We start from the raw sequence: 72089 nt of genomic DNA on the forward strand, positions 1-72089 counted from the left end.
GAAAGGCATTAAGACCTCGAAGGAGTCAAACCACTCCTCCGAGGCCTCGGGGGCTACACCCGGCGGGTGCGCTCGCGCGCACCCACCGGAACGAAATGCAACCGAGAAAGGCCGGTCCCCTTGCAAAAAAGTGCGACAAAAGCCTCCAAGCGAGTACTAACACTCCCTTCGAGGCTCTGGGGCTACCGTCGGGGACCATAATTAGGGGTACCCCCAAGACTCCTAATCTCAGCTGGTAACCCCCATCAGCACAAAGCTGCAAAGGCCTGATGGGCGCGATTCCGGTCAAGGCTCCGTCCACTCAAGGGACACGATCTCGCCTCGCCCGAGCCCAGCCTCGGGCAAAGACAACCGACCCAGGAGGATTCACGTCTCGCCCGAGGGTCCCCTTAAGCAACGGGCACACCTTCGATTCGCCCGAGGCCCAGCTCGGGCAGGCTTCGCGGAGAAGCAACCTTGGCCAGATTGCCACGCCAACCGACCGTATCGCAGGAGCATTCAATGCAAGGATCGCCTGACACCTTATCCTAACGCACGCTCCTCAGTCGACAAGGCCGAAGTGACCGCAATCACTTCGCCGCTCCACTGACTGACCTGACAGGAAAACAACGTCGCCTTCCCTGCTCCGACTGCTGTGCCACTCGCCAGAGTGAGGCCGACAGCAGCTAAGTCCAGCCTCGGGTGCCATAGGAAGCTCCGCCTCGCCCGACCCCAGGGCTCGGACTCAACCTCGACCTCAGACGACGGACTCCGCCTCGCCCGACCCCAGGGCTCAGACTCGACCTCGACCTCGGACGACGGACTGCGCCTCGCCCGACCCCAGGGCTCAGACTCGACCTCGGACGACGAACTCCGCCTCGCCCGACCCCAGGGCTCGGACTCAACCTCGACCTCGGACGACGAACTCCGCCTCGCCCGACCCCAGGCTCGGACTCGACCTCGATTCTGGAAGACGGTCTCCGCCTCGCCCGACCCCAGGGCTCGGACTCAGCCTCGACCTCAGAGGAGTCACCGCCTCACGCGACCTCGGGCTCGGACTGACCACGCTACAGGGGGGCCCATCATTACCCTACCCCTAGCTAGCTCAGGCTACGGGGAATAAGACCAGCGTCCCATCTGGCTCGCCCCAGTAAACAAGTAATGATGGCACCCCGCGTGCTCCATGACGACGGCGGTTCTCAGCCCCTTACGGAAGCAAGGGGACGTCATCAAGGACCCGACAGCTCCGCCAGCTGTGCTCCTACAGGGCTCAGGCGCTCCTCCGACAGCCACGACATCACATGAACAGGGCAGCAACACCTCTCCAACAACCACGTTGGCATGTACACAGGGCTCTGGCTCCTTCCCGCTAGACACGTTAGCACACTGCTACGCTCCCCATTGTATACCTGGACCCTCTCCTTACATCTATAAAAGGAAGGTTCAGGGCCCTCGCACAAAGGAGGTGGCCGCGAAGGTGGCCGCGCGGGAGAACGGGCCGACGCACAAGGTTCTCGCTCTCTCTCTCTCCCTCGCGAACGCTTGTAACCCCCTACTGCAAGCGCATCCACCCTGAGTGCAGGACAACACGAGGCCGCGGTTTCCCCTTACTGTTTCCCCCTTGTGTTCCGTCTCGCGCCGACCCATCTGGGCTGGGACACGTAGCGACAATTTACTCGTCAGTCCAGGGACCCCCCGGGGTCGAAACGCCAACAACTATCAACAACAAGTTCTTGTGGCTCAAATCTCAGCTACCGTCAGTTGAGCATGGAATTGCTATCCAGTACGCTATCAACGGCCTCCACCGCTTAACCAGCAATTCAACAACATTGACGACCAACAACAATTCGAGGACCCCCTCGTAACTATGACCACAACCAACAATCAACAATCAGGAAGAGGCGACATAGCACCAAAGGATAGGGGGCATGGCCACAGCCCCACCCGTGATCGCAAACTCTACTGCATTTTCCATGGTGATGACGTCGGCCACTCAACCAAATAATGCTGCAATACCAATGGAATAAAAGAGAGAATGCTGGCCGAAAGGGTAGCGAGGGGTCACCAGAATCAGGTACCGAAGGCCATAAACCACAACTTTCAACCTTAATTTCACCGCCCATACATCTATATTTTATACTAATTTTTAACTTCCGTGCCAACGCACGGGTACATACCTAGTTCTAATATAAGCACTTAATAATTAAACGGAAGTATCGTCCTCCACGGCTGCTCGCGGCGCTAGGCGCTTAATAAACACTTACTCGTCACTTGATATCACATTGAAAATGTCTTCTAACAATGTGGGAGACAAAAGGCGACGATTATACCATTGAGATCCAATAACTTTTTCTCGATGCATAGAATTGCCAAACCATTTAACATCCCTTGAGTCATTGTTGACATTAAATAGTTCCCCAATAATTTCAATTTTAAAAAGTTTCAAAAGTTTCACTCGGCCGATACAACCATAATAGGTATAGTAAATAATATTTGGTAAGCAATAGAGACATTAAGATAACAATCTAAATAAGATATAATGACGGTATGATACTCTTTGCGTATTTATGTCTAGAGCAGATAAACTCTAGAAAAAAAATGCTAGTGTCCACCAGCTTGGGGCACCACTGTTTTTGAGCCTGGTACGGCGGCACCTTCTACACCCTTAGGAACGGCCCTGCCCGGAACTGGAGACCGGTGGACGTGAATGGCGACCATGGTTCTGTCGCAGTGCACGGTTAGAGATAGAATTAGCGTGGCCTAACCATACTTTAGATTTACTGTCGTGCACGATTAGACAGGCCTCAGAAGCGAAGTCACGAAGATGGGAGATGACTCGTATGATGAGGATTTATTATTCTCTGTTAGTGTTTTATATCCTTGTGACCTTGTATTCACATGCTATTTAAGGCCTAAAAATTTCAGGGCTCTGTGCCGCAGCATATAGGCAGTAATTTAGCTTTTTTTTATTTTTAAAAAAAGATCTCTAGTTCTGACTTCTCCGTGCAAACAGCTTTTCTGAAGGTGTTGAAGCCATTAGCAAAAATCATTTAGCAAAATGACTTCGTGGCTGTCTACAAAATAAACCCTATCTAGTTATTTTTATATATTCAATAACATTACAACTAAATATTCATCTCGGAGTTGAGTTTTCTTTTACATATCCCTGAACATGATGCTGCAGCGTGGCCATGGTCGGTGGGGCGACTCCTTACGTGGTTGACTAGAATCCTCTGCTCTTGGCCTACAGAACTCCCTTGGTCCTCCGCGTCGTGGAATTGGACTTCGGTGGTGTGGCCTTGTCTGGGCGGTGGAATTGGACGTCCGATGGCGGACACGCTCATGGCTTTGAAGGTGAATCGACTGTACGGTTTAGGGTTTGTTCGTTTTGGTGATAATCTGTATTGGATGGGATTGAGCCGGTTTAAATTTATAACAAGTCAAAATTCATCCTAATCCTACTCAATACATTCCAATACACCTGTAATATCCATACTGAAGAAGGGATGGGATTGGTGGGAGGACCTCTTCACAAAAATTATGCCACTTTTTTTTGTCTTCACCTATCTAATAGAAAAACAAAAAAGTACTTTCTCTTAAAGTCATGTATAAAGTGTCGTTCACTCGTTTGGTACGGCTCACGAGAAAAATAGTGAAACCACATGAAAAAATGATGGGAAGAAGCCCTCCAAAGTTGAGATGGATTCAAATCGAATACTTACATGACTTAGAACATAGCGTCATAATGATTATTAATTTGTTTTATCGATGGATTATAGTTGTTAAAAACAAACTAATTATAAGCATAGCACATAGATACCTTATGAGCATATTCATTAATAAAAATATATTCTTTAACAATAAAAATATATGTCATGCTTATAAATATATGTCAAGCTTTGACCACATTTACATATTATTTTATAGTTCCTATAAACAGGCATCTAATTCATTTAATTGGTATAAAATAGTAAATATGCCAATAAATTTAAATTTGTTATTCCAAAATGAATGAATACTCTATATGAATGTGGGCACCAAAATTTAAATGTAAATAATGAAGAAATTAATCTATATATTGTAAAGTGGAGAGTTTTAGTTGAATGTTTATGAAACTTAGTTGAATATTATATTTTTTTAAAAAAATATGTATACCAAGTATATTTGTATTTTGGACTCCAAATATTTATTTTACATTAGGTATATTTGTATCTTGGACTCTAAAATCCCAATATTGTAATATATTTACAAATAATCTTTTTAATATTAATTAATTTATCATTGTATATCACTAGTAATATAATATTACTCTAATTATTTATTTATCATATAATATTTTTACAAATTTTAAATGGTGTGCATAATTTATCTAGCATATTATGAAAAATAAAACCATTTGTAATTAGTAATAAAAATATTTTTAATGGTTTCATTGAATACTTTTTTCTTCTCGGATACGAATAATATCGAATATTCCATGATTTTGTCGAATACAAATAAGAAATATATTATAAATCAAATTACATTTTTAGCAAATACGAATACGGATACTTCGGAACTCAGACATTCGAATCCATCCCTAAACCCTACTCGAAAGGACCTTTATGCTCCTCCACCAACGACCCTGCTTAACTCGGAAGTAATTCATATGACATATCACCGTGGGGGTCTAGATTCTGAGGATTTCTAGGCCCCGTTTGTTTCAGCATTTTCAGCTTCTGACTACCAAAAACTGCTACGACTGTCAAACTCTCATCTTTTCAACACACTTTTATAAAAATCAATTTGGTAAAAATTGTCCGTCACTTTCTAGATTCTAAACTCAATAAACATATTCATCTTCCTTCGTACGTAATCACTATGATACTCGGGTATTTCCTACAGCCAATTTTCCCATGACCAGATTTAGATTCTCTGAAAAAAACCGGCCAAAAAAGCTGAACTAAACAGTCCCCTAAATAGCACTGCACTCAGCTACACTTTATGGTCGTCTTCTTTAAATATAAAACGAACACATGCTAATGGGAGTGGATGTTTGATTTGCTTGTCAGTCTCTTGAAAAGGAAATGACTATCCAAATCATGGTCTCCGATCCTCAATATAGTAACGACTAACGAGAGGGGGTGGGGTGGGGCCGTGGGGGTTCGCATGCAGAGAAAAAGGGGGCAGCTGCCAGCCTCGCGAAAGGAGGAGTGGAGGTTGAGATGAACGTCTCTCGCCAAAACTCCATCTAAAATAGCAGCGACGAGACGAGCGAGAATATCTGCCAATTCAAAACCAAAAAGGAGAGGAGGGGAGCCCCGGACGGAGAAGAGAACAGAAGAAACCCCGCGGCCACCCCTTCCTGCCTATATTTCTCTCTCTGTCTTGCGCGACAGGGAGAGACCAGCGCCAACACCTCCGGTTTCTTGATTGGGTGGTGATCGGTGAAGGAAGGAGAAATTAAGATGAGCCTCTTCGGGCTTGGGAGCAAGTATGTTCTCTGTCTACTTCTTGCTCTATCCCGTTCATCCTTTAGGCAACTGCGTTGATATTTCTTTCCGCCTTCAGACCGTCTATTCTTTTTATTTTTCATTCATCTCGCTGTTAGTTCTCTTCAGATTTTCTTCTGCCTGCGGTAGGTGTGGAAGGTTGCATTTATGATTATCTGAATCTGCAGAAAACAGGGGATGAAAAAGTGGGGGATTAAATGGTTTTGACCTTGAGAACAATAACGCCTGCACGTTCTCATCGCTGCACTTCTTGAGTTTTTTTTCCTTCTTTAAAAAATACATGTCTTTTCATATATATATATATATATATATATATATATATATATAGTTCACCGATTTCAATTGGTTGCACGACGTTATTTTCGGACATTTCATGGGTTATTCTGTTCGTGTATCTCTGACCAGACTTTGTTTCGATGTGGTTTATTTATCAACAGGAATCAGAAGACGTTCAGGCCTAAGAAGAATGCACCGTCTGGCAACAAGGTCATTGGCGATCTGTAGCTTTTGGATGATAACTAGTTCCGTTTTCATAATACTTTTTTGAGGGACTTTGTCCTTTTACTTCTGATCAAAATCATTCATAAACTCCTTTCCGTTGTTACCATTGGAGTCACTCAAGAGTTATAAGACAATACAAATTAGAGGAAAGAAAAATTTACAGATAGACTCTCTTGCAAATAGGACCAATTATTTTCTGCCAATACAATGTTCATGGAAAAGCTGAAAACATTTCTTTTTCCTTGTTGTTCATGTGTTTGATACAGGGTGTGCAGCTGAAGAAACACATCGATGCAACCTTAGGAAGCGGGAATTTGAGGGATGCTGTCCGATTGCCACCAGGGGAGGATCTCAATGAATGGCTAGCTGTTAACAGTAAGTCCTACACTAATTTGTACGTTCTAACGAAAAAGTATAGCAATCTAAGGAAAATATATGTACCATGTAACTATCACATGTTTTGATCACATAGCTGTTGCTTTTTCACAGCTGTTGATTTCTTCAACCAGGTGAACATCCTGTATGGTACTCTAATGGAGTTCTGCACACCAGCTACATGCCCAACAATGTCAGCTGGACCAAAGTAAGAAATATGCTGTCTTTGGGAGATATGTTGTCCCAAAATCAGAACTCCTGATTTTATTGATAAGAGTTTTCGAACGGTACCAAACAAAATTTCAGGTTTGAGTATAGATGGGCCGATGGGGTGCAGATCAAGAAACCAATTGAGGTTTCAGCACCAAAGTATGTTGAGTACTTGATGGATTGGATCGAAGCTCAGCTTGATGACGAATCCATCTTCCCTCAGAAACTCGGTACTTCATCATAGTAATTCTTGGGCTTTAATTACAGCAACAAGGGGTTACGTCCTAGTGAAGAAGATTTGGGCACTTGTAATGAAGTACCGTACGTTCAAAAAAAAAAAAGATTACAGTAGTACCACAATCGCCGAATGGAATACTAAAATCAGCATTCTAGTTTTTATGTTATTATTGAATTAGAGTACTAGTAGCGATACGATGTTAGTATGTATATAGTTAACTGGATATACTATTTTTGCAGGAACCCCTTTTCCACAAAATTTCAAGGAAGTTGTGAAGACAATCTTTAAGCGACTTTTCCGTGTTTATGCTCATATTTACCACTCACATTTTCAAAAGATTGTCAGCCTTAAGGAGGAAGCACATCTTAACACTTGCTTCAAGCATTTTACATTGTTCACTTGGGTATGTTGCATCTTGATTCTTCTTTATCCTCTTGCCTTAATGAGAGTATAGTCACATGGTGAACATTTCACTGAATGATATATTATTAGTTAGAAGCTTCAACTTTTTTCATAATTTTATAAAAAAAAAGAATTCAAAACTGATATGTAACTGCAAAACAGTTAGTGACAATTTTCATTGATTAGTGAGTGTGACATCATTTTTACCATAGTTTTTCTAGTTTTGTAATCGGAATATATACGAATGAAAGATCACTCAATTATAGTCTTTTTCTTTTTGAACCGGTTACGTTCCTTGTGCAGGAATTCACGTTGATTGACAAGGCTGAGCTTGCACCACTTATTGATCTAATTGAATCCATTGTTTCAGTTTGTTGACATGACATCAATGATTATTTGGATCATTTTCTTATTTTTGGAGAGCAAGGAGTTACAACTAAGTGTCCAGTATGAGGGTGAGACTAAGAATGGTCAAAAGTTTTTTTTTGTTATCTTTTAGGTGTCTGTCTCTACAATGGGACTTGTGCATGTTTGTCTTATGAAGTCCTGAAGAAACTATTTAGGGCTCAATGAGATAATGTTGTGTATCCTTCTCTTGAATGACTCCATAAGTTCTGTTTGCAACAAGCATTAATTTCTCATTCCTAAAGGAGAACTTTATTCATCTATTCATGTAAAATATTAGTCTTGTTTATAGATACATCACTATAAAAGGAGTTATTTTCTTTAAGAAAAATCATCTCAAAATGTATTTTGGAATCATTACAATAAGGTATGTAGTACTATTCAATGTGACATACAATTCTTTTTTATTGTTTTTGTGGTTGCATCAAGATAGATGTAATAAAGTCTAATGTAAGTGCTAAACATTTGGAGTTTGATGAATGTTTGCCTAAACTTTTGTGAAATCTAAAAAAGAGTCAATTTTATGAAAAAATTGACAAATGATGACCCTAAAGGGTTGATGCACTTTTGAAATGAAAGAAAAAAGAAGGATTTTTTTGCATTCGCTATTTCTTGTCTCCGCCATATCATGGAAACGACTTCATCTATGTTGTCTCAACATAACAGGTTGTGATAGGTTTGGCAAGCCAACGTTAAATTGAAACTTGAAATCTGCTGGGAGTAACCCTCTTCACGATGCATCACATCAAAACTCGGGTATGGTGTTAAATAGATAAGGACTAGGTCAGCACCCCCTTGGTGAAGCGTTGTGTCGCAATGTAGACATTGTGTCAATAGGATCGAGTTGCTACTTTCTTAGTAGTGTGCCACATCGACACTTAGGTGTAGTAAAAAAATGCCTAATCATACCAACTAGGATATGTTTAGATAGTTGGATTATAGGACCACTTACATGTAAGTTAAGAGAGTTATCTGAGATAGCAGCCATGAGATGTGTAAATATCTTACGCATATAAAACACTAAATGAAAGGGTCAAAAGGTAAAGAAGGTGAATGGTACCGACTTCAAGCTTTGGTATACAGGGACAATTGCAAATAAAAATGGAGTAGGGGTTTTGATTGATAAGATCCTTAAGAATGGTGTGGTGGATGTGAGAAGGCAATGGGATAGGATTTTTCTAGTTAAGATAATCGTGGGTAATTTGATCATGCATGTAATTAGTGTGTATGTCCTCCCCCAATAGGCCACGATAAGAGTACCAAGAGACTTTTTAGGAAGACTTAGATGACATGGTTAGAGCTATTCCTATTAGTGAGAAGATTTTCATAAGAGATCTCAATGGGAATGCAAGTACAACAAGTGTATGTTTTGAGGTGGTTCATAGAGGTTTTGGGTATGGTAGTAGGAATCAGGAGAGATAGAAGAAGTCTTGAACTTTGTAGTAGTTTTTGACCTCTTGATAGCCAACACTTTATTTATAAAGAGAATCCTTTTAGTCACATATAGTTGTGGCCAACACTCTAGGCAGATTGACTTTATCCTCACAAGAAGAGAAGACAAACGAGCATGCTTAGCTTGCAAGATGATACCTAGTGAGTATGTTGGCTCTCAACATAAGCTTGTGACAGAGTTCTTTTATTTTTAGGTGTGTTTCCATAGGGATAAACAAAACAAGATTGCGAGAACAAAGTGGTGGAAACTGAAAGGAGATACATCAAAAGTCTCAAGAAAAGGGCCATCAAAGAAGACACTTGGAAGGAAGAAGATGACATAAACAACATGTGGAAGAAGATGGCACCCTATATTTGCGAGGTGTGTGGAGCAACTAAAGGGAGTGGATGCGAAGCTAAAGGTACTTGGTAGTGGAAGTACATGGATGATTTGATACTTGTCAATACAGTGTATTAGCGCAACAGTGTTTTTCAGCCTCTCGCAATAGGGTACAGTGCGGGGGTATTTATAGGTAACCAGGGGACGATTTCACCCTCTCAAATACAGTTATGCCCCTGGTTACCTACGTTATCCCTGAAATATTCCCCTCTCAAGGGTTATTACAAGTCATTACAACATGATTAGGTATTTCACGGACGGACACACCATTAACTCTACCCACACAGTGGCTTACAAGTGGGACCAGGCGGCCCAGGGTGGTTTTACACGGGCCCACCGTCTTAACAATGCGCTGGTGGCGACATGAAGCCTTCGTGCTCCATGCGCCAGGTCTTCGGCAGTCGGAGAGGCCTTCGTTGTTTCTAGCTTCGACAGGGATCGACAAGGCCTTTGCCTGCTTCGTACGCTCCTTCCGTCTTAGGGCCTTCGCTCCACGAGTCTTCGTTTGCCTTTGCTTTTCCTCTGTCATGATTTATCCCTGTCATGAAATGGTCGAATGAGGGGGCGGTACGCCTTCGCCCCAACACTTGCCCTCCGAGGGGCTAGTTCGACTAAGTGAGCTGGTATTGAAGTCTGTTGAGAGATGGTCGAAACGCTTCCCTCACTCGGTTGAAGTGGCCCCACGGGGGTTTTTGAAATATGACTGTTAAAAGGTGATGTTTTACTGTGGGTCTGTTGAGTTCTCGAGGCGTTTTCCCTTGCCTATAAAAAGCTGCACGCACAGCACTGTGGGTTTTTAACATGAGGTAGCACGGACAAGACCTCCGGCTGTGATGAAATCCTCCCACAATAGCCAGAGGGTTCTAGAGAGCCAGCCAAAGTAATTGAGGCAGTTTAGGATGAGCCCAGTGGCCACAACGACTAAGGCGGCCACAAATTGTGGCACCAGCATGGACTCCGCCATGGCAAGCTGCACGAGGACCGCATAGGTGGAGATGACACCAAGAGTCTACACGATGACAACTTCCATATCCCTGTTCTTAGTGAAATAGGAGAGGGGCAAGAGGTTGCCTAGCAGCCCAATGAACATTCCCTGAAGCGTCCAATCAAATCCATCAAAATGAGCGCCACAAATAGGCATAGAGGAGGTGAAATCTGAGACACGAATTGGGGACCGTACGAACCACGACACGGCAAAGAGCGTGGTCTCGTGGCCGACGAGGATGTTGTGGGCGTTGATGATATCTGAGGGAGCTGGAGCAAGAGGAAGGGAATGTTGGCCACGCTGGTGAACTTTATCGTCATGGAGTTTGACTGCTAGTACTTCTTCGAGTCCTGCGCGGCACCCCAACCCAAGCCAGGAAGTTTGAAGCAGTCGACCGATCCATCACGTGACATCCCACCACAAGTGACAGGAGGGAAGGGATACGATGGGTACCTTGAGAACTGGCTTGGAGGCGGTGACTACGACAGCAAGGGGCAGGCCATGCCACTGGTTGAGGGCATGAGTTGGTGGTACGATGCGAAGGGCTTGGACGCGAGGGGTTTTAGGAGGAGAGCGTGGGGCGCGGCCGCGAGTGGGTTGCCTCCCGCGAGATCTTGATGGTAGAAGGGCGAGGACACGGGGCGGAGCGGGAGACTGACGTCAACGACATGGTTGTTGGTTGAGTGATGATGGGTGTGCGGTCGCAGAGTTCAGGCATCTCGGGGGCGAAGCTGGAGCAGGGGGAGCAGGTGCCGCGGTCGCAGATTCCGGGTATCCTGGGCACGACACAAGGTGCGCGTGGGGAGGGGCAGGCGCAGGGGTGACAGTCGCGGCTTCGAGGCCGAGGAAATGGGGGCGTCGGGCGGGGAGGCTGAAAGGGAAATGTGCCCTTGGGCCATCTCTAAGTGTTTTGGTGATTTAGTGTCCAACACAAGTACCTAAGTGTCAAATGGTGGACAAAGTACAAATCAAGTATAAAGGTATGTTTCTCAGACTTAGTACATTGTTTTAGAGACTAATGTATTGTGTCTAAGTGCTGGAAACAGGAGAAAACAAATTGGAGAGAGATAGCTTTGTTTAGCCAAAGTCAGCTCTGTCTGGGTGCACCGGACAGTGTCCGGTGCCCCAGGCTGGCACAGGCGAACTTGCTGCTCTCGGGAAGTAATTAACGGCGTACGACTATAATTCACCGGACTGTCCGGTGTGCACCGGACAGTGTCCGGTGAGCCAACTGTCGGCCGGGCCAACGGTCGGTCGCGCGATCCGCGCGGGACACGTGGCCGAGCCAACGGCTAGTAGGGGGCACCGGACAGTGTCCGGTGCGCCAACGGCTCCAAGGCTGCCAACGGTCGGCTTCGCCAAATAAGGAAGGAAATCTGCACCGGACAGTGTCCGGTGGTGCACCGGACTGTCCGGTGCGCCAGGCGACAGAAGGCAAGAATTGCCTTCCCGGATTGCTCTCAACGGCTCCTAGCTACCTTGGGGCTATAAAAGGGACCCCTAGGCGCATGGAGGATAACACCAAGCATTCTTTGAGCACTCTTGATCACTCACACTCCATTCTTGCGCACTTGTTCGACATTCTAGTGATTTGAGCTCCGTTCTAGTGTGCTAGTCTTTTGAGCTTAAGTCTGGGTCTTGTGTGTGCGTATTTGCTATGATCTTTGTGTCTTGTGTGAGTTGCTTATCCTTCCCTTACTCTGTGCTTCCTTGTGAACATCTTTGTAAGGGCGAGAGACTCCAAGTTGTGGAGATTCCTCGCGAACGGGATATAAAAGAGAAAAGCAAACACCGTGGTATTCAAGTTGGTCTTTGGACCGCTTGAGATGGGTTGATTGCAACCCTCGTCCGTTGGGACGCCACAACGTGGAAGTAGACAAGTGTTGTACTTGGCCAAACCACGGGATAAACCACTGTGTCTACCTGTGTTGATTCTCTTGTGGTTATTGTGTTTTCGCTAAGACTCTTCTCTAGCCACTTGGCAATACTGTGCTAACGCTTAACCAAGTTTTTGTGGCATTAAGTTAAAGTTTTATAGGATCACCTATTCACCCCCCCCTTTAGGTGCTCTCAATTGGTATCAGAGCCGTTCTCTTCAAGAAAGGGACTAACCGCCCGAAGAGATGGATCCTAAGGGCAAGGGGATTGTGATCAATGACAAGGAGAAGGAGTCATTCATCAACGAGCCCAAGGATGACAAGCCTACTGACTCGGGCTCGGGCCACAAACGCAAAGATGGGAAGAAGAAGAAGACAAGACGCATCAAGGAGATCGTCTACTACGACGACAGCGATGAGTCCACTTCCTCCCAAAAGGACAACGACGACAACGACTACGAGAGAAGGAAACCGGTTAATTCGAACTTTTCTTTTGACTACTCTCGTATTCCGCAAAGTACAAATGCTCATTTGCTCTCCATTCCACTTGGCAAACCTCCTCACTTTGATGGAGAGGACTACGGATTTTGGAGTCACAAAATGCGTAGTCACCTGTTCTCTCTCCATCCAAGCATATGGGAGATTGTGGAAAGTGGAATGAAATTTGATAGCTCGGATAGTCCTATGTTTATCAATGAACAGATTCATAGAAATGCACAAGCTACTACTGTGTTGTTAGCCTCTTTGTGCAGGGACGAGTATCATAAGGTGAGCGGCTTGGACAATGCCAAGCAGATCTGGGACACCCTCAGGATCTCACATGAGGGGAACGACCTCACCTTACTCACCAAAATGGAGTTGGTGGAGGGCGAGCTTGGAAGATTCGCAATGATTAGGGGAGAGGAGCCAACCCAAACATACAACCGGCTTAAGACCCTCATCAACAAGATAAGGAGCTACGGAAGCACACGATGGACGGACCACGATGTCGTTCGTCTAATGCTAAGGTCCTTTACTGTACTTGATCCACATTTGGTGAACAATATCCGTGAAAATCCTAGGTACACCAAGATGTCGCCCGAAGAAGTTCTTGGGAAATTTGTAAGCGGGCGAATGATGATCAAGGAGGCGAGATATGTCGACGACGCGTTGAACGGTCCAATCCGTGAGCCTCAAGGCAACAAGGAGCAAGGAGACGCTACCTAGCAAGGTGGCACAAGTTGAGGCGGCCGGGCTCAATGATGAAGAGATGGCCCTCATCATCAAGCGCTTCAAGACGGCGCTAAAGGATCGCAAGGGGCAGCCAAGCAAGACCAAGACAAAGGGGAAGCGTTCATGCTTCAAATGTGGTAAGATTGGTCATTTTATTGCTAACTGTCCCGAAAATGATAGTGACCAGGAACAAGGGAACAAGAGGGAGAAGAAGAAGAACTATAAGAAAGCAAAAGGCGAGGCATATCTTGGCAAGGAGTGGGACTCGGATTGTTCGTCGTCCGACTCCGACAACGAAGGACTCACCGCCACTGCCTTCAACAAGTCATCCCTCTTCCCCAACGAGCATCACACTTGCCTTATGGCAAGGGAAAAGAAGGTAAGCACTCGTAACACTAGTACTTATGCTTCTTCAAGTGAGGATGAGTCTAGTGATGATGATGAAATAGATTATTCATGTTTATTCAAGGGTCTAGATAGAACCAAGGTGGATAAAATAAATGAATTGATTGATGCTTTGAATGATAAGAATAGATTGCTAGAAAAGCAAGAGGATCTCTTATATGATGAACATGATAAGTTTGTAGAAGCTCAAAAATCCCTTGCTTTAGAAATAAAGAGGAATGAAATGCTTTTTGGTGAATTGTCTACATGCCATGACTCTATTTCTAGTTTAAAAAGCATAAACGATGACTTGAATGTTAAGTTAGAAATAGCTAATAAATCAACATCTTGTGTAGAACATGTTGTGGTTTGCACTAGGTGTAAAGATTTTAATGTTAATGCTTGTAGTGAACACCTAGTTTCAATTTCTAAATTGAATGATGAAGTGGCTAGTCTTAATGCCCAACTTAAGACTAGCAAAAGCGAATTTGATAAGTTAAAATTTGCAAGGGATGCCTACACAATTGGTAGACACCCCTCAATTAAGGATGGACTTGGTTTCAAGATAGAAGCCAAGAACTTAACAAGCCATAAGGCTCCTATCCCCGCCAAGGAGAAAGAGAAGGCCCCTATGGCTAGTAGTGCTAAACAGAACCATGCTTTTATGTATCATGATAGGAGACATGCTAGAAATGCAAATAGAAGTTATGATGCTTTTGATTCACATGTTTATGATTCATATGCTATGTTTGCTTCTAGTTCTTCCTATATGCATGGTAGAAATGTAGCTAGGAGAAATGCTAGTAATCACATGCCTAGGAGAAATGGTGTTAATGTTCCTAGGAAAATTAATGAACCTTCTACCATATATCATGCGTTAAATGCTTCCTTTGCCATTTGTAGAGAGGATAGAAAGATAGTTGCTAGAAAATTAGGGGCAAAATGCAAGGGAGACAAAACTTGCATTTGGGTCCCTAAGACAATTGTGACTAACCTTGTAGGACCCAACAAGAGTTGGGTACCTAAGACCCAAGCCTAAATTTGCCTTGCAGGTTTATGCATCCGGGTGTTCAAGCTGGATTATCGATAGCGGATGCACAAACCATATGACGGGGGAGAAGAAGATGTTCACCTCCTACGTCAAAAACAAGGATTCCCAAGATTCAATAATATTCGGTGATGGGAATCAAGGCAAGGTAAAAGGGTTAGGTAAAATTGCTATTTCATCCGAGCACTCTATATCTAATGTGTTTTTAGTTGAGTCTCTTGGATATAATTTGTTATCTGTTAGTCAATTATGCAATATGGGATATAATTGTCTATTCACAAATGTAGATGTGTCTGTCATTAGAAGAAGTGATGGTTCACTAGCTTTTAAGGGTGTATTAGACGGCAAACTTTACTTAGTTGATTTTGCAAAAGAGGAGGCCGGTCTAGATGCATGCTTAATTGCTAAGACTAGCATGGGCTGGCTGTGGCATCGCCGCTTAGCACATGTGGGGATGAAGAACCTTCACAAGCTTCTAAAGGGAGAACACGTGATAGGTTTAACTAATGTGCAATTCGAAAAAGATAGACCTTGTGCAGCTTGTCAAGTAGGCAAACATGTGGGAAGCTCTCATCACACCAAAAATGTGATGACCACATCAAGACCTTTGGAAATGCTTCACATGGACCTCTTCGGACCCGTCGCCTATCTAAGTATAGGAGGAAGTAAGTATGGTCTTGTTATAGTTGATGACTTTTCCCGCTTCACTTGGGTATTCTTTTTGCAGGATAAATCTGAAACCCAAGGGACCCTCAAGCGCTTCCTAAGGAGAGCTCAAAACGAGTTTGAGCTCAAGGTGAAAAAGATAAGGAGCGACAATGGGTCCGAGTTCAAGAACCTTCAAGTGGAGGAGTACCTTGAGGAAGAAGGCATCAAGCACGAGTTCTCCGCTCCCTACACACCACAACAAAATGGTGTGGTAGAGAGGAAGAACAGGACGCTTATAGACATGGCAAGGACGATGCTTGGAGAGTTCAAGACCCCCGAGCGCTTTTGGTCGGAAGCCGTGAACACGGCTTGCCACGCCATCAACAGGGTCTACCTTCATCGCCTCCTCAAGAAGACGTCGTATGAGCTACTAACCGGTAACAAACCCAATGTTTTGTATTTTCGAGTTTTTGGGAGTAAATGCTACATTCTAGTAAAGAAGGGTAGGAATTCCAAATTTGCTCCCAAAGCCGTAGAAGGGTTTTTGTTAGGTTATGACTCAAATACAAAGGCGTATAGAGTCTTTAACAAATCATCGGGTTTGGTTGAAGTCTCTAGCGACATTGTATTTGATGAGACTAATGGCTCTCCAAGAGAGCAAGTTGTTGATTTTGATGATGTAGATGAAGAAGAAGTTCCAACGGCCGCAATACGCACCATGGCGATTGGAGATGTGCGGCCACAGGAACAAGATGAACGAGATCAACCTTCTTCCTCAACAATGGTGCATCCCCCAACTCAAGATGATGAGCAGGAGGCGTGTGATCAAGGGGGAGCACAAGATGATCATGTAATGGAGGAAGAAGCGCAACCGGCACCTCCAACCCAAGTTCGAGCAATGATTCAAAGGGATCATCCCGTCGACCAAATTTTGGGTGATATTAGCAAGGGAGTAACTACTCGATCTCGATTAGTTAATTTGTGTGAGCATTACTCCTTTGTCTCTTCTATTGAGCCTTTCAGGGTAGAAGAGGCCTTGCTAGATCCGGACTGGGTGTTGGCCATGCAGGAGGAGCTCAACAACTTCAAAAGAAATGAAGTTTGGACACTGGTGCCTCGTCCCAAGCAAAATGTTGTGGGAACCAAGTGGGTGTTTCGCAACAAACAAGACGAGCACGGGGTGGTGACAAGGAACAAGGCACGACTTGTGGCAAAAGGTTATGCCCAAGTCGCAGGTTTGGACTTTGAGGAGACTTTTGCTCCTGTGGCTAGGCTAGAGTCCATTCGTATCTTGCTAGCATATGTCGCTCACCATTCCTTCAGGTTGTTCCAAATGGATGTGAAGAGCGCTTTCCTCAACGGGCCAATCAAGGAGGAGGTGTACGTGGAGCAACCCCCTGGCTTCGAGGATGAACGGTACCCCGACCACGTGTGTAAGCTCTCTAAGGCGCTCTATGGACTTAAGCAAGCCCCAAGAGCATGGTATGAATGCCTTAGAGACTTTTTGATTGATAATGCTTTCAAGGTTGGGAAAGCCGATCCAACTCTTTTTACTAAGACTTGTGATGGTGATCTTTTTGTGTGCCAAATTTATGTTGATGACATAATATTTGGTTCTACTAACCAAAAGTCTTGTGAAGAGTTTAGCAGGGTGATGACTCAGAAATTCGAGATGTCGATGATGGGCGAGTTAAGCTACTTCCTTGGGTTCCAAGTGAGGCAACTCAAGGATGGAACCTTCATCTCTCAAACCAAGTACACGCAAGACTTGATCAAGCGGTTTGGGATGAAGGACGCCAAGCCCGCAAAGACTCCGATGGGAACCGACGGACACACCGACCTCAACAAAGGAGGTAAGTCCGTTGATCAAAAAGCATACCAGTCTATGATAGGGTCTTTACTTTATTTATATGCTAGTAGACCGGATATTATGCTTAGCGTATGCATGTGTGCTAGATTTCAATCCGATCCTAAGGCGTGTCACTTAGTGGCTGTGAAGCGAATTCTTAGATATTTAGTCGCTACGCCTTGTTTCGGGATCTGGTATCCAAAGGGGTCTACCTTTGACTTGATTGGATATTCAGACTCCGACTATGCTGGATGTAAGGTCAATAGGAAGAGTACATCGAGGACGTGCCAATTCTTAGGAAGGTCCCTGGTGTCATGGAGTTCTAAGAAACAAACTTCCGTTGCTCTATCCACCGCTGAGGCCGAGTACGTTGCTGCAGGACAGTGTTGCGCGCAACTACTTTGGATGAGGCAAACCCTCAGGGACTTTGGCTACAATTTGAGCAAAGTCCCACTCCTATGTGATAATGAGAGTGATATCCGCATGGCGGATAATCCTGTTGAACACAGCCGCACAAAGCACATTGACATCTGACATCACTTTTTGAGAGACCACCAGCAAAAGGGAGATATCGAAGTGTTTCATGTTAGCTCCGAGAACCAGCTAGCCGATATCTTTACCAAGCCTTTAGATGAGCAGACCTTTTGCAAGTTGCGTAGTGAGCTAAATGTCTTAGATTCGCGGAACTTGGATTGATTTATAGCATACATGTGTTTATGCCTTTGATCATGTTCCTTTTTGCATTGTGTTGTTTATTTTTGGTGCTCAAGTTGTACAAGCACTCCCCGGACCTTACAAGTCCATTTGCAAGTGATGCACAAATTTAGGGGGAGATGTGCTACAACTTGACCCTTTGAGACTAACCGTGTGCTTGAGTCTGCTTATTTTAGTCTCAAAGGAGGTTTGAAAGGGAAAAGGTGGACTTGGACCATGCAAGACTACCACTGCACTCCGATGAAAGAGTAACTTTTCCAAGTTCATCTTTGTACTCTTATTGCCTTTTTACTCTTAGTTGAAGATTTTGGTGAGGCAATGGGGTTAAAGGGCCAAAATTGATCCCGTTTTGGTGCTTGATGCCAAAGGGGGAGAAAATAAGGCCAAAGCAATAAATGGATCAGCTACCACTTGTGAGTTGTGAGTTTTGAAAATAGTAGAGCTAGAGTCTTTGTCAAAATACTCTCGTTTGCCTCTTATTGTCAAAAATTGGCCTCTTATGGGGAGAATGGCTTAATTATGGGAAAAAGGGGGAGTTTTTGAATCCTTGATCAATTTCTCATGAAATATCTCTCTTTATGTTTCAACATGTGTGTTTGACTTAGATATAGGAAATTGAGTTTGATTTGCAAAAACAAACCAAGTGGTAGCAAAGGATGATCCATATATGCTAAATTTGATTCAAAACAAATTTGATTTCTCATTTGAATTGATTTTGTACTTGTTCTACTTGCTTTATGTTGTGTTGGCATAAATCACCAAAAAGGGGGAGATTGAAAGGGAAATGTGCCCTTGGGCCATCTCGAAGTGTTTTGGTGATTTAGTGTCCAACACAAGTACCTAAGTGTCAAATGGTGGACAAAGTACAAATCAAGTATAAAGGTATGTTTCTCAGACTTAGTACATTGTTTTAGAGACTAATGTATTGTGTCTAAGTGCTGGAAACGGGAGAAAACAAATTGGAGAGAGATAGCTTTGTTCAGCCAAAGTCAGCTCTGTTTGGGTGCACCGGACAGTGTCCGGTGCCCCAGGCTGGCACAGGCAAACTTGCCGCTCTCGGGAAGTAATTAACGGTGTATGACTATAATTCACCGGACTGTCCGGTGTGCACCGGACAGTGTCCGGTGAGTCAACGGTCGGCCGGTCCAACGGTCGGCCGCGCGATCCGCGCGGGACAAGTGGCCGAACCAACGGCTAGTAGGGGGCACCGGACTGTCCGGTGTGCACCGGACAGTGTCCGGTGCGCCAACGGCTCCAAGGCTGCCAACGGTCGGCTTCGCCAAATAAGGAAGGAAATCCGCACCGGACAGTGTCCGGTGGTGCATCGGACTGTCCGGTGCGCCAGGCGACAAAAGGCAAGAATTGCCTTCCCGGATTGCTCTCAACGGCTCCTAGCTACCTTGGGGCTATAAAAGGGACCCCTAGGCGCATGGAGGATAACACCAAGCATTCTTTGAGCACTCTTGATCACTCACACTCCATTCTTGCGCACTTGTTCGACATTCTAGTGATTTGAGCTCCGTTCTAGTGTGCTAGTCTTTTGAGCTTAAGTCTGGGTCTTGTGTGTGCGTATTTGCTGTGATCTTTGTGTCTTGTGTGAGTTGCTAATCCCTCCCTTACTCCGTGCTTCCTTGTGAACATCTTTGTAAGGGCGAGAGACTCCAAGTTGTGGAGATTCCTCGCGAACGGGATATAAAAGAGAAAAGCAAACACCGTGGTATTCAAGTAGGTCTTTGGACCGCTTGAGAGGGGTTGATTGCAACCCTCGTCCGTTGGGACGCCACAACGTGGAAGTAGGCAAGTGTTGTACTTGGCCAAACCACGGGATAAACCACTGTGTCTACCTGTGTTGATTCTCTTGTGGTTATTGTGTTTTCGCTAAGACTCTTCTCTAGCCACTTGGCAATACTGTGCTAACGCTTAACCAAGTTTTTGTGGCATTAAGTTAAAGTTTTACAGGATCACCTATTCACCCCCCCTCTAGGTGCTCTCAGAGGCAGGCATAGTGGACAAGGGCGACGAGGTTTTAGTAGTGGGAGGTTTGGTTGGTTGACGAGCGAAGCGCGCAGGATGAGGATGGGGAGGGGGCATGGTTATGGCGTGGTCTACAATATTGCCTTAATATGTAGTAGACATAAATAAAAGATGTTCGATAGTGTCAGCATTGACAAAAGGCAAATATTCATTGCTCGTAAAAACATTTTTTTTAGATTTTATAGAAGATAAATCCATAGAGAAGCCACAAGCCTAATTTAATATTCTTGGGCCCTTTGCTCACAGGGCCAAACTCAGTGTCGACCAGGTCCCGAAAACCTGTAAGGCCTTGTTCAGTTACAAATAAGGTGTTACAAATAACCTGTTAGTCCATCGTCTTCTCGCTCCTCACTTTTTTTATTTGGTTTATGGACTAAAATGACTTGAGCCATCACCATCTCATTCCTCATAGTTATTTAGTACTAACATGAAGAATGGAGTGGTCCCACCAAATTTGAGGAATCGATTCATGATGCACCATCTCATCTTGAATGGAGTGATTTCTTAAACCAAACACTCCCAAAGGGATTGTGGGGTATTGGAGCGGATTTAATTCTCTTCTAATCAAAATTAAATAGGAGGGGATTAAATCCCCAACAATCCTCTTTGATCCCCACGCAACCGAACAGGCCCTAAGTCGGGAGCCTTGCACATATGCCCTCTACACTCTCCAAGATGCTCCCAGGCACAATGGGCCAAAGTGGCATGGGTAGGTATCACATGTGTTACCGACCAGATCAGTCACACGTGGCGTCCAACCATTGACACAAGGCATACATCCTTCATGTTTATTGTGAGAGATGATGTAGCAGTCAAAATGCATTGTTGTTGCCACGTCTTAGACCGCAGGTGTACCTATGAGCACTATGCAGTGTGTGTGCCTTTAGCAACTACCCTACCCAATATGTCATACTCGATGGTGTGGGCACCCACACCTGCCACTATGGCATGTCACACTCTTCGTTGTGGTAGAATGAAGGCATACTCCATATACGGTGTAACAACTATGATAAGATAGGAGTAGTTGGACCTCTGATGAGTAGAACTCGTTGTTCATATAAAGATGTAACTCTCTCATCCCTTGTGCTATAAAAGAGAGGTGTAGACAAGCATTGAAGGGGTTTGGCATACTCTTGATCTTGCTCTCCCTTAGCATATATTGGAATAGCATATAAGGTTCACTAGCTAGACCAAACATCATTTGAGTGTATAAGCTGTGTCTAGACTTGCATATAATCATCCACCACACAAAAGACATAAGTTATTACGTTTAAGTGACCTAAATCTCTTTGTATTGTGGTTGTGCATGAAACCTTATTGATGCTTGATTCTATTAGCCCCAAGCCTATGCTGAGTAGAGATGTTGGTGCACTTTGTTATGTTGTGCCAACATGGATTTACTGGCACACCTAGTCGTTGGAGCAGTGGCCTCTATCACTAGCTCCAGCAATATTGACAATACACTGCAATGAGGGTGGTATAGTGGTATTGTTTGGTCCATCCCTCTACTACCTCAGGCCGGGGCTAGGGCCAAGTCGGGTTGATCTTCCTCCTTCGGCATTGTCAGGACAACTCCCTTGGATGGTCTAGTTTAACAACTCCTCAATGGGCCACATGGCATTGTTGCCACTAGCACTTCTCCTGTCTATGATCCTTCCAACATGCATAACGTCTAGGGAACCTCATGATGGACACCTCCTCAGGCACTAGGAGACTGTCGTCCTTTGGCGTTGAAAGTAGCCTAGAGGGGTTGAATAGGCTACACCTAAATTTTTCAATAAAACTTCAAAATATAGTGAGATTACCGGTTCAACAGGTGCAAGCCGGTTCAATCGCTACGAGTGGCGGTTGAACCACTCTGAACCGGTTCAACTGCTTGGATAACACTAAATCAAATCCAACATGGTGATTAATGAGATTCTTCAATTCTCAAGAACGAGATCTAGAGATAATCGAGGTAAAAGGGTAAATATGAGTGGAGCAACTCCACAAGATCTACATTCACAAAGGTATGCTTAAATCCTTACTTGCAACAAGATGGATAATGAATAATGAACAAAGCAAGAATGCAAGAACACATGGTTTTATCTCGAGGTTCGATCACACCACAAAGGTGCTCTACTTTCCATTGAGGAGCCCATAAAGGGCTAGGTCTTTTCCAACCCTAATCCTCCCTTGGTCGACCACAAAGGTCAAGACCCTATCTCTTACTCAGATATGCTCAGAGAGAAGGTAATACAAAGTTCTTGAGTCGTCCACAAATTTGGAGACTCAAGTGATTTCGAACTGTTTAGGAACACAAGGTTCCATGAACCACAAATCCATCCAAATCGATGTTTGCAAAAAGCTCAAGTAAGAGAAAGAGAGGGAGAGTGAAATCAAAGCTCAAGACTAACAAACTCAGCTTCACACCACGGATTCCTCAAATCAACTTGAGATGAAGAGAGTTGGGGTGTGAGGTTGAGAGAGGAGTGAATGCTCTTATCTAGAGTTAGGTCAGCAGTAAATGTGTGAGTGAATGTGGAGAGAGGGGAAAGGCTATATATATGGGGATCTCCACGAAACTGACAGTTTGCTGTGCAGAGTGCGGTGGAAATGCATAAAAAAGTCGTTTGAACCGACATTTTCTAGAGCAAATCCTGATTCAACTCCTAGTTGAACCGCTAGGTCAACTGGCCTGGACCCCAGTTAAACCGTCCCTAAGAACCGGTTCAACCAAATTTTACCAGAGTGCATCCTTGCAACAATCCTAGCTATTTTCTAGAGAGGTTCTCGGTTAATTCCGGTTGAACCGCCCGAGAGGACAAGCTACGTTGCTGAGACGGGGTAAGCCGACCCTGACAACTTGACGGTAGCATCTTATATAATACTAGGTGAGTGCCCGTGCGTTGCAACGGAAACATATATAATACTAAGATAACTTGTGTGCGAATGTGTGTTATACTGTTATGAGAAAATGTTTCGTAATCCATTTGTGATCCTAGCCAAACATAAATTTTGTTCTTTTAATCTAGTTGTTTCATCGCTACATTATAACCATCATACCATGCAGACTTCTATACTTGATTTTGATAATGTCATGTCAATTGCATCATTTAAATGCTAAGACTATCACAAAAATTACAAACTTATACAAATCTTCAGAAAACATCACAAAGTCTTACAACTCAAATGGATACTCATTGATGGTCTAACACAGACGACTACCTACGAATATGAATACAGACCAACAAAGCACAAAGCAAATTCATACTACATTGATCACAAATGAGATTTGTCCTAAGTCAAACTTCTTACAAAAATATTTGAGGTAATATCTATACCAAATAAAAATAGTTATATGTTGTAAAAGTAATTTTAGATAATAAATCTACTTATGTTGTAGCTTGGATGGTCCAACACAAACAAACATTTCCATGAAATTTGAACAGGAAATAAACAAAAAAATGGCACACCAGACTCTTGTTGTAGCTTTGGCAAGCAAAGGCTTCCATGTCCCAGGAGGACCTACAAGTAGAGCACCTTTGGGTATTTTAGCTCCAAAATCTTCATACTTCTTGGGGTTTTTAAGCAAATGCACAAACTTCCTTATTTCTTGTTTTGCTTTGTCACAACCGGCTACATCCTTTAAAACACCTGGACCAATAGAAAAGTGGGTGTTAGTGAAAAAACAAATCCAGGAATTTCATGTAGCTTGCTTTGTTCTTAAGGAAAGAGTTAAAAATTAGTATAAATCATTGATACAGAATGACAAACATCACTATTATATAGGGGTGGATATCAAGATAGCTCGACTCGGCTCGTTACGCAGCTCGAGCCAGCTCGTTTAACTCGCAAGCCACATAGAACAAAATAGGACATGGCCCGTTGATGCTTGCTTAAATTTCCAAGGTCTACCATGAGATATAGGGGCACAAGGTCACATGGCTCAATCACGATTCACGCACAAACAAAGCCAGTGCAACAACAAACAATCAAACTGCAGGGACACGACCTTGACATGTTACACAAGTGCAATAGCAAACCCCACTGGCCAACGTTGCAGCCCTTCAAGAACATGCAAATAGGCAATAGCAGGGCTGCAATGGCAGGGCGCAGGTAACACTGTAACAGATAAAATATTTGACCATTGGATACAACATAATACATCTTTGGAAAGTTCAGTAGGGCCTAATCTAATTGAAAGTACTGATGGAGATTATTGTAATAACCTTCACAAGACATCAATTGCCAATTTTGTGGCATCAATGCTGCAAGAACATCCTATGAGCCTTGTATTGGCTGAGAACAAAAGCAATTTGCAAGAAATTTTAGTTGAACAGAAGATTCCTATCGGTGTTTCTATCAAACTTTCACCAAAAGTGGATGGCAGTGAATTGCCATGCCCCATTGAAGTTCATGATGGTATTACATCTTCCTCTAGCAAAACTAACGAAACAATGGAAGCCCAAGATTATTCGAACACAATGAAATCAAACACATCTAGTTGCATGTTCGAGGCATCAAAGTGGCAAGAATGCCCTATAAGCCTCATATTGGCAGACAAGAAAGGCAGTTTGCAAGAAGTTTCAGTTGAACAAAATGTTCCTTGTGGTGATTATGTTTCCCTTTCACAAAAAGCAGACGGTAGTGAATTGACATCAACCAGTGAAGCTCCTGAAGGCTTTCTAACTTCCTCTAGCAAAGTTTATGTATTAAAGGAAGCCCAAGATGGTTCTATCACAACGGAAGCTTCTAAAGTAAATGTTTGTGCAGCTTCACACTCCATGCTTAGGTTAATTGAAGGAGTTCAGGATGAGGCTTCTTGTATTGATTCTGATAAGGTTACTTGTGAAACACCACCTTCCATCCTGAAAAGGTTGAAAGAAGATAAGCCACTGGTCGTCCATAGATTTCATAAGCGCCAAATGAGCCTAGGAGACACACATCAAAAGGTGCCTGCACCTGTGAGCAGATCAAACACCAGCAAATACTTAAGAATGGATAAAAACATTGTTGATACTACAACTCCCATTGAATCAGTAAATGTTGTTGCATCAAAATTTGGTGGCAACATGAACTGGAAAACTCGCAAGACACAAACAACACATGTAACTAAGAAGTGCTTTCCCTTCATTCTTTTTGTGTATTGTAACTGCTATTACTGTGTGACATACTCTCTTTGTTTCTATAAGCAGGCGAGTGACCGTATCGTACTTGAGCTTGATAAGATGAAGAACAAAATTTCAGAATGTAAACATCAAGCAGAAGCTGCAGAGGCTGCAAAGTTATCAGTATTAAAGGAGGTTGAGAGAACAAAGAAGCTAATCGACGAAATGAAACATGTCCTGGAGAGGGAACAAGCTAAGGAGGTGGATGCCAAGGATGATTTGGAGTTATTTCAAATTATTTCACAAGCGATGGAGGGAGTTGACTGTAATGATAGTGTTGTGGTTAGAGAGAAGCTGAATAATATTCAAGAATGACACAAAGCATCGGTTGACAAAGTGATTTCAGTGAAATATGTGTTGGGAAAAGTGCAGGAGGATTATGATTCTTTGTTGATCGAAACTGATATTTCCATTAACAAAGCTTAGGCAGCCTTCACAATGTCCAAAGGTGCAGAGAAATAAGTAGAGGAGCTCACCATAGAGCTCCAAAGACTAAAGGAAGTGTTTGATTTGGCTAACGCCAAATTCCAGGATGTGAAAGAATGCATGAACACATTGATGGTACGTGATGAGGATCGTCTTGCATGGGAAGAGGATCTTAGGCAATCAGACAAAGAGCTAAATCAGATCAGCATAGACCTTTGCCTAACTTATTGAAAAAGAAAACTATAACATGAGAAGGCTGAAGCAAATCTGAAAAGCAGATTGGCAAGTATAACGAGTGTTGTAAGAGAAGAAATAACATATATATCTCTACTACTAATTATGTCAGTACTGTAGGCGTCCACACCCCCCTGGTGCACATTCTGTCGTGCACACCCTGCCCCGCAGGCCGCATCTGCCCGCGGCCGAACCCTCCCCCGCATCCCGCAGCCGCGCTCCTTCCATCATCCGCGACAGCCCCGCATCCCGCAGCCACGCTCCTTCCATCATCCGCCAGCAGCCGCGCTCCTTTAAGGAGTAGAGTCCACATGTGCACGTCATGCCCCTCCTCGATGCCCCCTCCCCCGCAGCCCGCACGCCAGAGACTTCCACCGATTTGGTCTGCCTCCCCGGGATTGCCAGCGTCCTCGCCCCAATCACCGCCCGCTACGCGCGACGTTCTCATCCGTGCACCGACTGCTTCTCTTCTTCTATATACTCTCGCCACCCTTCCTCCCTCCTCTCCCTCGACCCGCGCGTCTGCTGATGGCACCAGAACAGGCTGATCTGGACTGTCGCGGAGGACGACACGAAGGTCCTGGCTTCGGGTTGCATTGATTCACCGTCGAGGCCATCAGCGGCGGCGATAGACTGCAACAAGAAGCGGCGGCGGCGACGGTCACCTTCTCCGGCAAATCTCGCCGAAGGCAACACTGACGATTGCTCCGAGCAGCGTCGCTGCTTGAAGCTTCCACGAGATCGACAACCACCGTCTCCTATTGATCCCACCGCTCTTCTTCAAGCTACAGGTTTTGGATTATTGTTTTTCGGTGACCGGTCGGTAGATTTGAAACAGGATATGTTTGGTAGCCTTTGATATGTTGCTCATAAATTTGCCTAGGCAATGCCCCCCGCCCAAGCCACCATCGCGTCCATCCATGAAGCCCAACGACGCCGAGCAGGACATGCAGGTGCTGGTGGTGCGGTCCCAACCCCACTCCGACCAGAGCAGTAGGAACCACTCGCGCCACTAGCAGGCGCCATCCTCTCCCCTCATGCGCAACAACCCACTGCCCCTCCCTCATCGCGGTGATGCCATAGCCCATCCTCGTGGGACGTCGCCCAGTACCTCAACTTCCTCCGCGCGCGCTGCCGCCGACAGGCACTGACCCACTACCACGACCTCAGGGAGGCCACTCTGGGAGACCACCACCTGTGCCACTTCGAGCTCGCCTAGCCACCAGACTCCCTCAACCTCTCTGCCCTTAGCGCCACAATCCCTAACCCGGCTGGTTCGTTGCTTTGCCTCTCGATTTGTATTGTTGTTGGCTAGGTGCAGTGCCTATAAAGTAGGCATCCCTTCACTATTGTTGGATCCTATTTGATGCCATGACCCATATGATTGTTTTATTGGACCTTCCATTGACACCATTATGAAATGACAATGGTGTGATTGAGGTGGAGGGTATCACAGAAGAAAGTCCAAACCTATAGATCAAAAGAGTGGAGAAGATAACTCTGTTGAGCAAAAAGGTGAACATAATTTCCACTTGTTTTAAGGTATCTTGTTTCTACTGAATAATAAAACTCTATTAAAGAAGAAACATATCCTTTGGACTTATTGTTTGAACTTTAATCATAATGCTTACCTATAGAAGAAAAAGGTGTATCAACTTTTTGGCTTAATGCAATTAAGAATCATGAAATTCTAGATGAGAGGTGAAATCTTTTCACAGTTATCTTTTGTTATGAGAACCATCGATACTTTTGTGTTCCAACGTGTTGTAATCCATTCTTTACACTGGCTGTAACCAATTTTGCTCCTTCCATTTTCAAATACAGGAGAGGGATGAGGAAGCTCTCAAGTACCTCAAGGACATCAAGTGGTATAGGATCAGCGAGCCTTAGGCCTTTAAGCTTGAATTCCACTTTGGTAGAAATCCGCTCTTCAAGAATTAAGTGCTTATAAAACATATCGCTTTACTGCTCAAGTATGTGTAGTGACAAAAGGTTAGAATTTTACTGCTCAATCAATTACTTTTCTCATGCAAATACCTCCAGCTGAGTACTACTTTGGCTCCTGAGCCTGATGACATATATTGGTCTAATCTTTGGTTACCCTACAAGCAACTCTGGATTCGGCACATAGTCACACTTATGTGTTCTATCGTTTTCATGGTTGTATTCCTTATACCAGTGACATTTATACAAGGTTTAACTCAGCTGTAAAATCAATCAGGGATGTTTTGCTTGCAATATTGTTGCCTTTGTTTTCCCAAGTATGCACGTGCAGGCTTGTCCTTTTTGCTACTTGATGAAACAAACAAAGTATTTATACCCTGAAATTTACAACTTGTTGTTTTCATAACCTGAAATTATGGTGTGCTAGAGTTGCTGGAGGCAAAGCATAAATAACTGAATATAAGGACAACTCATGGACTACCTTCAATTTTTTTCTTAGCTATTTAGGACCCATTGCCGCAACATGTTTTTAGGCTTTATCTTACAGATTGAAGGTAAATAGAAACATATTCCTAGAACTGTGGGTATTCCTTAGAATGTGTTTAATATCCACTGTAGCAGCATGATTTTAGGCTGTAATATAATTAAACTCAGTTTCAAAAAGGATCAATCACAAGCACATCATCTATTGTAGCAGCATGCTTTTAGATTGTAATATAATTAAATTCAGATTAAAAAAGGGATCAATCACATGGATGCTGTCTCGAAAGAAAAAAATAAACCCACGGTAAACAGAATTTACCATCCATTGTAGCAGCAGCTTATAGACTGTATTATAATTAAATTCAGATTCAAAAAGGATGTCCTCTCTTCATATATAGTTAGATTTATCTGTGCTTATCTTTATTTGTTTATGTACTATAGGTTGGACAGAAACGTGGAAGATTGCTTGCAGATCTAGAAGATGAACAACCTAAAAAGAAGGTTAGATTAGGGAGCCCGGTGGCTCAATGGATTTCAGTTTATAATGCTAGGCGGCCCATGAAGCAGAGGTAATTACAATATATTTAATTATAGCAGATGCTACTAAAGCTCATAGCCATTATTGAAGTAATGTGCCTGTCATACTTAGTCTCTATGGTTCAAGCAGATCTAGAACTGAATTCTTGAGTTAAAGGATATTGTGTTCGAAATTTGAAAATGTACTTATTAGTTGGTCACATCTATAGGCTGCCAACATTTATAGGGATATCCATCACACATCCTATATTCTCAATTCCCATAAATGACAAGTTTAGTCCTAATTTATAAGGCAAAAAAATCCGTCAATAATCTCTATCCCCTTGGTTAGCTATATGGACACAACCAATTTGATGACTTATCAAGTTTTACAAAGATCACCTACTTAGCCTTCACATATCTGATTTGTTCCAAAATAAAGTACTCATCATTGCTGTTTATTCTAGGATTTGGCGCATATAAATCCCGCGTAACATAATACTGGCAGAAAAATCGTCTTATTGATCGGTGGTGTTGTTTTGCTTTGTGGATGCAGTGACCGCTCACGTTGAGCATGGATCTGTTGAGAGTGGATCTGGTTTAGGGGCAGACTGAAGAGTGAAATGTGGCAGTGATAGTGCAAGGTGGGATGCCATTAGTGCTTTGTCTGGGGTTCGGTCTATTCCTCGGTTGTAGATCTGGAAGGTACTTATCTACCATGTGCTATTCTTTTTTCTTTCTTGCCTTCTTTTTTTCGTCGAGTCGCAACTTTCCATCTTCTTCTTGCTGCTACTGATCTTTATGGCTAATTTGTATGCACAGAGGAACTTCTTGATCTTAATCGTGATTATCAGTCCAAAATTCTGAACACAGTTGCACCACAATTTCTCATCTCTACTAGATTATTTAGAGCCATCTAAGACAAATGTCACTACTCTTCAAATGTCGTCAGGATTGCCTAGGAGACATCATCGGTACTCGGTACTACCATCTAAGACAAATGTCACCACTCTTCCAAATGGCGTCAAGATTGTCTAGGACTAGGAGACATCATTGGTACTTGGTACTGTCCCGCTCTCCTGTTTTTTGTTTTGTTTTTCCTTTCTTTGCCATGACATCAATGTTTTCTTGTGGACTTAATTCAAAGCCTAGCATCATCTATGGCTCTATACATTGACAATGATTTCATTTACGAAATGCCGACTTCATCTAGAGTATCACATCTATTAGATAGAATGGTCTTCAAGAGCACATTGAATCAGACCCAATAAAGGTGGTGAGAAATATCTTTGCCTTGTTGAAGGGATGATAAGCCTTGCAGCAACTCGAGTGTTAACAAAAAATTATCTGATCAACTCCAAAATATACTTTTATTTTGTGAGGTAGAAGCCATTGGAGTAAATGTCCAACTTTGTGAATTTGCATAGGAAATCAAAACAGTGTCCTTAGTATTCCTATTCCGCTAGCTGGTTATGCTCTACTACGATACAATCAGCTGGTGCAGACCCATTCATTAGTATGTTATTGTTCCTGAATTTTAGCTCATAATAATTTTGATAATATATTATTGTTCCTGAGTTTTAGCTCTTAATTTTGCCCATAAAGTTTATTGTTCTTCTTTAACTAGCTGCTAAATTAGCAATTAATATGAAGGACTTCTACTATTGTTGGTCCTTACCCTTGATGGAAATTAGACTGATGCTGATTCGAACACTATAGGGGAGGAAGTTGCTTCAAGACTGTTGAACAGATAGCAAAGGTACCTACCCCTGTTTTCTAATGTGTCTACCTACTTTGGAAATTAGCACATGAAAATTATTTTGCATTTTTTCTATGTGCAACAAAAAAAATAATATAGCTACTATTGATTCAGTTGATGTGTTGTTTGTTTGACCTGTATGACGTGTTTCTAGCATATATCTTCCTCCTGGGTTTTGGTAAGCACTGTTTCATCCATGAATCCTGCAATCGAATAAATAATCTGTAACAAGTTAGCTATGAATTTTTGTTTCTTATGGCTTCGTGAACTGCATAGATTGTACTGCCTACCTTTGAGCAGTTCTATTGTGAAATCTAAGCATTTTTTTGTTGGCGAGCTGTGATTTCATTCAAACATTATGGTCATTGTACCAATGACATGATTTTTTAGACCCATTACGTACGAAGACTCTCACAAGCGGCCTCCTTTGAGCTCGCAGTTCATATGGGTGCAACAGCGGTTGGTGCAGTGGCGCTCGTGTGAGTGGTGGATGTCGGGGCCGCCAGTGCAAGGTAAGGCCTCACTATTTTGGGGTGGGATCTGGATTCTAGACCTGGAAGTACTGATGATTAATGCCTGCCCTCCATGTGCAGCTCCGTCCAGGAGGAACGGGTACATCCGAATAGACTACTACGACGTTTAGATATGATTATTGATTAGCATAATTAAAAATAGCATGTTAAATGCATCTTCAGGGTCAAAGGAAAATACAAATTACGGCCTACAATATTAGAAACCAACATCATCTTTTGTGTTGTGAGTTTAAATTCCTGCTTTGATGGTTTCTATTTTCTGAACACTAAATCCAAGTCGGCGCTTTCTGTTCTTATCAAGGTAACACATGGAATTCCTCTATACCGGCTGCATTTGTAAATCAAAGCTAGGACAAAAGCGAAAAAGCTGGCTGGGCACTAACCAAACAAGCCTTTTTATTTTAGGCACCACCATTGGATTTGTGTCATTCTGATTGTAGAAATAACATGGCTTTAAGATTGGAATATTTACCCTGTATTATCATTTATGAAACATAGTCTTATGATTGTTGCTATTTTTGGTTCATCGAACACACTTTAGAACACCTGACCTGAGTTGGTCAAGTCTGGCTTTCCACTTTAGTATTCCTTTGTTGACACACTTGTGGAGCAATACGGTCTTAATGCAAATTAGCACTTTGAAATGCAAACAGGTATGTTGTTCATATTATTACGCAAATTGATTACTGCTCTTTTCACTGAGGTCAGAATAGTCAGACACCCATCATAGTCAATGAAAAATCCTGTGCATGCAAAGAACTTCGATTCACCTGGACACCATAACTGCCATTAGAGTTTACCGGAAGCTCTATTGAAAAATTGATTACTGCTCTTCTCGTACAAGCGTGGAACAATGTGCTGATGGGGCACAAGGGTAACACATTGTAACACCCTGAATTTTTGGGGTATAAATTTTTTTCTTCTAATATCCGCCAAATTCAGGTGTTACCCGTTTTTTTCCTTTTCTCCTACTTTTGTTCTAAATAGTGGAGGCATTTTGTTTTATATATCTGTAAGCCTAGAACCCTAAAAGAGTCCTTGATTGTTGCATAGCATGCTGAGACATTTTTATGTTGAATTGTTGTGTTTGTCTCATTAAATATATTTTCATTTTGGATTTCAAAAACTATATTTAAATTCGAATAGGAAAACTAAAAGGAAGAAAAACAAAAGGAGAAAAAAAGCCTCCCTCAGCCCCTCCCGCGGCCCAGCACAATTTCTTCTCCCCCCACGCTCGGCCTGCTTCCCTGGCCTGCTCGCCTGCCGGCCGTCCCAGCCCACCCGGCCAGCGCCCCTCCCTCGCGGCCCACGCACCCTTCCTTTCCCCCCTCGGCCCAGCTCAACTTTTCCCCTGCCCCTCCTGTTGGAGACTTGTTCTCAAATGCTATGAATTAAGAACAAGGCAACATAAAATGTTAAATGTTAACATCCTTCGTCCGTAAAACATTATTCCCTTGAGGATAATGAACTTCGGACGAAGGTTAATAAGAATACAATTACGAAGGTTAAATCTTCGTAATTAGATTTTGGTGAGTTGCATAAGACAAAATAAAATAAAATAAAGGGTATAAATGGAGGAATAAATCACAAACGAATCATGTTATATCATTGAATATATTTATACCTCTACCTTGACAAAGTCTGATTCCCAACAGATGCGATTGCGAAAATCAGAAAGCGTGAACAGTAATGGAATACTGTTCACTATTTATAGGCACAGGACGCAGCCTGTGAAGAATTACAATTATGCCCCTTATAAAAGCTTACAACATTGACTCAGACCTTTATGGACTAAAAGGTCATTCTATGTTTAAGTCGGTTAGTAATGACGAAGCTTCACGAAGAGGACCCTTCGGCTATCTTATGCTAACAGCTTCAGCCGAGGACCACTTCTTTCTATAAGACCTTCGGCGACGAAGCATAGACCCAACAGTAGCCCCTTTCGCGGTGCTAGATCGTTTTTCGTAACGAGCTTGATTCGTGAAAAAAGTCTCTTAAGCTTCGGAGCGCCGAAGGTCTGAAAAAACACCTTCCCTGAGCTCGTTGTCGAGAAACGATTCCATCTTCCAGCGTATAGCGGCCCCACCTTGCAGAGTTACTGTTCAGTCTCTGCGGTCCACCATGCAGCGAGTGCGAGCGGGTGTCCGCCTGGTGTAAAAATTCTGGCGCTTCGCCTTCTTACCTGCAGCACTATATAAACAGACGAGTAGGTGTGAAGTTACCACAGCATTCATTGCTATTTGCACTGTTTTGCTGCCAAAATTTTTAGCCATCGCCGAAGCTTGACTCTAGGAATCGAACGAAGCTCCAGCTTGAAGCCTGCTTCGTCCAGAAAAACTTCGGAAGAAAGATATTTTTAAATTCCACAATTTCAGATTTAAATGGCCAGATTGCGTTCGTCTGCTAGGGTTGAACGTGAGGGAGGCGAAATTGAAGCTTCGGAGACTGTCCCTATCTCCGAAGCAATGCGACGTTCCGGGCTGGTAACTACAGAAGAAAACCCTACTGCTGAAACAGAACAAACAACTGCCGTAGTGGAAGAAGAAAACACTGAAGAAACTGATCCTGAAGATGATTCTCATATTGCCGCGCCAAGCAAGCCCAGCCATTTGGACTTTGGCAAGTCAACTGTTTCCAAAGCTGACTTCCCCAAGATGGTGAAGTCGGGTTATTTTACTGAAAATGAGAAGAAGTTACTTCGCTTTGGGGGGAAGAAACTACCCCGAAGCCAGAAAAGGATGAAATAGTCATTTTCAAGAGCTTCTTAAAAGCTGGATTAAGATTTCCTTTAAATAGGATAATTTCTGGCGTACTAGATCAATTTGGTATCTACCTTCACCAGCTGACTCCCAATGCGATTGTCAGGCTTAGCGTATACATCTGGGCTCTCCGAAGTCAGGTGATGGAACCATTTGCCGACAGCTTTTGTCGAGTTCATGAACTACATTACCAAACGAAAGCCAGAAAAGACGGATTGCATGAAAATTTTGGTTGCTATAACTTTGCTTATCGGAAAACCACGAAGCTTCCCGTGATTAGCTACCGAAGCAAATGGCCGGCAGGCTGGAAATCAGAGTGGTTTTATGTCAAGGTTGACGAAGATAAAGAGAAGCTGGTTCAGAGCCCTCTTGAACTAACTTTCGGAGAGACAAGACCTCGATGCAAAATGACATTAGATGGTCCAACTTTGGCCGCGCTGAGCGAATTCAAGATTATTGCAGAACATATTGGAACTAGGGATCTAGTGCAGGAATTCCTATCCTTCAGGGTTTTTCCTACCTCAAAAGAATGGGAAATGCCGAAGCTACAGGGGGAAAAGAAAAAAGGGGAACTTGTACGGTTGCCCTACTATTACAAGTTCAAGAAATACTTTAAAAAACCTTGCCAAGAGTGGTTGGAAACAATTGAATTTATGTGTAATGAAATACTTGGCAACTATTCCAAAAAAGAAGATCAATTGATGACCGCGACCTTCGGCACCCGTCCGAAGCGAAGATTAAACCGAGTGCTGGACGCCCTGGGCTTCGAATACCCTGATTACGAAAATCTGAACAAAGGCGCCGAAGGCCAAAAAAGGAAAAGGACAACTGAAGCCTCAAATGAAGATGAAAAAGAACTACCAAAAAAGAAATTTCCGAAGAAGAAGAAAGCGTCCTCTCCGAAGCGTATCATATCCGACGAAGAAGAAGCCCCCGCATCACCCTCTGCCGCTGTCGTTGAGGAAATTCTGAAGGTAATGACTGAATCCTTACCTGCGAAGCTAAGTCCACTGGGGCCCCATCTGACAAAGTTTTTTCAGAAGAACAAGGAGCCCGAAAAATCGATGAAAGAAATCAAAGCAAAGAGACAAAGAATTATCACTGTGACAGAAGTAATTGACAAGACCCCGCCAAGGGCTTCAGCCCAGAAAACACCAGCGGCTGCAGAGGGGACAAATATTGAAATTGCACCTTCGGAGGCCACAGCTGCCGAAGCTGCCTCAGCTGAAGATTTGAACCTGGAGAGCACAATTGAACACATTGATCAAATACTGCTGGACATGGCTGCAGAAGAAGCTACCACCGCCGCCGAAGAGGCCGTGACCGCAACGTCGGGGAAAGGAAAAGAAATTGCTGATGAAACTTCAGAGAACGAAGCCTTCATGTTCCAGAATTTAGTTGGAGGACAACTATCAAAAGCTGAAATAGAAGAGCTTAGAGAGTATGCCAAATCCTGTGGATACAAACCTGAGGCACTCCTCTTCGGAGGCGTTGATGATGAAAGATTAAATTGTATTCGAGATCAAACAGGGGCCAAAGTTATCAGTACTTTATCCAAGAGCATCGGCTTCCCGAAGCTAGAAACAGACATCAGCCGCTACCGACGACAACATGTCGTTGGTAGTTTATTTTATTCCAACTTCAAGGTGAACTACTTGTCCCTTAACTTTATTGTTTCTAATAGTAAAAACATGTCTGACGAAGGTTGTTTCCGTGCAGAGTATGCTGTTGAGTAAAGCCTTGCAAATGCAACAAGATTTTGAAGATAAGAAGCACGAAGTTATCATTGAAAGTTTGGAAAGCAGAATAAAGGAACAATCAGATGCTTTCGAGAAAAAGAACTTTGAGCTCCAGGCAACCGAAGGTTTATTGGCGGAAGCTGAAGCAAAAATAACAGAACTGAACACGAAGCTTCTCCGCCAGTCTGAGCAGTTCGAACGAGAAAAACAAGATCTTAATGCAAAACTTGAAGCCGAAGCTCAACAAAATTCAGATTTGAGAAAACTACTGACAGGTCTTCAAGAAAAATGCTTGGAATTTAGTAACAACTGCATTCAACGATTAAGAAAGATTTTTTACTCAGTTGGAGCCAGCAGTGAAAAATTCACCCCCTCAGCTGAAGATCTACCGAAAACCTTCGAACATATTGAGGGGGAGATTGACGAGCTCGACGAAATCATAGCTGGGCATGGTGACTTCTGTGCCTGGGTGGCTTCTCGAGGCACTGCTGCGGCTTTCCTGAAGGCTGGCTGTGATCACGGGAAGATTGTCAATAGGCCAAATTTCACTTTATCACCATCAATCCTGGATGACATCCCTGATCTTGCCCGAAGTATCTCGAATCGATTTGTAAAAATGATATGGACAAAAGGTGGGCGAGAGAAGGCTGGAAACGAAGCTCGTAGCCACCTTGATCCAGTAAGAAACCATACCTTGTGCTTACCTTTTCCTGTAAACTTGATTTTGACTTACAACGACCTTATTCATGTAGGATGACGAAGCCGAAGCTGATGATCAAAAATGACGCCGAAGCCGAAGCTCCTTGGAGATTTAGATAGTAGACTGTAGATAGTACTAGAGAAACTTTTGAGATAACTTTTGTAAATGTAACTAAAACTTGTCTTTAATGAATTCTGTTCAAACCTTGTTATATATCCTTATCCTTCCATTGATGTATGAGGAATGCTTTGGTGTGGACGAAATTTTCTTTTGAGCCGAAAGCGAAAAAACACCTTCCCTTCTTTTCGTATGCAACGAAGCATAGAAAACAAGATTTTCCTTTCTTTTTTATGCACGAAGCTCTTTTTTTCCCTTTCTTTTTTCTCTTTTTGCCGAAGCAACCATTTATGCCATGAAGATGATTATCCTACATATGCCTAGATGAATGTTTATGAATGCAAATGCTATGATGTAATGTGATGTGCAAATGAATGGCCAAACACGTATCCGAAGCCATATTCATAGCCATTATTTTCTTAAAAACAATCACACCTCAGCTCTGCATTCCCTTAGGAACGACTTTGGAGCTTCTTCGCCTTTACTTTTGGCGGAATCAGCGTTGACTTTTCGCTGTAAGCTCTGCATTCCCTTAGGAACGACTTTGGAGCTTCTTCGCCTTTACTTTTGGCGGAATCAGCGTTGACTTTTCGCTGTAAGCTCTGCATTCCCTTAGGAACGACTTTGGAGCTTCTTCGCCTTTACTTTTTGGCACTCGATGGTGCGTTCTTAGCTTTTACATTTACATTCCTTGGGTGATTTTGCTCTTATAGAACTAAAAAAGGAAATTACATATGCTGGCCCCATTAAAAACCTTTCTCCCCCTTTGGAAAGGAAAAGGGTGCCATGAAAGAAAAAATAAAAAATATGAAAAATTACATCGAGTTATACATAATATCGCCGAAGCTCATCCACATTCCAAGACCTAGGAATGTCATTGCCGTCCATATCCTTCAATCTGTATGAACCGGGTCTTGACGAAGATGCTACTAAGAAAGGTCCGTCCCATTTCAACTGCAATTTGCCCACTGTTTCTGGGTTGGCCACTCTCCGAAGCACCAAGTGCCCTGGCTCAATATTTTTTAGCCGAACCTTTCTATCCCGCCATTTGACTGTTTCGGCTTGGTATTTATTGATATTCTCCACGGCTTGTAGTCTGATCCCTTCTAAAGCATCTTTTTCTATAGAATAAGTAGCTTCGGAATCTGATTCTGCCGAAGCTAATATCCTTATTGATCCGGTTTTAGCTTCCTCCGGAGTTATTGCTTCGTCACCGAATAACAACTTAAATGGAGTAAAACCTGTAGACCTTGATGTTGTTGTGTTGTGGCCCCACACCACTTTGGTTAACTGATCTGGCCATTTTCCCCTGGGTTGGTTGAAGATTAACTTTATTATTCCTGTCATTATAATGTCGTTGGCTCTTTCAACGAGTCCATTTGACTCCGGGTGCCTAACTGATGCAAAATGGATCTTCGTACCAATTTGGTCACAGAAATCCCTGAAAGCTTCGGAGTCAAACTGTGTCCCATTATCCACAGTGATAGCCCTTGGCACCCCGAAACGACAAACAATATTCTGCCAGAAAAACTTTTGGACGGTGGCCGAAGTTATTGTGGCTAAAGGCTTCGCCTCAATCCATTTAGAAAAATATTCCACAGCTACTATAACATATCTCAGGTTCCCTTGGGCCGGTGGTAACGGACCTAATAAGTCAAGGCCCCACCTTTGCAATGGCCAAGTGGGTTGTATGAGCTGTGTTAAGGACGAAGGTTGTTTTTGATCTTTTGCACATTTCTGACAACCTTCGCACTTTTGAACCAATTCTGCTGCATCCGAAGCTGCCTTTGGCCAATAAAATCCTTGGCGGAAAATTTTTCCAAGTAACGGCCTAGATCCGATGTGAGATCCACACAGGCCTGCATGTATTTCTTTCATTAACTCTATACCTTCGGCTCTGGATAAACATTTGAGCAGCGGAGCACAAACTCCATGCTTATACAACTCCCCTTCTATTATGACATATGGACGAGCTCTTGCCTCTATCCTCTTGTTATAAGCTTCGTCATCTGAAAGGAATTTACCCTGAAGGTAAGAGATGATCTCGGTTCTCCAATCTTCACTAAAAACAGGAGATATATTAAGGACTGCTCTTTCAAGAAGCTCCACCGAAGGTGCTTTTATTGTTTCGAAGAACACATCCGAAGGTAAAGGCAGCCCCTGTGCTGCTGACTTAGCTAGCAAATCAGCATGCTCATTTTGCCCTCGAGGGATATTTTTGACAGAGAACCCTTCGAAGGAAGCTTCAACTCTTCGAACCATATCCAGATATTTTTCAAACTTCGGATCCTTAGCCTTGCAACTTTTGTCAATATGACCCGAAACAACCTGGGAATCTGTTTTAAGTATGGCCCTTCTGATTCCCATTGCTTTTAACTTCCGAAGACCTAGAATCAATGCTTCGTACTCAGCAATGTTATTTGTGCAACTAAAATCAAGCTTTGCCGCATAACAAGTTTTGACTTTGGAAGGTGAAACCAACACAGCAGCCGCTCCTGCTCCGAAGGTTCCCCAAGATCCATCACAAAACACTGTCCAGGCTTCATTGTCTTTATTCGTTTCCTCCTCCTGAGCCCCTGGCATCCAATCAGCAATGAAGTCTGCCAACGCCTGGGACTGAATCAAAGATCTATGAACATATTCAATACAAAATTCATTGAGCTCTGCAGCCCATTTTCCAATCCTTCCAGTAGCTTCCCGGTTCCTCATAATATCCTTCAGAGGTTGTGAAGAAGGAACAATTATGTTGTAAGCTTGGAAGTAGTGCCGAAGCTTCCTGGAGGCCATCAAGACAGCATACAGTACCTTCTCCAACTCTGTATAATTTTTCTTTGATAGACTAAGAACCTCGGAAACAAAATATATTGGGGCCTGCCTCTTGACTTGACCATCAAGCTTCTCCTGGACAAGCGCTGCACTTACCGCTGAGTGCGAAGCTGCCACATATAATAATAAAGGAGCCCCTGGCATTGGTGGAGTCAATGTTGTTAGGTCTATCAAATACTGTTTCAGTTCTTCGAAAGCCTTCTGCTGGATTGGTCCCCATTGAAAGACTTCGGCAGACTTCAGCACTTCGAAGAATGGTAAGTTTCTCTCTGCCGATCTAGATATGAATCTATTGAGAGATGCCAATCTTCCTATTAATCTTTGAGCCCCCTTCTTTGTAGTTGGTGGCTCCATCCGAAGTATAGCTTCAATTTTACTTGGATTAGCTTCAATTCCCTTTGTTGAAACCAAGCATCCAAGAAATTTCCCCTTCTTCACTCCGAAGACACATTTTTCTGGATTTAACTTTAAGCCAGCTTGCCTGAAACTGGCGAAGGTCTCCTGCAGATCAGCAATATGATTCTCCTGCTTCGTGCTTTTTACAATGATGTCATCAACATAAGTTAGCACATTTCTGCCTATTTGAGATTGGAGAACCTTTGCAGTCATTCGGCTGAAACTGCCTCCAGCGTTTTTGAGCCCCTCAGGCATCCGAAGATAGCAATATGTGCCACTTGGAGTTATGAAGCTAGTCTTCGGCTCATCTTCTTTCTTCATCCAAATTTGGTGATAGCCTGAATAACAGTCTAACAGACTCATGAGCTCTGAAGAAGCTGCTGCATCAACTAAAGAGTCTATCCTTGGTAGTGGGAATTCATCCTTCGGACAAGCCTTGTTAAGATCTGTAAAATCGATGCACATTCGCCACTTGCCATTGGCCTTTTTTACCATAACAGTGTTAGCTAGCCATTCTGGGTACTTCACTTCTCTGATAACTCCTGCACTGAGGAGTCTTTTGACTTCGTTGCGAGCACCTTCGGCCTTGTCATCTGACCTTTTCCGAAGCCTTTGCTTTCTGGGTCTGAAGGATGGATCGACATTGAGCGAGTGCTCAATAACATCTCTATTAACTCCACAGAGATCATTGGCTGACCATGCAAAAACATCTTTGTTATTGAACAAAAACCTTATCAAGGTTTTCTCCTGCTCTTCGGATAATTGAGAGCCTAACAACACCTTCTGCTCTGCTATGTCCTCACATAAGAGCATAGGCTTCGGCTGGTCTGCTGAAGCTGCTTTCTCCCTTCTGAATTTGTATTGTTCACAAGCTTCAGCTCCATCTATGTTATGGATTGCTTTTGAGTCAGTCCAATTGCCTTCGGCCCTTCTTGCAGCTTCCTGACTTCCATGGATAGCAATGGTTCCCTGATCCGAAGGTATCTTCATGCAAAGATAGACAGGATGAAGGATTGCTTCGAAGGCATTGAGGGTACCACGACCGATAATTGCATTGTAAGGGTATTCCATGTCAACAATGTCAAACACAACTTGCTCAGTTCTAGTGTTGTTGATGAACCCGAAGGTCACTGACATGGTGATTTTGCCCAATGCTACAATCTGCCTTCCTCCGAAGCCACATAGAGGATGTGTAGCATCATGAATCTTATCTTCTGGTTCTTGCATTTGTCTGAAGGCCTTAGCAAATATGATGTCAGCTGCACTGCCTGTGTCAACCAAGACATTGTGGACCAGAAATCCTTTGATAACACAAGAGATAACCATGGCATCGTTGTGTGGGTAATCTTTGAGCTGAAGGTCCTCTTGGGAGAAGGTAATAGGAATGTGAGACCACCTTGACTTGATGAAGGGTCCTTGCACCCCAACATGCTGTACCCTTCTCTGTGCTTCCTTCTTTTGTTTCTTGTTAGCTGGCTCTGAGGACGAGCCACCTGTGATCGGGAGCACCAGCTTCGGGTCCGAAGCAGCGCCAGCTTGGTCGTTGAACGAAGCCATCAGCTCAAAAAGTGGAAGTGAGTTCACCGGAGGTGGGCGCCAATGTTGGAGACTTGTTCTCAAATGCTATGAATTAAGAACAAGGCAACATAAAATGTTAAATGTTAACATCCTTCGTCCGTAAAACATTATTCCCTTGAGGATAATGAACTTCGGACGAAGGTTAATAAGAATACAATTACGAAGGTTAAATCTTCGTAATTAGATTTTGGTGAGTTGCATAAGACAAAATAAAATAAAATAAAGGGTATAAATGGAGGAATAAATCACAAACGAATCATGTTATATCATTGAATATATTTATACCTCTGCCTTGACAAAGTCTGATTCCCAACAGATGCGATTGCGAAAATCAGAAAGCGTGAACAGTAATGGAATACTGTTTACTATTTATAGGCACAGGACGCAGCCTGTGAAGAATTACAATTATGCCCCATATAAAAGCTTACAACATTGACTCAGACCTTTATGGACTAAAAGGTCATTCTATGTTTAAGTCGGTTAGTAATGACGAAGCTTCACGAAGAGGACCCTTCGGCTATCTTATGCTAACAGCTTCAGCCGAGGACCACTTCTTTCTATAAGACCTTCGGCGACGAAGCATAGACCCAACACCTCCCCTGGCCGGCCCACGCCATGGGCGCGCCCCAGCCAGCCTTTCCCGCGGCCCAGGTGCCACCTAGCCGCACGCAGCCCAGCCTCGCCCAGCCGTCGTGCAGGCCTTCCCTTGGCCCAAGCCGCGTGCATGCGCTCTCCCTAGCACTGCTCTGGGCCATTGGCCCATGTGCGCGCGCGCAGCCCATCCCCCGCTCCCGCTCAGGCCGCCAGCCAGCGCGTAGCGCGCGCTCGCGCAACTAGCTAGCGGCAACCGCGCGCCAGGCCGAATCGCCCAGCCGCCGCCACGCCCCTGCTCAGCCGCGTGCGTGCGCATGCGCGCAAATGCCGCGCCCCATGTAGCCACGATGCGCGCCTGGCGCCCGCGTAGCTGCACGCCAGCAATCGCCCAGCCGCGCCCACGATCTTTCCTCGCGCCCGCGCGTCAGGTGCATGTAGAACCCCAGCGCATCGTCTCTCCCACGAAAGGAAAACCACCCGTCCGCCCTAGACACTCCTCCAACCTGGCTCCTCTCTCTAAAACGGCGCCTCTTCTCTCCCACGCAGCACCGCGCGACCGGAGCAGTTCACGGCCTCGCAGTGTCTGCACGCCGAAGCGGCCGTGCCGGGCGCCACACGTTAAACATATTGTTTTGTCATGACGTATGTTTGTTTTATTTACTTAATTGTCAGTCAGTCTGTTGGTTATTAACGTAGCAATTTAGTCAAAACTAGTTTATGGTTCCAAGTTGCGCGTCTAGTAAAATCGTGACGCCACTTCGTGTATGTTGAATAATTAGTTAGTAATTAGTTGTTTAGTGGTCGGCTTTAAAATAACAATTCAACCAAAAACGAACTTGTAATTTTAATTATACGCTTCGTCAATAGCTATTAGGGTAGTGGTGTCCATATGAAGCGTTTTCATTTAGGTTTGGTTAGTGTAGACGTGATATTGATTGGCGCCGCGGCATATCGTGTTCGTTCTAAATTAATTGTTCAGTCGCGTCGATTTCGTATTGGTAATGTATTTTATCATATCACAAGTCTATATTATTTAATAGCTATTAATTTGATACTAATTAAAAGGACCCTCTAATTAAAAATGTTTTATAGTTTTTAACTCGTGCTTTTACAAGGATAAATGTTAAGTAACGTGGTTAATATCAACTGAAATACTTTGAACTAATTATTTGTTTGTGGTTCGTGCGCGACATCGTTTGTGCGTCATCGTGCTATTCGCACGCATAGTCGCGTTGACTTGTGCGTTTCGCGCACTGTCGTGCACATTGTTTTGGGTGGGTCGCGCGTGCCGTTCGCACGTGTTATCACACGTCATGTGCGTGCGTCGATGCGTGACGATCACGTGTGTCATGTGGCGTCTACGTATGATAATAAATAGTTTGCCGCTTATAAACACTCATGCTAGTGATGTTAATACATCATGTCATATATTTTAGATAATTAACTTAAGATTGGCTCGACTAATATTTATTAGATTAATAGTCCAATTAGGTTAAATGTGTAGTGTTCCACTTGGGGCTTTTATAATAAATATTAACATAGCTAATACGAACTTGACTATTTGTTATTTTATTTAATATATGTTTAGTATAAACACATCCTCTATTTAGTATTTTCTCGCCTGTCGCGCGAGCTGTTGTGCTCGTGGTCGCGTGCTGATTCGTGCGTCACTCTCGCTGGTCGCGCGCACTGTTCGTGTGCCGTCAGCGTGCTATGTCGCGCGTGTCCGCGCGTCGTCCGCACGTTGTCGTACTGTTTTGCGTGTCGTAAATTTACCCCGCTTAGAATCTCTCGTGCTAATTATATTAGTTATTTATTTGACAGCTGATGGAGTAGCGGGTTTAATTAAAACTAAATAGCAGTTATAATTTATATTTGGTCATGTCGAATTAAATGTTATAGTTAATATTGATTTAGCGTAAACACGAGATCTTCTCGACTGTAGCTTCGAGTGCCGCGTTTCTTTCCCTCGCGTGACCATAGAATCGAGCTCTATTTTATGTTGCATGTTTTTATAACATTTTATCTTGTATGGTGTAATATTCTTATGCATTTATATATGTTTGTTTGCTTGTGCTTGTTCGTCTTCGCTTCACGTTGCGATTAGATCGCGATTTGTTTCCGCGCTCCGAGGAATCGACGATCAAGCGTCGGCGACCAACTGATCAAGCTCTCTGAGTTCTATGAGGTTGAAGATCCTGAGCATCTGTTTGGTGAAGACAAGTGTCCTCTGACCCATTATGCCCTATCTACTTATAATTCACTGCCCCGCATTACTTAATTGAAACATAAGGATTGACTAGCTTTCTATTTACCTTATCCTTGATTACCTTTTTGGGTTATTATGGTTAGCTTCATGCTATTGCTCCACTTTAATCAATGAACATGATGCGAACACTTATGATACGATACTGTTATCTTGATTATGTTGATGATCTTGTGATACTCTAGGGGGCTCAGGCCTTTTTTCTGGAGTACCTCTCTATAAGGACCTGTTCATGGAGTGACCACCCGGGATAACAGTGCAGCCATGAGGGTGGAATGGGACGCCCTTAGCTGATTAATTAGATGAATCTGGGGGTATAGTTGGCTTTGCCGAAGGGCCGTCAATGGGGGCCGGGGCGTAGTGCTCGCTCTGCCAAGGGGGTGCAGAGGTTCATTCGATTTGGTTTTGTTAGTCACCCACCTTGGGGAGGTGTACTGCGTTTGTACGACTGGCAAAAACTAACGAGCAGCTATGCACCAGGGGAGTCTTTGTAAAGGCTACTTAGTGATACCCTGCTAGGCCACCTAGGTAGTGGTCAATGGGGATTAGCTCTCCCTGGGCAGAAAGGGAATCACGACTCGTGGGTAAAGTGTGCGACCTCTGTAGAGGGAATGAAACTGATATATCAGTCGTGCTCACGGTTATGAGCAACCTTGGGATCCTCTTTGATTAGAGATATAGATGGTTCAAGATACAATGGTTCTATTTATGGTTTTGGTTCGATGATGATAATGATGTTCCTCGATGAGGAAATGATTCACGGGTTGGTTATATGATAAAACTTGGCTTCTACTAATAATAAATACCTAACCAACTAAAAGCAACTGTTTGAGCTTAGCTCCACATAAAACTAGTCCACTTCAGCCAAACGGGACATTTGTTGAGTACGTTGATGTGTACTCACCCTTGCTTTCACAAAACACCAGGTTGCCTTTGGTACAATCTATGCTCAGGTAAAGGAGAAGGCATTGAGGTGGATCTTCAGGAGTTCCAGGACTTCAACGAGTTCGTGGTTTAGGCTAGTGACCTCCCCCAGTCAGCTGCTTGTGGTGGGTTTATTTACGTTGGCTATGTTTCTATTCTGTGTACTTTGATTATATAATATAAATGACTCTAGTCTTTCACACTATTACTTACTCTTTATTGTTATTCGAAGCATTGTGCTATGATGAGTTATTTATGTAATCGCCATGTACGTGAATTTCTGATCCTCGCACGTATATGGTTCGCATTCGGTTTACCTTCGAAAACCGGGTGTGACACACATGCTCAGGTCTTAACATGTTTGGCTTCCGAGCAAACTTTCTCTAGACCCCCAAGGAAATATAAGATCCGATCATATATGTGTCGATGCTCATCCCAGTGTACTCCTGTTGCAACGCACAGGCACACACCTAGTGAGTAATTTAAGCCGCCACTAATAAAACATGCTGTAAACCCTATCAGTAAAGAGACCAAGGGATGGTATGTTATCAGCCACTACATACATACTTTGCACGGCCAAAACAGTATGAAGTTTATTTTGTGCTATTCCAGATGTTTTTTCTCACAAACAGTATGAAGTTTACTCCTGAATTTATAACAGTTATACTTTTTTGAATCAGTACATGCACATCTTATTCAGCATATTTACAAGATAAAATAGCAATAATTTACTGTGAATATTTGACTTGACTGGTAAATGATGCCAAAAAAGGAACAAGCTTTATGTTCTCTGATGCAGCGATGCTCGAGTATTACCGAGTCTAGTGTGACTCGCCTTCCTCTGGTTGCAGTAGTAGCGATGCAGCGCCTCCCGAGTTTCTCACTCACCTGCTCGTCCCTTTCGCGTCCTTTGCTCAGGTGCTTCGCCTCCCCACCGCGTGATGGCGGCAATAATTCGATGTGCACGCACGCTACGCCCAATGGGGAGGAACACAACTTGGTCAGTAGGGGCGGAGGTCCAGGGCGGATCTCCATGCAGAACCTCAAGCGGCTACACGCCATATGGCGTGAGGTCAATGTAGTGGCCGTGGGCGTCGCATCCAGGTATGGCGCTAGAGTGGTGATGGCAGGGTGGCGGCGGGGTCGGTGTATGTCATGGACAACAGGGTGAGAACTTCTAGGCTCATGTCATAACAATATAATCCTTATCCATAAGGCAAACCTGAAAGAGAAACAAGTTGGCTAGGGGTGTGGTAAGTCCAAAACAGGTGCTGAGTTCATAGCTGGTTCCACAAGCGTGCACACAAGTAATCTTATAAGCAAAACCATATCCATGTTAGAAGCAAAACCATTGATCTTACCACTTCATGATAACAACATAGAAGTGATCTAGTCCTAGAATTTATCACAAACCCAATCATGTAAACAACCTAAAAGTGGAGAGTAGCGGCTTCATAGCTCAACTTGCACCTAAATATAAACTCTCCCAAGGCCTTGTCATAACTTCTTACAATCGCATGCTCCTCCCTAAGACCGTCCGCAGCAGTCTACCCATAGTTTACCCCAAAACACCATTTTACACTGTTCTGCATTGTAGATTGCACAATTTGCAAAGTGGAGTTTGAATATGGGTATGGGGATAGGTAAGCTGTTGGAGATAGTATAAATTACCACTTGTAGGTCCCGAGCCACTGGTGGCACACCACAATATCCTCAACATACCACAATATCCTCCATATGGAGCAACCTGCAATTGACATTACAATCAATTGACACAATAAAAAAAGAGCAAGCACAACCGACAAATCTGATAGAACCTCAAAGGTCCATGAAATTGGCTGAGAAAACTGAAATAAACAATGCAATGACACTGTTGATCAATCACTTGTTCCTTCCTAATCACCACCGAGAAGCCATCAGACCTGCTAATGCCAGCTGTTGCTTGCGGCCAACAAACAATGATGCATATGCACAACTTGGCCATGGACATCCGACGTGAACCAATGCCAATTCACAACCTCTGTGTCACTACTGCCCACAGCACACCACTGCATCATCCATCAGGAACAGCTTGCAGTCAAGCATTGCGTAAAACCACTTCAATTCTTTGCATCTCATTTGACTACAAAAATGAAGAGAGCAAGCACGAGAAACAGACCTGAGAAGAACAATGAAGACAACAAATATAAAGGAATAATTATACCGCTGACCATGGCCAACAGGAAGGGGACTAAGATTGGAGAGACATACAGTGTTGAATAGCTAATGACTCACCCGCTGAGGAGTAGAGCGATGAGTGGGTGTGCCGCTGGCAAGGCTGTTGTACTTGCTGGCCACCCTGCAATTCCGAGGATGGGGTCGCCATTCTGTATCCGTCGCGGCGGCGCCGCCGCCGTTCCGTATCCGTTCCGTCTATGCCATTCCCTCTCCGGCGCGGCGGCGCTGACGCTAGGGGTTGCCGCGCCCAGCGCTTTGATGCAGCAACAACGCAGACGGCGCGGGCACGTGGAATCCGAGGATGGGGCGCGGGCACGTGGAATCCGAGGATGGGACGTGGTGGCCTTCCATAGAAGGAGCGGATGCGAGATCTCGGGGCACAGGGTAACGGAATCTATGGACATGGATGGCATGAGGGGCGAGGAGGAGGTGGCGGAATCCGAGGATGGCTGGGCATGGCGCGTGGTGGCCTTCCATAGACGGAGCGGATGCGAGATCTCGGGGCACAGGAGCGGATGCGGACGCGAGTTATCCTGGAAATGCGACTGCTGGTGTGGGGAGGTGAACGTGCAGTGAGGGAGAGGCAGGGGCGCGGACGCGCTGTGGAGGCCGGGGGCGCCAGGGCGGGGGCACGGTGGAGGAGGGGCTGGGGCTGCGAGGGAGTGGGAGGGGAGGGGACGCGCGGGCGGGGCACGGAGGTGCTGAGCGGGGGGAGGCGGGGGTGACGCGACAACGGATGTGAGCGGGGGAAGGGGAGATGCAAGACGGGGCGAGGATCGCGGGAGCGGGGACGCGGTGATGCTGTGTGGTCGCCCACGTTAGAGACTTATGAAGTAGTAGAGATGGATTTTCCACCATCCAGGACCTCTGCAAAAAAAATTGTGACCCCAGCAGCCCAAAGCTAAAAGCCCTGTAGCCCAACGCATGCAATCGAACGTGAACCTGTACACGTACTGGCAGACTGCAAGGTGTAAGCCCACATCACATCTATATGTTCTGCTATACGTAGTACAAGCTAGCAATGCAGCCGGCAGTAGCCCAAAAATCTCTCGATTTAGGCGCCCGGTAGAACACAGAACCACAATTTGACTATTCCTATCTCGATGGCGTTCTTTGCTTCGACTCGACTTGACTTGGTGACTCACCAACGTGATGACATCCTCGTTCTAGCCTTCCTAGCTTCTTGGTTTGAGACGTTCATCCTCATGTTTCCTCGGCTCCTCGAGGTGTCAAGTTATCCTATAAGGCTGGAAGTGCAATTGTGCAAGGCTCTCCACACCTAGGGCTAAGAAGTAACAACAATCAGCTTCTGGATGAGTTGATGAGGTAATATAATCTTGCAATTGGCAAATAATAGTCTAGCCTTTGGAACCTCTTGATTTATAGTCTAGCCTTAGAACCTCTTGATTTTTATCCACTTCAAGAAGGAATCACATTAGATCAAATACCTATCGTCCTATTCATTATTCTTCATGAGTCTCACGGCATGAGGTAAATCCATCCATATGGTCTAGCTGACATAAGGAGAATATTATGTTATATAGGCCATGATCTAAAAGATGACATAAGGTGAAAGTATTTGACTAGAGCCGTAATAGTAGAGGAAAGATATAGAAGGTAAGCAATTACTATTATGAAAACTTATTTTTGTCATAATATGTTGCTTATTATTTTATAAATAATTGATGTTGTGCATGGTATTATATTTTCCAACCTGTAAGTATTGACCCTGGTAACAAATTATCCTGCCTTCGCCCCTGACTGCCCCGAGGGTCGGTTCAACCATCATTTTCCAGAGAGCGTCTCAAACTAGTGAACCCTGGAAGGTTGGACTTTGCACTTCACACTCCAAAGACCAAGTTTCAAGAATAGATTTTGAAGTAGAGATTTTTAGCTAATTTAAAACATTATTACCTATTTGTGGATTCCTCTAAGAAATATGGTGATTCCTATGACTCAAAAGAAAATGTAAAGTAATATGTCTTGATCACCCGGAACCACGTAGAATAAATGAATCTTGATCGAAGACCCACGTGATTCCATTGAGTTGCATGCTTCAAATTTTATTTGACATAATCTCTTGTACTTCACTGGATCTTGCAATAACTGAGTACATACTTGAAGCATACTTATTAAAAGTTTTATTTCTTTTGTCATTATGTCACCAAAACTCTCAAAAGGTTAATTGCACTTACAGGCATGTGCCACTTCCCTAGCATCTCTCTGAAGCCCTAAGGAAGATGCATCCAAGATTAGTGACCTATCTCAAAATTGAACATCACAAGAGGCATGACAACAGCTCAACTTTAGTGATGTTGTCCCCGTCATACCTCTCGATGCTATGGATCCCTCCTCCACAACCCCAACACTTTATGCCAAGGAAGTTGCTATAGAATAGTGGTTGCAAGATATTGCCAAGTTCGTGGTCATGACCCAAGTTGACCATATGTTGTCTTATGCCATGCAACCTTATTCCACAAGGCCCGCAACTAGGCACGATGTGTCATCTATACGCTCTCATGCACTATCCATGGCTTGATTGGGTCTAGTTTATGAGGTCATGACCCATGCTCCAAAGCTAGCATGTGTGGATTCACTTTCACTCAGCCATAGCTTCAGGACTTGTGGCACCATCTACACCAGCAGTGTGGCCTATGGGATGCATGAGTTGCTATGGGCCCTCGTGAAAGTGTCATCACAATGAATGGGTCGATATCCTGCTGCCCCTCAAGAACTACCTCCATCTATAGGTTAGGTTGCTCAGTGGTCCACCCTATTGAGGATGGGTGCATGGCGCTCACATCCTCAATCCTCTAGGCGGTGAGACCAAACAAGTTGTGTCCTCACCTTCAAAAGAAGTATGATGGGACCATCAATCCCATGAAGTTCATCCATATATATGTCAGTGATATCCGTATTGTCGTGAGGACAAAGAAGTGATCGTGAACTACCTTTATGTAGCCTTGATTGGCCTTCCCAGTCTTACTAATGAGTATCCCTGAGGCCTTCATTTGGTCTTGAGAGGAAATTTGTTGGTAGTTTTGTCCAACTTCGAGGGCACTAACTCCTGACACAACATGAAGTTTGACCTCCACTGCATCTAGCAATAGCTGGACAAAAGACTATATGCCACTATGTAGCATTTCTATCGAGATAGTAACATCATCTTACGCATCTCTATGGTCTTTGTTGTTGTTGCCTTCTACCAGGGCATGCAGAACAAGAATATGCTAGAGAAACTAGCCACCCACTACATCTAGGACATGGGTGACCTGCTTGGTTGCTAAGGGCAAAGCATGGCATGCTCCCCGTTGGCTATCTAGCCATGGCTGGTGGATGACATTCCCTTCTAGGTTGATGCCTAGAAGAAGAATAAAGTCAAGGCCTCTAAGGGGGACTAGGTTTGTGCCTCCACATGTGATAGTAGTGATGTTGTCCCCCATGGTGGCAATTGATGTCGCTTAGGGCCCCAGTGCACCGAGCAAAAGCAGTACTGCCTTGTGCACAAAATAGATGCTCAAGACTATACCCGATGCTGCATAGTTAAAGACCTACCCTAGTGTGTACAACATTGTTCTAACCAGCACCGGTGGCAACAAGATGCATAACCATATAAGAAGAAGCACAATGATGAGGCTCGAGTTGCCATGGTCATGTCCCCTAGAGGTAGCAGGGATGACCTTGACTTCTAAGAGTCAGAGTGCACCATTATTGCTATTTACGATGCCATTAATGAGGTATGATCTTGTCATGTTATTAAGCTTTTGGACCAAATAGTGCACCTTGTGATTCCATGGTCCTACACTGAAAGCATCTAGCCCCTAGTTGGTTTTAGTGATTAATGACAACGTAAGATTATTTGTGACTAAAGTGTGTTTTGCAGAGCAAATGGTATGTTAGTTCACAATACAGGAAGTTGCACTACAATAGGTGAAAACAATCCCTCAGATGAGAACTTAAAGTGATGGTTGAAAAAGGATAATCAAAAGATGAAGGCCTTCATATCATAAGTGTCGAAGGAGTTGTGAGACATTAAGTATAGAGTTAGAACTTTTATTTTTTACTTTAGCCCTACTATAAAGAGGGGTTGTGGATGAGTAGTTTGACCAATAGATAAATAGTGTAGTGTCGGTGCATGTTCACAGTCAAAACTAGTGCTAGATGTCACTCAAGATCTCACTCAGAAGTTGGAATCGAAATTGGTTTAGAAATAACCAAAGAAAAATAGATTGTTGATGCCCCGGGTGCACCGGACTATCTAGTGTGCACCGGACTATCCAGTGGTGCCCTGGGCAGCTGACCAGAGAGTACCCGAGAGCAACCGAGAACAGATACTTGGTGCCAACCAAATTTTACAGAGGCATCAAACTGTCCAGTGTGCACCGAACAATCACTATGCTATGTCCAGTGCGACTCTGACCTATCCATTGGGATCGTTGGACTGTCCACTGGGATCACACTATCGGCGCACCAGACTGTCCAATGCGCCCATGCGTAAAACACACAGTAAAGGCTAGTTTGGGGTGGTTAGGCTATTTTTAGTTTTATACCCCCCTCCACCAGCCATATTTATTGTCTTGCTGCCCCAACCAACAAGTATTCATTGCTAGAGCAATGCAATTCCACAAAGCCTAGTAATGATACACCCAGCCCAGGTGGGGTTGGCCGAGGCCCAACAAATTAGGGTTGCCCGGAGCTCAACAGTTCATTAAGCACACCCAACTCAGGGAAATGCCTAATCTCTCCAAAAGACTAGTCCGATGGGGGATGGGTGGCTCTCCCTTTTAAGGTGGCTTCATCCTCCTAAGTTAAGCGTGGTGGGATAATTCTGAGGCTCAAACGGTCGTCGTCGAATACAATTGGGCCAACTGGTCCAATTGCTAGCAAAATCATAATCCCATGTTAGAACCTCATTAGTGCGCATGAGAGCCATCCAGAGAACACACCACATGTATTTGGATTCTCTTGGCCAAGTGAAAGTCTACGACTTATTACTCTTGGTGATCGGAATCACCTAGACTCGATGGCGATTGGAGCTCGGTGATCACCTCGGAGGATTTGTTGGTGACCCGACTTGGTGATTGTTCATGGTCGTGAGGGATCCATCATGCCGGAGAGGCAAATGATCAACTAATAGTGAGCACTTGGTTCTTGTGAGGACCAAGGGGGAGCGATACCCTTGCTCGGGTGCTCCAACGAGGACTAGTGGAGAGTGCCGACTCTTCAATACCTTGGGAAAAACTGAAGGAGTTTTCTTGCTCCTACTTTACATTCCACATTTACTTTGAGCAATTTACTTTGAGTTTTCTTGCCATGATGACTTAGGGTTTGGTTACCGTTTCATAGCTTTTATATGGTAGCTAGTAGTTGGGTGAAGTTGGGCTCTTGTTTAGGGTTTAATCTTTCGCAAGTATTTTAGAGAAGCCAAATTCATCCCCCTCTTGGGAATCGTGATCCTTTCAATTGGTATCAGAACGGTGTTGCTCCTAGTTTAGCTTAACCGCTAGAGTAATGATGTCCGGTGGGAATGGACCTCCTCCCATTTTTTATGGTGACAATTTTTCTTATTGGAAAATTCATATGGAGGCATACTTAAAGGCTATAGACGTTGGAGTCTACAAAGCTGCCACCTAAGAATTCCCCTATCCTAGAGATGCTACAAACCTTTTGGGTGATGAAGTCAATTATGAGAAATGGAATGCAAAGACCCAAAACACTCTTTTTAGGGGCCTTTGCAAGGATCTTTTCAATAGAGTAAGAAATCATAAAAAAATGCTCATGCTTTGTGGTCGGATATTTTTGCTCTACATGAAGGAACAAAGAGTGAGTGTGAGGAAAGATATCATATTGCTATGAGAAAGTTATTTTTTTTGAAATGCTTGCAAATGAAAATGCAAATGATATGTACTCACGGCTCAATATTCTTGTAGAGGAAGTGAATGGCTTGGGACTCACTCAAATCTCACAAATGGATGTTGTGAGAAAGATTCTTAGTGTGTTGCCCATTGAGAAGTATGTCCACATTCTCACGGTGCTCCATCAAATGGATCTTTCCACCACCACGCCAACACAAATATTGGGAAAGATCAATGCCCATGAAATGTACATGCACATCAATGACAAAGACGGGTCTTCTTCCAAGACGAAAGATTTGGCACTCAAAGCTAATCAAGAGAAGAAGAGCAAGACCAAAATTCTACTTGAAGAAGAGACTTCAAGTGACGATGACCTTGATATCAATATTGCATTGATGGTGAAAAAGATAACAAAGATGTTGAAGAAGCTAAACTGAGAAGGCATCAAATTTGTTTCAAGAAATAAGAAGTTTTTCTCTAGTAGCAAGAGGAAGCCCATCTCATAGATGGATTGATATAATTGTGTAGAGGGAGAATCCTCGTCCCGGCCGAGGTCCCCTCTACCCAGAACTATCGTCTCCACCTCGCCCGAGCCCGTCTTGGGCAAGGAAGACAACCCCAAGGCAGGTCTCAGCCAAAGGTCATAGGGGACATGAGCATTTAATGCGCATACCTACCCCACGCAGCGTCGCAGGTGAATAGGAGCGACAGGACCACGGTCCCATCAACTTTCACCAACTACGATGATGCATGCCTGAGTACAGCGACTACTATTCCCCCACGTCGACTGCCAACTCCTGATGGGTCACACATATGACAAAGCGTGGTCTGGACCTCGGGAGGAAATTATGCCTTGCCCGAGGCCGGCCTCAGCTTCAGAACAAACTCCGCCTCGCCCGACCTTGGCTATGTACTCCCAGCGAATTCAGCAGGAGGCCACTCCTTCAACTGTGTCGCGCACGTCTACGAATCCCGAAGCAGGCTCGATCACGGCATCAGGAAGACTTCTGCCTCGCTCGAGCACGGCTTCGGCCTCAATATTATCAATGAAAGGGCGCCCAATGTCACCGGAAACAGAGGAGCTGACGTATTATCTAGGGGCTTTTTGCCATACTCAGCACTGCACCAACCACTACGGCATGGGCAACTTCCCCATCAGGTAGGCTCAGGTACGTGACCGAGCCCTCGGCCTTGGCCTCAGCTCTCTGCATAGTCAAATATGCAAATACAGGAACCGAACATCTCCATCGGGCACAAGTAAACAACAGGTTTAAAATCCATACCAAAGGCTATACCAGCTACAGGGGCTCGGCTACACCTCCTCACCGTACGCTGCAAACCCCTGCGCTCCTGGTAGCCCTCCTAGAGGCTATAAATAGAGGAGTCTATGACTTTAGTGAGACAGGCGAACACTTCATGGTTTTCACCTCCACTGCGATATTGACACTTGTCTCAATCAACCCTAAGAACTTAGGATCCTCCCCTCTCCCAACCTGCTTGTACTCCCTACTACAAGCACATAGGTGCAAGTAATATAAGTCTCATCCTCCGTCTGTTGAAAGTAGGGCTTTCTCTCGCCCGAACCAGGATAAACGACTTGTGTCACCTTGCATCACCCATCTGGGCCAGGGCACGCAGCATCATTTCACTAGTTGGTGAGATCCTCGGATTAAGACATCGATAGTAGGCATGCCAGATAGGGGCTCACTGTGTTCAAAACAACACGTTCCCATCAAGGCTCTAGATGGCCAACCTCGACCACCCTTTGAGGTTCGGCACAGTGATCTGGTTCGGGAGTCTAGAGTTCATGTCGCTCGGCATCGAGTACGACATGGTGCTCCTCCCACCTAGACACATGGCTGACGCTCAAGAGCAACGAGACTTCCGCCCCTGTTCCCCTCGCCGCGGGAGGCGGAGACGAAACAACTGCACCACGGCAGCGCCCCATGCGCAGTTGTCGCCTCCTAGGCTGACTAACGACGCAAACTCCCTCATGAGAGACCTAACGAACGTCAGCATCATGCCCGGAACATCGGCGGCCACATGCGTTGCCGCATCACCGACTCTACTGGCTTCTCCTCCTATGGCATGGGGAGCACCAGCTCTACCAGCTCCCTATACCATAGGTCGAGTCACGCCAGCTTTGTTGGCTCCCCCACCTACCAGTTGGGAGGCGCCAGCTTCACCAAGGCAGGAGGTGTCGGCTCCGTCATTGGCTAGGGGAGAACCATCGGTGTTCAACCCTATCCCCATTCAACCAAGCTTCAACACAAGCGCCTTCACCAGCATGTATGCTAATCTCCCCTTCCCCTCGGGGTGCCTTCACCTCGAGGAGAAGGATGGTCCAGGCCCTGGCCTGGACTTATCCGGGCTTTGTGACCATGAGGCCATGCTGCAGTTCCTGTTCGCATGCAATGAACTCCTCTTCGATGGCTCTGACGACTATAGCACCAACGAGGAGGGTTACAACCCAAGTCGGGAGTGCTTTCACGCGGAGCACAAGGAGCATGACGAAGGGAACCAACTCAACATGCCTCGGGAAGACAATGCACCGCCCCACACACCGGGGAACCAAGGGAGCAGGGTGAGTCTCAGACCCCCCCCCCCCCCCCCCCCCCGAGGTCACATGGCCCACATCGAGCAGCTCCACGAACTGCATGCCAAGCTCGGGGGAAAGAACAACAATGGCTACAACATCTTCGACAAGTTCTTGGGTGAAGCAGCAGGTAGAGCCCCTGACGGGGGAGCACGTGCCAAGGCACGCGACGTCTATCGTTGCATCATGGAAGATGCCGAGGCTGAAGGCCCTCGACCATTCACAGGGCCAGTCAGAACATCGTCGCAGTAGCAATCTTGCTCTGAACCATGTCGGAGCCATCCACCACTGAGGGACGCCGAATCCACGGTGAGATCAAGGGACTCCTAGAGTGTGCTGCGGTCCAGCAGGCTGAGAGTTCTGCTTCTCGGCTTCGGGAGCCTGCCTCAGAGCAACGAGCGAGGCCCTCTCTCCTAGAGAGGGAGGCATCGGTCCACCCTGAGCCCTCAAAGGAGAAATCCCTCGCGGTCAAGACTGTCTCCTCGTTAGCCGACAGAACCATGGTGTTCATGACTGTCTCCGCGGACGGATACACCACGACGACCGACGACATGTCGTGCATGGCTACCACCCTCGGTGAGGTGTTCATGATCGTCAGTCGAGCCATTCGTAGGGTGCCGTTCCCAGCCCAGTTCCGAGGCCCGACTACTATCACCAAGTACTCAGGATAGACCGAATCGGAGCTATGGCTTGCTGACTACCGACTGGACTGTCAGCTCGGAGGGACGAGTGATGATAACCTTATCTTTCGCAACTTCCCCTCTTTCTGTCCGACTCCGCTCGAGCGTGCCTCGAGCACCTCCCACCTCCCACCTACCCAAATCCATGATTGGGCGGACCTGGTCAGGGTTTTTGGGGGGAATTTCCATGGCACATAAGTGCGCCCCGGGATTTCTTGGGACCTTTGATCTGTTGGCAGAAGCAAGACGAGACTCCGCGAGAGTACATCCATAGATTCTCCAAGCAACGCACCGAGCTCCCTAACATCACCGACTCCGACGTCATCGGAGCATTCCTCGCCGGCACCTCCTGCTGCGATTTGGTCAGCAACCTGGGTTGCAAGACCCCCACCAAAGCTAGTGAACTAAAGGATATTGAAAGTCGCCTAGACGGGGGGAATAGGCGAAACCTGAAATTTACAAACTATGCTCGGGGGTTAGCGTTAGTCTTAATTCAGAGTGCGGAAGATAGTTTGCCTTGCCAAGAGTTGCTCAATTAATGCAGATAACTTTTGGGAGCAAACTCAAATCAATATGGACAAGGGAACTTTAGAGAGAGGAATGCGGGGAAATAAATCAAGTGAAGATCAATGCAAGTGAACATGGTGATTTGTTTACCAAGGTTCGGTTCCAAAGAACCTAGTCCCCGTTGAGGAGGCCACAAAGGCCGGGTCTATTCCAACCCTTTCCCTCTTTCAATCGATCACACAGACCGGTCGAGGCTTCTCCTTAATCACTTGGGTCACTAAGACCCCGCAAGGATCACCACACACTTAGGTGTCTCTTGCCATCTTTACAAAGCACTTAGATGAATTAGAAAGAGAAGGAGAAAACAATCCATGAAACAAGAGCAACAAAAGAACACAAAACACCCTCTCAAGTCACCAAGTAATTGAGTTGATTTGGAGGCTTGGAGAGGATTTGATCCATTGATTGTGTCTTGGAGTGTAGTATTTTGCTCTTGTATTGAATGTGAAGTTCAGAAAACTTGGATGGCTTGAATGGAGGTAGTTGGGGGGGTATTTATAGCCCCAACCACTATTCTAGTCGTTGCTGCCGATGGCGCGCTGGACAGGGCATTGTTCACTGTCCGGTGCGTGCCACGTCATCACACCATTGGGGTTTGGAGCGGTTGACCGTTGAAGTCTTTTGTCCTCTAGCGGCACCGGACAGTCCGGTGCGTTCTGACTTCGCTGCTCTGACTTCTAACTGCGCATTGTTCACCTTTTCACTGTTCCCCGTAGTTGATCGTTGGCCATCTGACCGTTGCTCTGTTGGTTCACCGGACACTGTCTGGTGCACACCGGACAGTCCGGTGAATTATAGCGGAGCACCTCCTTGAGAAACTCGAGAGTGGCCAGTTCGGGGAGGTGGTCGGCCTGGGCACCGGACAGTGTCCGGTGCACACCGGACACTGTCTGGTGCGTCACTAGCAGCACCTAAATGTGTCTTTTGCTCCAAACTTAGTTGAGTCCCCAACTTAACTTATTTCTTGGTTTATGTTCAACTTTATGCACCTGAGATAAATGATGACTAGGAAAACTAATTAGTCCACATGGTTTGTGATGGACGTTAAACACCAAAATCGATTATAGGAAATGATTAAGCCCATTTCTCTTTCAATCTCCCCCTTTTTGGTGATTGATGCCAACACAAACCAAAACAAATATAAAGTGAGAAATGTAACTAGTTTGCAATTTTAATAGGTGTGCATAAGTTACTTTGAGTTAAACCAATTGAAAGTATGTCTAAGTATATACATGATTGCTTTCTTCTATTTGACATTTTGGACCACATATGCACCACTTAACATATTTTTGCAAATCTTTTGGAAAGTCTTTTCAAATTCTTTTGCAAATAGCCAATGGTATAAGAATATGATTTCAAAAGGCATTTTCAAGATTTTGGAAAATTCTCCCACTGTTTCAAATGCTTTTCCTTTGACTAATTAAAAGCTCCCCCTAAAAAAGTTCTCCCCTTAGCTATCAAGAGGTTTTTTGTAATTGAAATGATTCCCATTTTTGAAACAGATACCAACTGAAATTATACCAATTGAAATTTTTGAATTTCAAAATAGTGATGTGGTCCTTTTGCTTTAGACCTAATACTTTCTCCCCCTTTGGCATTAATCGCCAAAACAAAGACTTGATAGGCCTTTTGATTCTCCTCCTTTGGGGACTACTTTCTCCCCCTTTGGAAAATAATGGATATGAGTGAATGTTTATACCTATTGGAGGGTTTATGAGTACAAAGGATAAATGATACCGACAAAGTTGGAGTGGAAGCCTTGCCTTTGCCGAATGCTCCATTTCCCTTTCAATCTAAGACTAATCAAGAGGTACACTTGAAAGCACATTAGTCTTAGCCTTGGCACAAGAAGAATAAGAAATATGAATTTGTAACAAATGAAAGAGACATGATCAAAGGTATATAAATAAGCAATGTGCGCAATGTTTCAATCAAAGTTCCGAGAATCAAGTATATTTAGCTCATTCCTAAGCTTGCTAATTTTTTTCATCTAGTGGCTTGGTAAAGATATCGGCTAATTGGTTGTGGGTGCTAACATAAGCAATTTCGATATCCCCCTTTTGTTGGTGATCTCTCAAAAAGTGATACCGAACGTCTATGTGCTTAGTGCGACTATGTTCAACGCGGTTATCCGCCATGCAGATTGCACACTCATTATCACATAGGAGAGGGACTTTGCTCAACTTGTAGCCATAGTCCCTAAGTGTTTGCCTCATCTAATGTAATTGCTCACAACAATGACTTGCAGCAATATACTCGGCTTCGACAGTGGAAAGAGCTACTGAGTTTTGTTTCTTTGAAGCCCAAGATACCAGGGATCTTCCCAGAAACTGACAAGTCCCTGATGTGCTCTTCCTATCAATTTTACATCCAGCATAATCGGCATCGGAATACCCAATTAAATCAAAAGTAGATCCCTTGGGGTACCAAAGCCCAAACTTAGGAGTATAAACTAAATATCTCATGATTCTTTTCATGGCTCTAAGGTGAACTTCCTTAGGATTTGCCTGGAACCTTGCACACATGCATACAGAAAGCATAATATCCAGTCATGAAGCACATAAATAGAGTAAAGATCCTATCATCGATCAGTATACCTTTTGATCTATGGATTTACCTCCCGTGTCGAGGTCGAGATGCCCATTTGTTCCTATGGGAGTGTTGATGGGTTTGGCATTCTTCATTCCTAACTTCTTGAGTATATCTTGAATGTATTTAGTTTGGCTGATGAAGGTGCCCTCTTGGAATTGCTTGATTTGGAATCCAAGGGAATACTTCAACTCCCCATCATAGACATCTCGAATTTTTGTATCATGATCCTACTAAACTCTTCACAAGATGACTTGTTAGTAGACCCAAATATAATATCATCAACATAAATTTGGCATATAAACAAGTATTTAGCAATAGTTTTGGTGAAGAGGGTAGGATCAGCTTTACCAACTTTGAAGCCATTAGTGATAAGAAAGTCTCGCAGGCATTCATACCATGCTCTTGGGGCTTGCTTGAGCCCATAAAGCGCCTTTGAGAGCTTATAAACATGGTTAGGATACTCCCTATCTTCAAAGCTGGGAGGTTGCTCAACATATACCTCTTCCTTGATAGGGCCATTGAGGAAGGCACTCTTCACGTCCATTTGATATAGCTTGAAGCCATGGTAAGTAGCATAGGCAAGTAATACACGAATTGACTCAAGCCTAGCTACTGGTGCATAGGTTTCATCAAAATCCAAACCTTAGACTTGTGAATAACCTTTGACAACAAGTTAGGCTTTGTTCCTAGTCACCACACCATGCTCATCCTGTTTGTTGCGGAATACCCACTTGGTACCTACAACATTTTGGTTAGGACGTGGAACTAAATGCCATACCTCATTCCTTATGAAATTGTTGAGCTCCTCTTGCATTACCACCACCCAATCTGGATCTCTTAGTGTATCCTCTATCATGTATGGCTCAATAGAAGAAACAAAAGAGTAATGTTCACAAAAGTGAGCAACTCGAGATCTAGTGGTTACTGAGAGCACCTAGAGGGGGGGGGTGAATAGATGATCCTGTAAAATCAAACACTAAATAGCTACAAACTTGATTATAAAGATGTTAGTGCAAGTTAATCAAGTTTATGAAGCGAGTTCCTCCGAACACAAACAATCACAGAGAAGATCAACACAAGAGACACGTGATTTTTATCCCATGGTTCGGCCAAGTAACACTTGCCTACTTTCACGTTGTGGCGTCCCAATGGACGAGGGTTGCACTCAACCCCTTTCAAGTGATCTGATAATCAACTTGAATACCATGGTCTTTTCCTTTGAGATCTTTTCCCGTTTGCGAGTAATCTCCACAAGTTGGAGCCTCTCACCCTTACAAAGTTTTGATCACAAGAAGCACAAGAGTAAGGATGGGAGAGCAACACACGCAATACCCAAATCCACAGCACACACACGCACACAGGCCAAGACTTGAGCTCGAAGAGTAGCACAGTGAGTTCACAACTCAAACGGAGCTCAAATCACTAACACAATCGATCAAATGTGCGGAGGAGGAGTCTAGGAGTCTTAGAATGCTTAGAGAATGCTTGGTGTATTGCTCCATGCGCCTAGAGGTCCCTTTTATAGCTCCAAGGCAGCTAGGAGCCGTTAGAGATCAACTTGGAAGGCATTTCTTGCCTTCTGTCGGGTGGTGCACCGGACAGTCCGGTGCACCACCGGACATCCACTGTAGCGGTTCGGTGCGCGATTTCCTTCCGTATCGGCGCAGCCGATCGTTGGTCCCCGGGATCGGTTGGCGCACCGGACACTGTCCGGTGCACACTGGACAGTCCAGTGTGCCCAACCGACCGTTGGCGCGGACCACGTGTCGCGCGTTGATAGCGTGGACGACCGTTGGCCGCTGGCGCCGTTGACTCACCGGACAGTCCGGTGAATTATAGCAACGTCGCCTTTCTCTTTTCCCGAGAGCAGCCAGTTCACCGTTAACCAGCCTGAGGCACCGGACAGTCCGGTGTGCCAGACCCGAGCTGGTGTTGGCTGTACTTTGCCAACTCTTCTCCAATTCAAATCTTCTTTTCTTGGCACTGTTTATAGCACTTAGATAACCATGTTAGTATGCAAAAACAATTCACTAAGTCTAGAAACATACCTTGTTCTTGATTTCACACTTCTCACTCATTTGGCACATAAGAACTTACTTAATATGTGTTGGACATTGTTGGGGACCTTCGTCTTCCGAAGGTCCTCAAAAACACGACTAATATGTCTTCCAAGTATAATATGTTCACAGGGACCTTCGACCTTGGGATGGAGGTGTACACGATATGAAAGGCGCGGTCTGGGAGAAGGATGAACCAGTTCCGAAGCTGCGAATGAAGAAGCTTCGGCTTGGCGGTGGAAAATGAAACTGACTTAAAGGGTAAAAGGTTGTTTAGACCTTGAAGGATTATCCCTTAGTCAATAGTAAATGTCAAGGGCATGAATGTAATTTTACATAGGCTGCGTCATGTGCCTATAAATAGATGAACAATAGCACCATACTGTTCACGCTGACTTGTATTCACTCGCACGTCATACTTGGATTTTTACCTTCTATCAAGCCGAAGGTACAAATGTAATTCAATATTATCAATGTTTGTTCATGGTTATTTAAGAAGGATACAAATGATATAATGATTTGAGATGATTATTTGTATTCTTTATATGTAATTTATGTTCTTGCTTTCTATTGCATGCTGAGATGATGAAGGTATGCCCTTCATGACCTTCGTCTGAAGATCATTATATCCTGAGGGAGATAATGTTTCGAAGGACGAAGGCCCTTAACCAGTAACATTTGTGTTGCCTTGTTCTTAACTCATAGCATTTGAGAACAAGTCACCAACATTGGTGCCCACCTCTGGTGAACTCATTCGACCACCTTCGGCAAGCTGTGACCTTCGTCACGCCGCCGAAGAAAGCTTCAACGATGGGGGCTGCATTGTAGCCACTGGACGTCAACAAAGAAACATTGCGTGAAGCTAGAAGCCAAAAAAGGAAGGCTACTAGTCCAACGCCTCAGGAGGATGAGCTAGACCAAGAAATAAGGGACCTCGAAGCCATCCATCAACAAGTCTAGAGGAAGAAGGAGAAGATGCTTCGTCTTTCCGATCTACAGAAGATCGATGAGGCTGCTGAGGAAATGCGTCATCTCACTCAAGATGACCAGGACCGAAGACCTCAACGCAGAGAGCTTCGTCAGGACAATCCTATGATTATGATGAATGGTATGATGATTTCCATCATGGAAATTTTTCTTTTGATGATGCTTCTTCTTTGTCAGCAGAACTGCAGGCTACCCCATGGCCCCCATCATACAAGCCACCCCAGCTCCCCATGTATGATGGGCACTCAGATCCGAAGCAGTTTCTGATGAGTTACAAAGAAACCATATCTTCATATGGGGGCAACACTGCAGTCATGGCGAAATCCTTCGTCATGACAATCAAGAATGTCGCACAAACCTGGTACTCCTCTCTCCGGCCAGGAACAATCACATCATGGCAGAAGCTGAAGGACATGCTGATCACCAGTTTCCAAGGCTTCCAGACGAAGCCGGTCACTGCTCAAACTTTGTTCCAGTGCACGCAAGACCACGAAGAATACCTCTAGGCGTATGTCCGAAGATTCTTGTGTCTGAGAGCACAAGCACCCACAGTGCCCAATGATATTGTCATTGAGGCCATGATCAAAGGGCTTCGGCTAGGACCTACGGCTCAATACTTTGCCAGGAAAACCCCGTCAGACCATGAGAAGCTTCTTAAGAAGATGGATGAGTATATCTGGGCTGATAATGATTTCCGCCAGAGAAGGGAAGAAGCTTATAGTTTTCTGAGATGACTAGGGGCTTCAGAGGAAGAATCCACCCTAGGTATGTCAGATCAATCCACAACTCCATCCAGAGTGATGACAGAGGAAGCCAACTTCAAAGGCCACAGTATAGCTCGCAATCCTCAGGGCAACAACAAAGCTCTTTCAGGCCACCAGCCCCAAGGGGCAGAGGCGGCAGGGGCTTCAGAGGAAGGTATGGGGATCAGCCCAGAAAGCTCTATTGTTTATTCTGTGGTGAAGACAAGGGCCATACTACAAGAACATGCCAAGTCACCATTCAGAAGCAGAAGGAGATTGCCGAAGCAGAAGCGCGGTAGAATCAGCCGAAGCAGGTCCTACATACTGCTTCGTGCTACTCCCCCTATATACCAGAATATGTGGGTAATCAACCTGCAGCTTCTGTTGCTTTGGCAAGTCATTCACAAGCTTCATGGCCCCAGCTCCCATTACCACCACCACTGCCACCTACTCACACCCGAAGCTAGTAGCCAGAAGGGCACCAGCACGCCCAACAGCAGCGCGACTTCAGGGAGCAGTCCGAAGCTCATACAGTCAATAGCACTGTACCAGAGTCGAAGCATATATATTGAGGAATATCCTACTTTTGATGTACCTTTATCTTTTATGCCATCTTATTTTTCCCATAAAGAACACGTAATGAAGAACTTAATTTCAATCTCTTGAAATAATTGTGCATGTATCAGAGTAAAATATACCTTCCTCACAGACTTCCGAAGCTCGAAAGACGTCTTTAAGGAAACGAAGTAAATTCCGAAGCTCAAAGGTCGTTCCTAAGGGAATGCAGAGCCAAAAATTACGATCTGAAGCTTCAAAAGTCGTTCCTAAGGGAGCACAGTGTAAGTTTTCTGCTCAAAAGTCGTTCCTAAGGTAATGCAGAGCCAAAAAATTACGATCTGAAGCAGCAAAAGTCGTTCCTAAGGGAGCGCAGCGTAAGTTTTCTGCTCAAAAGTTGTTCCTAAAGGGATGCAAAGCCAAATACCACCGAAATAGACGGTGAAGAAGCTCAAAAGTCATTCCTAAGGGGATGCAGAGCTTAAATGCTACCGAAATAGAAGGGGAAGAAGCTCAAAAGTCGTTCATAAGGGGATGCAGAGCTTAAAGACTCAAAAGACGTTCCTAAGGGGATGCATAGTCTTGTGTATTTCAGTGTGGGCGCGCACGTGTGTGTGTCTTTGGCATCGTCATCATTTTGCATCATGTCACCATATCATTTCGCATAACATTACATCATACATCATATCGCATCAATGGCACGAACACTGGATACAAAGCAAAACTTCGGCAAATACTTTGTCAAAATGAAAATGTGCTGATGCATGAAGTCAACTTTGGGAAATACAGTTTTATCAGACTTTCCATGAAAGGGGCTTCTTTCTTTACGAAGCATGAAAAGAAGGAAATGTGTTTTTTTCGCCGAAGGCTCAAAAAACAGTATGCGCGTAAATTTCATGCATTGTAAAGAAATATATTACAATAATTTACATGTCCCATTAATTGTTCCATACACCAAACATTACAAAAGTATTATTACAATAAGGTCTATTCTTCACTAAGAATTTTTTCTACGGCTTTGTTCAATAGTTTATCGATGACTTCGTCGATAATGGAGTTAGCAATGCCTATTATATCCAGCGCTTCCTTCATCTCCGGATCAGCGAGGGGGTTGTACGGCTCCGGCAGTGGCGACAGTTCAGCTGTAGTAAGGTAAACTGTTAGTTCGAAGTAACAAAGTGAGTACCGAAGCTACAATTTAAAAACAATACATATGCACCTTTCGCGTTCAGCAGCTTCTTCAGCTCACCTAGCTTCTTCTCGGGCATCATGGGTATCTTTTTCATTTTTCCTTATAATTCCGTTGGCCAATTCTCGGCCACCGTTCACCCAGATACCAGAATAAAACTTTCCACCCATCAAAGTCTCTTCGGCGGAAGGATCTTTTGTATCGTCTATGGAGAAGGCGGCTTCGGCTTGGGCTATAGTTTTGACGTGATTGCATCCAGCCTTCTCCAGAATAGCCGCAATCCCCCGGGCGCCGGAGAAAGCGCAAATATCTCCGCGATCGTTCAGAATTTCCTCAAAAGCTTCGACTTCCCCGCTTATCCATTCAATAACGCCCTCGGGGTCGCCTCGAATAAAATTTTCCTCAGAGAAATACACACCCACTTTGGAAAAGCTAGTTTTTAGTTTCATCACGCAATCCAAGGATTTTTGAAAACATCTTTCCTTAGATTCGCGAAGCTCCTCAATATTTTTCTCTAGCCTGACCTTCCACCATTTGCTGATTTCTTGGCTGGCCTTTGCGACCTCACAATTTTCTTTGGCTTCGGCAAGTTGTCTCCGAAGGTCTTCAACCTCGGCTTTATGAGTTTCTACCTAGGCATTGTATTTCGCCTCATCTTCCTTCACTTTGTTCACCAATGAAATTAAAATCTTGTCTTTCTCCAAAGCTTCGTTTCTCAGCTCAGTTACCTCTGAGCGAAGGTTGCTGAGAGCTATTGTACAACTTTCATCCTCAAAGTTCTTTTGAGCCCTCAGAGCGTTGCTCAGAATTAAGCCCTGTGAAAAAGAAAGGTAAATGTTTAGCATAAGAATAAAAGCTTGATTCCCAAATTCATGAACTTTAAGTTTACAATTCCTGTACCTTCAGGCTGTTGTATGCAAGGCTATCCGCAAGGTCATCCTTTGACATGGCGGCGAGGCCAGTTTCAAGCTTTGGAAATCCCATACTTTTGGCTATCTCCCAGCAAATGAATATTTCTTTGTTGTCTGGGAGACAGTACAGGAAATCATCTTCGTTCGTGCCATTGAACACTAAGGCCCCCTTCGGATATTTTAGTTTCTGGGCATAGTGTCTGGCTTCTAAGATTTCTTTTTCGGATAATCTTTTCCCTGAAGCATGTCGAATAATGTAATCAACATCTTCGGACGGAGCTTCGGGGGCAGGAGATTTAGCTTTTTCTACCATGTCTCGCCCCACTGCCATGCCGGTATCCGAAGTTTGTTGCTCAGCTATATCCTCAGGTGCGGCAGGCTTCGTCTCAATGGGCACTGAAGGCCCAGCTTCGACTTCAGCCTTGACTGTGACAGCTTTGGCAACTTTCTTAGTAGGAGCAGGGGTCAAGGCTTTTGTGGTCTCCATAACAGCGTCTAGCACGCTGGCCATCCTCCTCCTGGGAGTTGTGGCAGGAGCCTTTGTCACCTTCGGAAAAACTGACTCTATCGGTGGGCTCAAAATTTTTGGCATCATCGCTGTTTTTTCCAATTTTGGCTCTTTGGCCGCATCATCTTTGGCTTCGGCTGGCTCGACTGTAGGCACCTTCAGCACTACAATAGACCCTTCAACGCTCCAAGCGGTGGGAGCGGCTTGTTCTGCTTCGGCAGTGGAGGAGGTCCCCTCACCAAATTCAGGCACTACAGTCGTTTCAATATATCGAGGCCGGTGCGTCAAAACCTTCATTTTCTTGCCCTTCGGCACAATGGTGGTGGCCGATGCGGCAGTTTTCCTCTTTTTTTCTTTTCCTCAAGGGGTAGTAGTAATCAGGATATATGAAGCCAATTGCATCAAAAACCCTGTTGAATCTTTTCTTGCCCTGACCCCCGAAGGCTACGGACAAGGCATCATCTTTGGCCTTGGAATATGTCCCAAGCAGCTCGTCGCTAGAAGCTTCAATGCATTTCAACCAGTCATCATTTGGTTCGTCGAACTTCTCTCTGTATCTGAAGGTATATTTCAATCGAATTAATCCACCTCCGTTGGATTCAGCAGTAGTCTCCTTCGGCATTTCCCAGCTATCCACAAGTGGCCACACTCTATAGGCTATGTGTTGGGGACTTGTTCTCAAATGCTATGAATTAAGAACAAGGCAACATAAAATGTTAAATGTCAAAGCCGTTTGTCCACTGAAGCATTATTTCCCTGAGGATTTAATGAGCTTCGGACGAAGGTCATGGATGATAAATTACGAAGGTCCCACCTTCGTAATCAGAAATAAAATAATGCGAAATGAAATATAAAGTATAAAACGTTAAAGAATATTAAGAATGAATAACATCATTTGTTCATTTTATAATATAAATTGAGATATTAAAACATGATACTTGGTTACATTTATACCTTTGCCTTGACAAAGAACAATAATTCCAGAGTAATGCGTTAGCAGTTACAGGATTGCGTGAACAGTAGAGGAGTACTGTTCACTATTTATAGGCACAAGACACAGCCTGTAAGAAATTACAATCATACCCCTTACAAAAGATTACAATTATGACTCAGACCCTTATGGACTAAAAAGTCATTCCATCTTTAAGTCGGTTCGACCCTTCACCTTCGGATATGCTACAATATCGAAGCTTCATGAGCGGTAGCTTCGGTATTACGTATAAACAGGTTTTGCCGAAGGTGTTTCATCCTGCAGGACCTTCGGCGACGAAGCATGGTCCCAACACTATGTGCTCTTGAATTATGTCCCTTGTGCCATTGGAAGCACAAACATTGCTAAAAGCCTTCTGACATGCTTTGATGTCACTTTCAATAGCCACCTTCGGCCTTTGGAGGCCAAAGCGAGACCAGATGGGGCGCTGGATAATTTCCTTAATATCCTCCCTTTCAATCAGATTATTTTTAACATAAAATCATTCCTCCATCCAGGCCCCAGGCCATCTTTTCCGGTATGTTGGCATCGGGTAGCTTGCATTAGAGCGAGCAATAAATCCATAACAACCAAAGTTGTTGTGATACTGTTCTTTGTCGGTGGCCTTCGTCTCGTACAAAAGTTCATGCTTACTACAAAAACACTTCGCGCTCAGTTCCATCCCTTGGCTTCTTACAACCCAAACAAACAAACCCATCCTAATTATAGCTTCGGGGGCAAGCTGATGAAGAAAGATCTGGAATATCTTTGTTGGGGCGAAGGCAAAGACGCCACCCTTCGCTCGAGGCCTTCGCCGTACTCGCTGCACCAACGGTGACAAGACAACGGGTAGACTTACCCTTCGTCTCATACGCCGCCGGACGAAGACCCACGACGAGGTCATCTCATCCCGCGACCTCGTCCGGAGTGGAGGCCCGCGTGTGATCCGGCCCATTGTAACGGGCCCTGCGTTGCCGTTGCGCGTTACAGGCCTAATTTGTAAAGGCCTCCCTGTAATTACGGTCTGTAACCCCGCTTTATAGGAATATTCCGGGGATAACCTAGGTGTCTGAGGGCACATGCGTCTTTAACACGGGACGCTGGGCACCCAGACACCTATAAATACCCCCGCACAGTGCCCTTGAGGGGCTAGATTAACAGAGCTATTGCCATCTCGTGCGACAACCCTGTTTACGTCACTTCTCACCCCCGTTGGATCACCTTGCACTAGAGAGCAAGTTCCAACATTTGGCGCCCACCGTTCGTGCTACGAAAAAACCACTCGCGATGGCACCCAAGAAAGCTAGCTCGAAGGCTAACGAGGCTGCGAAGGCAGCACTGCTGGCTGCAAAAAAGGGCAAGGCCCTCGCCCTCACCCACACCACCCACCAAGAGGCTACTGAAGACGACATTCTCCGCACCGGCGAAGACGACGCCCTCCGCACCTGCGGCCTTGAAGGACAACCGCAACCACCCCCAGGCTTCTCCCCACCGGAGGTCGTGGACCTCACCGAGGAAGGCGAAGTCCTCGTCGTCTCAGCGGAAGAACAGCTACAGCTACGCGCCTTGCGCATCAAGAACCGCAATCTCCAGAGGCAAAAAGAGATACTGGAGGCCAAGCGCCAACGTGTGTCTGCACTAGCCAAGGTGCGGAAAATGATACACGACGAAGAATAGAAGGCCCAAGACCTCGAGCAGGAGATCGCGCTGATGCAGCGTGAAGGCCACCTCGGCCTGCAGCACGGGCCACCCCTGCAACAGTGCGCACAACTGAAGGACATACGCGAAGGCCACCTCGGCCTGTAGCACGGGCCACCCCTGCAATAGCGCGCGCAAATGGAAGACCTACGCTTCCCCCAGCGCGACCACGCCTTCCTACACGCCGAGCCATTCCAAGGGGTCAACTACCTCGACGAGCGAAGTCCCCTGGCGCCACACCTGCAAGTGGCACCCTGGCCTGCCAACTTCCAGGCAGGGACCTATCCCAAGTACAACGGCAGCACTGACCCAGCACAGTACATCATGAGTTATCAGGTCGCCGTTGCATCTTCCGGAGGGGACGACGCCACGATGGCCAAGTCTTTCATCATCGCCCTCGAGGGCCCAGCTCTCACCTGGTTCACCAGGTTGCCCCCGCTGTCCATTGACTCCTAGAGAAGCCTCCGGGACAAATTCCTGCTCAACTTCCAAGGGTACCGCCCAGACACCGACGCCTTGGCCGAACTCTCACTCTACAAGCAGCTGGAAAGGGAGACTCTGCGAGAGTATTACCGCAAGTTTCTAACACTCAAGTCACAGCTGCCCTCAGTCGATGACCAGATCGCCATCAACTACGCCATCAGTGGCCTTCGCGCCGGCGTCCTTTACAGCCACTGCATCAGAGATCCGCCCAAGAACCTCCAGGAATTATATCAGCTATTTGAAAAATACACCAAATCCGAAGAGCTCCACCAGCGCAAGGTTGAGTCTCAGAGGAAACCCAAAGATGCTCCACAGTCCAGCCGCACGTGGACGAGAACTCCGCAGCCAGACTCCGATCGAGACGGCCGCAATCAGCAACAGGTGCACAACATCACCAACCAGCACCCCGCTGGTGACGCCCCTCGCCGTCAGGAATATCCCCCCAGGGTCGCGGAAATGGAACTCGCGGTAGGGGTCGGGGACGTGCGCAGCCGCCGCGCCGATTCTACTGTCTTTTTCACGGCGAAGACTGCGCCCACCAAACCAGAGACTGCCCAGAGACGAAGGCCACCAAAGACAGGATGGCACGGGCGCAGCCAGCCGACAACCCTAGAGTTGTCGCGCACACTTATCAACAACCCCCTCCACCATACATCCACGCCCCCGCCCCGCATCCACCGCACCACGCATACCAACACCACCAGGAAGTACAAATCGTACCTCCCCCACCCCCACCTCCACACCAGCAACAACAAAACATCCCCCACCCTCACGCCCCAAAACAGGAAGACTTCGTCGATCAGCCGTATCGCGGAGTCATTCATATGATCACTGGGGGTCCAGCACCGACTTCGACACAAAGCGGCAGAAGCGGGACCATTACCGCAACATCAACCACGTCGCCATTACCGGCCCAGTTGTGCAGACGAAGTGGTCCCACGTACCGCTAACCTTCGACGCCCGAGACGTCGACCTGCGCAGCGCCCCCCACATCTACGCCATGGTTATCAACTGCAGCGTGGCAGGTTGGGACCTGCACAAAGTCCTAGTCGACAATGGCAGTCAAGCAGACATCATTTTCCTCCATGCCTTCGACCGCATGGGCATAAGCCACAGCCTGCTCAAGCCTTCGGACAACCCGTTGTATGGCTTCGGCGGCAAGGGCACCTTTCCTGTCGGCAAAATAGAACTGCCTCTCTCCTTCGGTGTAGCACCCAATGCCCGAAGTGAGCAAATAACCTTTGATATCGTCGATATGGTGTATCCGTACAACGCCATCATGGGCCGGGGCTCCATCAACAAGTTTGAGGCGGCCATTCACGGACTGTACCTGTGCATGAAGATATCAGGTCCGTTAGGCGCCATCACGGTCTATGGCAATCAGCAGACTGCGTGCAACATAGAGCGGGACTTCGTCCCCGGGCAAAGAAATGTGCACTGCCTCACGACCCAGCGCGAGGTCCCTGCGTCCGCCAGCCCAACCGACAAAGAACACGACAAGGCACAGCTGCAGAGCAACGACGGGACCAAGACTGTTCCCCTCGACCAGGCCACGCCCAGGCAGACAGTCACCATCAGCGAAGACCTCACTTTCGCATGACGAGGAGAAACTCCTCTGTTGCTTGTCCAAGAACAAAGACGTCTTCGCCTGGTCCGCCCTCGACCTGGTCGGGGTCAGCCGATCCATAATTGAGCACAGCTTGGGAATCGACCCTTCGGTGAGACCGAAAAAACAGCGGCTCCATAAAATGTCCGACGAGAAGACAGAAGCCGCCAAGGCCGAGGTACATCGCCTCATGGAAGCCAAATTTATCGAGCCAGTGGCTTACCCCACGTGGCTCTCCAACGTTGTAATGGTACAGAAAAAGAGCGGCAAGTGGTGAATGTGCATCGACTTCACCAGTCTCAATAAGGCCTGCCAAAAGGACAACTTCCCGCTGCCTCGGATCGACAAAATAGTCGATAGCGCGGCCGGGTGCGAAGTCATGTCACTCCTCGACTGCTTCTCCGGTTACCATCAAATATATATGAAGGAGGAAGACAAGGCCAGCACCAGCTTCATAACACCCTTCGGCACATATTGCTTCATCAGAATGCCGGAGGGACTCAAGAACGTCGGGTCCACCTTCTCCCGGCTTACCAAAATAGTGCTCGAGGGGCAAGTCGGCAGAAATATATTCACATATGTGGACGACATCGTCGTCGCCAGCAGGAGCAAGGAGGACCATCTCGCTGACCTCGCCGAGACATTCGCGAACATGCGGGACGCACGACTTCGCCTGAACCCCGAAAAGTGCGTCTTCGGCGTTCGCCAGGGGAAAATATTGGGCTACCTGCTATCACACCGCGGCAT

General features: G+C 45.1%; 1 protein-coding gene across 2 annotated transcripts; it reads left to right on the top strand.

Moving 5' to 3' along the window:
* Window positions 1–5131: 5131 nt before the first annotated feature.
* Window positions 5132–9695, top strand: LOC100282811 (mps one binder kinase activator-like 1A). 2 transcript variants are annotated; one of them, XR_552418.4, is made up of 8 exons: window positions 5132–5452; window positions 5909–5957; window positions 6239–6347; window positions 6462–6555; window positions 6654–6787; window positions 7035–7198; window positions 7501–7652; window positions 9249–9695. XR_552418.4 is itself a non-coding variant. In NM_001155717.2 (7 exons), exons 1-7 carry the CDS (start codon window positions 5427–5429, stop codon window positions 7573–7575), a joined length of 651 nt encoding a protein of 216 aa, NP_001149189.1. In that variant the 5' UTR covers window positions 5176–5426; the 3' UTR covers window positions 7576–7872. The 2 variants fall into 2 exon arrangements, 1 of the variants encoding a protein (NP_001149189.1); NM_001155717.2 differs by lacking the exon at window positions 9249–9695 and having other exon boundaries at window positions 5176–5452; window positions 7501–7872.
* Window positions 9696–72089: the final 62394 nt, after the last annotated feature.

The sequence above is a fragment of the Zea mays genome, chromosome 5 (assembly GCF_902167145.1).
Source record: "Zea mays cultivar B73 chromosome 5, Zm-B73-REFERENCE-NAM-5.0, whole genome shotgun sequence".
NCBI classification, from domain to species: domain Eukaryota; kingdom Viridiplantae; phylum Streptophyta; class Magnoliopsida; order Poales; family Poaceae; genus Zea; species Zea mays.

Excerpts from the sequence above, each read along its gene's own strand:
- LOC100282811 (NM_001155717.2), top strand. The coding sequence starts at position 5,427 with ATGAGCCTCTTCGGGCTTGGGAGCAA. Across the intron at positions 6,348-6,461 it reads TGAATGGCTAGCTGTTAACA|CTGTTGATTTCTTCAACCAG; the intron begins GTAAGTCCTACA and ends GCTTTTTCACAG. Across the intron at positions 7,199-7,500 it reads ATTTTACATTGTTCACTTGG|GAATTCACGTTGATTGACAA; the intron begins GTATGTTGCATC and ends TTCCTTGTGCAG.